Raw genomic sequence first — 63087 nt, 5'->3', positions numbered from 1 at the left:
TAGTCATTAGGATGGCCCTTGGTTAATTATTAATTCCTACCTATCTCAATTCCTCAGGAATACTTCTAGGCCCCACTCACCCCACACACACACCAACTAAATCAGATTCTGCTGCTATAAACATCTTTTTTTTTCTCCTTATGCCTAAACAGCTATTTCCTTGTTTTTATTTTATTTAAATGTATGGCTTGTTCATAAAGACTGAAAACAAATATTTACCATGTCTATAACATACAAAAGCTACTTTTTACAGAAATCTATCCTATCCTCTTTTTTTGTAAATACAAATATCAACATAATCCTGATTGCATATTTAACACCTTGTCATAAAAATTGTCTAACATACAGCAAAGCTGAACAATTTTACACCCATACAACCACCCCAGATCCTACCATTAACATTTTACTATATTTGTTTTATCTCACATCTATTACTCTATTCATCTGTTAATTTGACTTTGGATACATTTCAAAATAAATTGGAGAAGGCAATGGCAACCCACTCCAGCACTCTTGCCTGGAAAATCCCATGGACGTAGGAGCCTGGTGGGCTGCAGTCCATGGGGTCGCTAAGAGTCTGACACGACTGAGCGACTTCACTTTCACTTTTCACTTTCATGCCTTGGAGAAGGAAATGGCAACCCACTCCAGTGCTCTTGCCTGGAGAATCCCAGGGACAGGGGAGCCTGGTGGGCTGCCGTCTATGGGGTTGCACAGAGTCGGACATGACTGAAGTGACTTAGCAGCAGCAGCAGCAAAATAAATTAAAGACATTGTATACTGTCCCATAAATACTTCAGCATGCATCTCTCACTAGAGTTCAATATTTATCTTTCTTTTCAGGTAATATGTACCCAGTGTAATTCACAATTTCACTGAATTTTAACAGGTGCATATGTGCATTTGTTCTAAGTCGCTTCAATCGTGTTGACTTTTTGCAATCCCATGGACAGTAGCCCGCCAGGCTCCTCTGTCCATGAGATTCTCCAGGCAGGAATACTGGAATGGGTTCCCACACCCTCCTCCAGGGGATCATCCCAACCCAGGGATCAAACTGGCATTTCTTGTGTCTCCTGCATTGGCAGGTGAGTTCTTTATCACTAGCACCACCTGGGAAGCCCCTAGCAAGTGCATATACCTTCATAATCCAAATGCTTACCCAGGATGGCAGCTGAACATTTTTATACAGCATCCCAGGACTCCCAAAGGAGGTGGGGGGAGAGATTAGGAGAAAACCAGGTGGAGGGCTTCCCTGGTGCTCTGTGGTAAAGAATCCACCTGTCAATGCAGGAAACATGAGTTTGACCCCTGGTCCAGGAAGATCCCACATACCGCACAGCAACTAAACCTGTGTACCAAAACTATTGAGCCTGTGTTCTAGAGCCAGGGAACCACAACTACTGAGCCCACATGCTGCAACTACAGAAGCCCCTGTGCCCTAGAGCTTGCTCTCAGCAATAAGAGAAGCCACCACAATGAGAAGAGTGCACACCACAATTAGAGAGTGGCCCCTACTCGACACAAGTAGAGGAAAGCCTGCACAGCAATGAAGACCCAGCACAGCCATAAATAAGCAAATAAATAATTTTTAATTATTTAAAAACAGGTGGAAATTATATCATCTTTTCTAATTCAATTTAGAAAGTTAAAGTAAAATTGCTTCCTTATACCCAATGTCAAGAAGGAACATGGACCCTATTTTTTTGATAGGAAATATGCCAAAGAATTCGAAGACAAAACAATAGGTTTTTCAGTAGTCCAGAGAGATGATGATAGTCTAGATTAGGGTCAACGGAGGGGTTGAATTCTGGAATTTTTTTTTAAGTGATGGTAACTCTTACAGTTTCTCTTCACAGCTTTTATTTAATTTTTTTGGTTGTGCTGGGTTTACTTTGCTGCACTCTGGCTTTCTCTAGTTATGGCAAGCGGGGGCTAGTTTTTGTTGTAGTACTCAGGCTTCTTATTGTGGTGACTTCTCTTGTTGCAGAGCACAGGCTGTAAGCACACAGGCTGCAGTAGTTGCAGCAGGCAGGCTCAGTAGTTGTGGCACAAAGGCTTAGTCGCTCTGCTGCCTGTGGAATCTTCCCCAACCAGGAATCGAACCCAAGTCCCCTGCATCTGCAGGTGGATTCCTATCCACTGTACCATCAGGGAAGTTCCTGGAGAGATTTTAAAGGTAGAGATAATATGACTTGCTGGTCAGCTGATTGTGAGGAGAATCAATGACAGCTATGAGGCTTCTGACTTGAGCAGGTGGAAGGATGGAGCTGAGAGCCAGGGAGGAGCAGGTTTCGGGCAAGGATTAAGACCTACGGAGTTTGAGATATTTCTTAGAACTTTTTGTGTGGATGATGAGCAAGTCATGGGATATAGGGACCTGAGGTTCTAGGCTGAAGATAGGAATTTGTTGTAGTACTCGGGCTTCACAATTTGTATGACTTTGTACAGTTCAAAATCGTCTATCAGAAGAGAGATGAGGTTCAGAACCATGAAGCCAGATGAGAACACCTGGGACTGGTTGTAGATAGAAAAGTCAAGGCCTGGGACACCAAAGTGACAGGTGTGAGGCACAATGAGGCACAACCAGATTGGTGAGGAGAAGGCTGGGGTTCTGGAAGCTAGGCAAGGAAGTGCTTCAAAGAGTGAGTGGGGATCAGCACACCTAATGCTGCTGCTGGGTCAAGCAGGATGTGGAGGCCTGACCATTGTCTAACACTCTAATGACTACAAGCTTCACACCCAGAGAACAGTTCCTTTGGTCTCATCTGAGACAGGAGGACCCACTTGCCCAGAACCCCTTTCCTGCCCTCAAAGATGAAACCAGAAGAGACCTGGCTTCAGTGGTCAGAAACAGGAGTTAAGTGGTGCAGGGCAGAGCTAGTATGGGGGAGAGGAAGGGGGCACAGGGAGCTATTTCCCTAAATTAGCAAGACCCTTGGCCTTTTCAAACAACTTCTTTTTCGGAGACAACCAGTAATCTGAAAAAAAAAATTTTTATTAAGAAAAATATAATCTATACAATTCAAAGTCATCTGGCCTCAAGAGAAGCTCCTTCCCTCCTCAGCCGCAGCCTTGGGGATCCGGGGGGGGCGACCTGGCTGGAGAAGACCAAGACTCTGGGTCTTCAGGGTGGCCCAGCAGGTGGGCTATTTGGGCATCCACTTTTCTGGAAAAAGGACAGTGGGGTAGAGGTTGAGGTATTTGTTCAGGATTAGGGTCTGGGGCTATGTATGTTCTGGGAAAGGGGTTCAGGAGAGGTGGGCACCACATGGCAATCTCAGAATTCAGGGACCAGGTGTGTTAAATCCTGGCGATGGTCACCTTTTCTGCTGCCGCAGCGCCGTCCTTTGAATCCTTAGCACCTGCAGTATAGGGTCGTCCTGGAACTCGCTCCCATCGGAGTCTAAGGTGGAAAGGAGCAAGATTCAAGGGGTCGGACTCATGGCGTAATGGACTGCCATTCAGAACACGGCAGCCACGCACAGCATGTGCGCCTGCTCACCTTCCGCAGCCTGCAGAAGTCTGGCAGCCTGGGAGAGCAGGTCTTCTGAGGGGGCGTCGCCAGCAGCGGGTGAGGGCGTGGCTACCACCTCAAGAGACCCCGCCTCGAACGGAGAGCGCGGGGCCGTAACACAAGTGGCGACCACCTCAGCTGGAGGAGGCAGGATCTTGGGCTGCAGACACTTGACTTCAGCCAAGGGAGTGTCTTTGTCTTTCCTAGGCACCGATCCCGCTAGGGGGAGCATGGTCTTGGCATTCCGAGACACCGCCTTAGACCTATCCCGCGATTCAGATAGATGAGCCGTGACTTCTGAGCGAGGGGTCAGAGGGTGTGTGGCCTTGGCTTTTCGAGGTTCAGCCTCGTGTGGAGGCGGGCCCTCAAGCCGGGGGGGCGTGTCCTCCAGGCAGTCCGGAAACAGCCGAGCCTTCACCACCTGGCCCAGTGCGCCTCTGAGCTGCGGTCCGGGGCCCTCGTGCTCATCCGCGGCCATGACTCGCCCTGAAGACTCCCGGAGTTGGGCTCTGCTTCTCCGAGGCTTGGAGCTCTGCTTCTCGAGCTCCTCTGGGCTGCTTGGTGCAGGGGTTGGGGGGCCCTGGAGGGCTGCAGGGGTCGTGGGTGTGGAGGCAGGGGGTGCGGGGGTTGAGGCTGGAGGGGCAGGAGTGGAGGCCAGGGGCGCTGGGACGGAGGCCGGCGGCCCTGGGGTGGAGGCCGGGAGTGTTGGAGGAATGATCCCAAGAGGTATCCAGGGACTGGGCTGTGGGGCCCAGAAGAATCCATGGGGACTGGGACCCCAAAAGATGTGTGGAGAGAACCCTGGGGGAATAGGAGGCCTCTCCATGGGGAAAGCTTCCTGGAGTCCAGGCGGAACCATACTGCCCCAAAGTGGGATGGAGTTAGACTGGGTTCCCAGGGAACCAAGGGTCTCCGCAGCGGGAGGAGATGGCTGTGGACAGATGGGGGAAGGGACCTGAGAGGGAGAGAAAAGGTAGAGAGTCCTCAGTCCCTCTCAGCCTACTCCTTCCTTCAACTTCCCTTAGGATCCTCCCTCCACACCCCACTCAGGCTCCTCCCTCCTCCATCTCACCGAGGTGGTGAGGGCAGGGGTCTGCGGCAGCACCCAGGTTCCGTCACCCTGGCTTCTTCGAGCCTGTTCAAGTTTCCGCCGCTGCCGCCACTGGTACAGAATGTCATCCTCTGGCCGCAGGGGTGCCTGGGAGGAGGACGGGGCAGGAGTAGGGATGGGGGCAGGTGCTGGGGTTGCTGTGGAGGAAGTAGAGGGAAGAGAGGTAAGGTAGGGGCTGGGGTGATGAGCAAGGATAGCCTAGCACACACCCTTTGAGTACCAGGTTATTCAGACAGGCTCTCCAGATGTTGTCCCAAGTCCCCTGCAGATTGGGAAATGGGGGAAGGGACAGAATCGGAGAAGAGAGCCCTCATGGGCTTCAACCTGTCATCATTTGACTCTTCATCATCAACAAATATTACTGAGTCCCTACTATGTGCCAGGCACATTGTAAGGCACAGTGCCAGGCACTGTTCTGGACACAGTGGTCACAGCAGGGACCAGGGCAGATCTTCCAGAATCTGCCTACATCTCCCCACTTTACCACCCTCACCTGCCAACCCCATAACAACTTCCTCCTTGGCTTCCCTTCTCTCCCATCCTCTGAAACTGCCTCCATCCACAGTCCAGGGAGCCTGTGAACACCTAAGTCAAGTCAGGGCCCTCCTGACTTAGAATCTTCCCTGGGCTGTACCTCTCTCCTGGTAAAAAGCACATCTTTGTACTTGTGGTTCCCTTTGCCTGGAAGGCTCTTCACTTATGCATCCACGGGGTTAACTCCAAGTCCTTCAGGTATTTCCCCAAGTACCACATTCTTCATGAGGCCATCCCTGGCTGCCCTATTCAAAATTGCAATAGCCCAGCCCTACCACCCTCCATCCTCTTTCCTGTTCCATTTTTCTCCTTAGCACCTATCACCTTCTAACTACTAAAGATCACACTTCTTTGCTTATTCATTGTTCATCTCTCCCTCCAAAATGCCGGCTATACAAGGACAGCAGTTTTTATCTGCCAGGCTGTTGCCAGATCCCCAGTGTCAAGAATAGGGCCTGGTGTCAGTATATGTGGCATAAAAGAAAATAAATATATGCAAAATTGTGCTCCATCCCAGTGCCCAGCACTGTGCTGGGGATACAGCAGTGACTAAGGGCAGGGTCACCACCTATCCTCAGGCCTGTGGGACAAAGGGACATCATTTCCCATCACCCAGGTTATCATTTCATGAGTCATGATTAGTATGGCTATCATTATCTCAGAAGCCCTACCTATTAATGCTGCACAGAGAAGGGGAAGCAGGGTAGTAGGCAGCATCTGGGACCTCTCCTCCCCTCCCCTCTATATCCTGTGATTCTATTTCCAGACCTGGCCACTTCCCTTTACTCTGTTCCTCAGGCTTTGGCCCATGCCAAACTACCAGAGTCTGTCTCTTACCAACAGGGAGTTTGCTAACACCTGGTAAAGATCTTATCCCTGCCTTGCTCACAACCCTCCTGTGGCTCCCCAGTAGATCGTAACCAAATGCCTCACATGGCTATGCAGCCCCATGTAACCTGACCCCTGCCAATATCTTCCACCTTATCTCACACTACTCTTACCCCTGGTTCTTGCCTTTTCTTGTTCATTATCTGCATTGTGCTCCCTCCCACCTCAGTACAGGCTACAGGGCTATAGTCCTCACCTACATCATTCAGGTTTCCACTTAGATAGCACCTCTTCCAGGAAGGCCTTCTCTGACATCTCAGTATCACAAGTCTCCCCTGCATGACCCTCATTTCTACTTATATTTGTTTGTGGAGTTATGCAGCTATTCTGTGCCCCACATTCACTATTCTGTGAGGACAATGAAGGTGAGACCATGTATGGTTGGTTCACTAAGGAATCCCCAATCTCGAGCAAAGGCTTCACACGCAACACGTATTCAATGTGTGTTGCATAAAAGAATACATACATTTACTCTGCAAAAAACTTATGAAGTATGTAGTAGGTTTATCCCTATTTTACAGATGAGGAAACTGAGGATCAGGAAGGAGAAGTGAATAAAAAGAGAAGCTTGGATGGATCAAAGAATCAGGGGACAGCTTGGGCAAGATCACTCAAATGCACAAATAGCACTCTGTTCTCTCTGCTTGCCTGTCCCCACTCATGGGAGTCCCATGAGATATGGAGAGAATCTTTCCTGGCTACCACTGCATCCCAGGAACTGGGGCACAGAGTAATAGTAACAACAGTGATGACAAAACAGTAACCCACATCTTTAACCCAACCTCTGAAATCTCAGGGGCAGAAATTTGAGAGTTCAACACTTAGCATGTTTTAGTCAAGTTGCTAGGTATGTATAGGATTGACAGGGGTCTGGGTCAGAACATCAGACTCAGACACACTAGTATATAGCTGAACGTGTGAAATTGCCATTATTCAACCATTTTTTACTTACAAAAATTTCATAAGATACATAGTAGTATGAATATTTACTCCCTGACTTCAGACTATACTACAAAGCCATAGTAATCAAAACAGTATGGTACTGGCACAAAAACAGGCACAGATGAATAGAATAGATCAAAGCACCCAGAAATGAACCCACACACTTATGGTCAATTAATCTACAACAAAGGAGGCAAAAATATACAGTGGGGAAAAGACAGTTTCTTCAATAAGTGCTGCTAGGAAAACTGGACTGCTGCTGCTGCTAAGTCACTTCAGTCGTGTCCGACTCTGTGTGACTGCATAGACAGAAGCCCACCAGATTCCCCCATCCCTGGGATTCTCCGGGCAAGAACACTGGAGTGGGTTGCCATTTCCTTCTCTAACACATCAAAGTGAAAAGTGAAAGGGAAGTTTCGCAACCCCATGGACTACAGCCTACCAGGTTCCTCCGTCTGTGGGATTTTCCAGGCAAGAGTACTAGAGTGGGGTGCCATTGCCTTCTTCAGGAAAACTGGACAACTACATGTAGAACGTTTTCTCCCACCATATACAAAAATAAACTCAAGATGGATTAAAGACCTAAATGTAAGATCTGAGCCATAAAACTCCTAGAAGAAAACATAGGCATGGCATAGCAATATTTTTGTAGATATGTCTCCTAAGGCAAAGGAAACAAAAACAAAAATGAATGAATGGGACCCAATTAAACTTAAAAGTTTTTGTACAGCAAAGGAAACAATCAACAAAACAAAAAGACAACTTATTGAATGGGAGAAAACATTTCCAAGTGATACGACCAACAAGGGATTAACAGCTCATACAACTTAACATAAAAAAAAAAAAACTTAATTAAAAGATGGGTAGAATCTGCCTGAGGACAACTGAGGCCATTTCCTGGGTGCCTGGCCTCGCTGCCCAGCAGCCCCAAGTGGCGAGCGGCCCTTGTGGCAGAGGAAGGGGGCGGGCGCAGGTGGAAGCAGGTTCACATCTGGAAAAGCACTAGACAACCCCCACCCCCGCCCCACTTTGTATTATTCCTCCTCTTACTCTGAGCTGTGAGTAATTTTAACCCTGTGCATATGGCAGCTCTTCTGATGCAGAGACTATTTTATCAATGTCAGTGCCATCCCCATAGGATGACTCCATGAGTGTTTCCAGACTCAGGCTCTGACAAACGAAATAAAAATGTTTTGTTTTTTTTAAAAAAAAAAACGGGCAGAAGACCTGAACAGACACTTTTCCAAATAAGACAGATGGCCAACAGGCACATTAAAAGATGCCCAACATTACTATTCATCAGAGAAATGCAAATCAAAACCACAATGAGATAATCACCTCATATCTTTCAAAATGGTTATCATCAAAAAGACCACAAATAACAAACGTTGGAAAAGATGAGGAGAAAAGGGAACCCTTGTAGTACAGTGTTTATGGGAATGTGTTTAAATTGGTACAGCTACAATGGAAAACAGCATGGAGATTCCTCAAAAAACTAAAAATAGAACTATCAAACATTCCAGCAATTCCACTCCTGTGTATATATCTAAAGAAAATGAAAACAGTAATTTGAAAAGATACATGCACCCCAACAGCAGCATTATTTACAATAGCCAAAATACAGAAGCAACTTTGGTATTCATCAACAGATGAATGGATAAAGAAGATGTGGTGTATATATACAATGGAATATTACTCATCCATTAAAAAAGAATGAAATTCTACCATTTGCAACAACACAAATGGTTCTTTTCTGGGGGTGGGGGGAAGATATTGTGCTTAGTGAAATAAGTCAGACAGAGAAAGATGAATACCGTATTTTATCACTTATATGTAGAACTGAAAGAATAAAACAAATGAATATAACAAAACAGAAATTGACTCAGATATAAGGAACAAACTAGTGGTTAGGGTAGAGGGAAGCAGGGGAAGGGTGGGACAGGGACAGGGGATAAGAGGTAAAAACTACTGTGTATAAAATAAATAGGCAGAGAAGGAAATGGCAACCCACTCCAGTATTCTTGCCTGGAAAATCTCATGGACAGATGAGCCTGGTGGGCTAGTGTCTGGCATCACAGAGTCGTACACAACTTAGCAACTGAACAACAACACACAATCAGGCAGATTGTGATTTGGGGAAATAGTTCTTGATGGAAATGTGACATAAAATGAAGAGTGAAGTGACCTAGCAATATGGAATACAGAGTTTTGTAAGAAATTAACATTTGTGTATAGAATAATAATTGCAAATATTCAAACAATAAAGTCCATGGCTAAAGAAAAAAATAAAATAAATAGGCTACAAAGATATATTGTGGAGCACAGGGAAGATAGCCAATAGTTTAGAATATAGGGTTGGCCAAAAAATTTGTTTGGTTTTAAGTGAAAATAAAAGACATACTCTTCATTCTCACCAAGAACTTTACTGAATAATGTATTCACTAACCAAATGGACTTTTTGGCTAACCTAATAATGTTAAGAGCTTCTCTGGTGGCCAAGTGACAAAGAATCTGCCTGCAATGCAGGAGACATGGATTCTATTCCTGAGTCGGGAAGATCCCCTGGAGAAGGAAATGGCAACCCACTCCAGTATTCTTGCCTGGGAAATCCCATGGGCAGAGGAGCCTGGTGGGCTATAGTTGGACAATAAATCACCATCTCCACAAATAACTTCAAATGGAGTATAATCTATAAACATTTGGATTACTATGTCGTCTACCTTAAACTAATAGAATATTGTCAATCAACTATGCCTCAATAAAAAAGGATGACTTCATCCTAAATGAGATAGATATATAAATACTCTTCATATTGTTTAGGTCAAATTTTGCTGCCAAATCAGCTGTGGTGCCAAATTTGTAACAAGCCTTCTGATTTTGGAGCTTCATGTTCAGAACTGCAGACAGGATGCAGAGAGAGAAATTGCATACTCATGGGAGCTACTGCGTATGCTTTCTTAATTTTTTTGGCCACGGCTCATAGTATGCAGGATCTCAGTTCCCTGATCAAGGATTGAAACTATACCCCCTGCACTGGCAGTGTAGAGTCTTAACCACTGGACCACCAGGGAAGTCCTCCCACGATAGGTACTGTTAACAGAGCCATGCTGCGCGCTCCATGTATTCACCAACTCTTTCAATCCTCATGACACCTACAGCAGGGGAATACAGTTATTATCCCTGTTTTACAGCTGGGTAAACAAAGCACAGAGAAGCCCAAGGTCACAGAGCTATAAGTCGAAAAGTTGGAATTTGCACCCAGACTGCCCCCATCCTCACCTCCCAGCACTCACCTTGTGCCGTGATGTCAGGGTCCTTGATGGAGTCAGGAGTGAAGGTCATGGAGAAGGGAGAGAGGCCATCAGAGCTGATGGGGAATGAGGAGCTGCCGCCATCGCTGGGGCTGAGGGAGGAGGTGGAGGAGACAGAGGCCTTGCTAGAGGGAGAAGGCAGAAGTGAGGCCACCGGGGTCTCAGAGGCAGCAGCCTGGGTCCAGAGAGGATGGACTGGGGAGGATGATGCGGGTGGGGGAGGCACCTGCGTTTGAGCAGCCTGGCAGCTCTGCTTTGCAGGCTCAGTGTCTCCAAGTCCAGCAGGGATGAGTTCCATGTATTGAGACTCTGTGAGGTGAGAGGGGGTCAGAGCTCAGTCCCCATCGCAAAGGCTTCTGGGAAAGGGGCTCTGGACAGAGGGCCTGAATGCAAGTCTACATTCCACCTGGCACCCTCACATGCTGGCAGACAATCTGCTCCTCCTCAGGCAAGACAGACCAGGTTTCCCTCTGTGGATCCATAACCCTCAGTGTAATCACTGTTATAGTAGAAGGGCTGACCCTACCTTCCTGATCAGGCCTGGCTAGTCACAGTGCTCTGTCCTCCAGTTCACAGTGACTGGCTCACAAAGATGAGCGAATGAAAGTAAGTCCTGGGGCTTTGGATGGAGCTATTGGAAAAGCTTTTTCTTTTCACTGGAGTAATCAAATATATCAGACGCCTACAGCTATTGGAGACATCTTAGCTATTTTGAGGGGAAAGCCTACCTGAGATTGAGCCAAACAAGGAGGAACCGAAAGCCATGAGAGTTGAGTTCCTCCCAATATTGTTCAATCACCAGGATTCAGCTATGCTCAAAAGCATCTAGTTTAGGATTTCTTGATTACACTAGCTAACAAAGCCTCCCTTTTTTGTTTAGGTTTCCTTGAATTGGGGGTTGACTCTAATGCTAACTACATGTTTGTTTGGTTTTTTTCCTTCTTCTTTTTTGGCTGAGCCGTGCAGTGGCATATAGGATCTAATTTCCTGACCGAGGGTTGAATCTGCACACCCTGCATTGGAAGTGGAGAGTCTTAACCACTAGATCACCAGGGAATTTCTGACTCTAGTTCTGTCTCAGGGCTGGTGCTATCAGTCCAGGCAAGGAGGGACAGAAGTGGGTGGCAGTCTCACCTGCTTTATTTCCTGAAGGGGTGCCACAGCCTTAGCCTTCGATGCACTGGCCATCTTAGCATGAGTCAGGGCTGCTGTGTTGGGTCTTCCTTCTGGTTCACTGGCTCCTGTTGAGATGCCCCAGTTGATTTAGTGGGGGGCAGGTAGAGGAGCTGCTAGGGGTATTGCTCAGGAGGAGATGAGACTGAAGCAGGTACCTGCTGCAAGTTGACTGCCAGGGTCTGAAGATTCAGGCCGCAGCCACCAAAAGTCAGCTGGGGTTGGGCCTGCAGACTGGCGTTCTTCTCGGCTTGTGGGCTGAGCCTGTCGGAACCGGTTTATGTACCTGTGAGCATCAGAGAATTGGGAGGTGGGTGGGATGAGGAGCACCCAATAATAATAATAATAATCATAATAGTCAATGTATATGTAGCACCATAGCAACACTTGGTAGTTGATCCTCAGCATCTGTTCTCCTTTCTTATACAGTAATGCAATATTATGTAAGACGATATAACCCTGGGGACACAGCCACTCTTCTATAAATACATTTGCCAGATACCCTTGCAGATTTATGGCCATGTATATTCCTGACCACAAGATGCAATTCTGGAAAGTGGATGTGGCTGGGAGCCATTATGGGCCATGAAGGAAAGGGTAACAGCCTAGGGAAGGGAGAGCAACAAGAGAGAAGGAAACTGTGTCTCTGACACCTCACTTAGGGGCTGCCATATCAGCTCTGGTTGCTTCTGCCTGGACTGTTACGTGAGGGAGACATATTGATAAACACTCTTGTTTAAGGCACGATTCATTTGGGACTCCTTGTTATAGCAGCTGAACTTGGATCCTACAAATCCAAGTGCTCACTATGTGGCTCACTATTTGTTACAGATGCAGTACTGATGGTAATTCATCAAAAACTTAAAAGAGACCCAGAACATATGTGCTATTAATATCCTCAATTTACAGATGAAGAAACTGAGGCCAGGATTGTACAGTGATAAAGCCTGGATTTGAATCTAGCTCCAGAGCGCTTGGTAACATGAATGAAGCATGGTCCTAAAAGTGCAGCTCTGGCTAGGATGATTATTATGGATGTCTGCCCCCTCGAACTGATCCAAACCCTTCTTTTCCCTGAGAGCTACTGGAACTTACTTGGCCACCACGGAGTCCCCACTGTCAGTCACGATGGGTGGCGGGGAGGCTCTTATCTGGCCCTCAGCGGTGCTGGGTGGGGAAGGGGTCCCTGAGCTGGATGGCCAGGACTCCTCAAACAGCTCAGGGGAGCTGGGGCCTGTAGCCAGAGCCTTGGAAGCTTCTGGAAGTCTGGATCTCTGGGATCTGGATGGGCTCAGGGTCTAATATAGAGGAGGTGAAGAGAAAAAAAAGTGAGGCTGAGGAGTCATCCCTGTAGGGAAACGAAGACACAAATGAAATCTCAGTCTAGAGGAGAGGAAACACATCTCACAACGGCAACAACTCAGAGTGATTGGGGAGGTGACAAGGGATTTAAGTGTTGGAGGACAAGGGCAAGGCCATGGGGAAGAGAGGAGAGGCCTTTTAATCTCTCACCCCCATCTCTCATCACGTCTTCCTTCCCTCTAGTCGTCACTCCCTTGTTACTGGTTGGCACACAGCACTCTCTGTGGGGTGTCCTCACCTGGGGATGCCAGGTTTGGCTTCAGGATGGCCAGTGTGGCTTCAAACCACACTACGGTTCCCACGCAATCCTGGAAGAGACGAACTAAAATTTCCATGAAGCACCACTGTACATTCAAGATAATGACACTGGAGGCACGATTCCCACCAGTCCTTGGAGCAGTCTCAAAAGAGAACCTGGGAACTGCTGGTTGGTGATTCGTAACCCTGGATCCAGTCTAAGAGGAATCTTTTAAAAATACAGAGGCGTGGTCCTCACCCAAGATCAAAAGAATCAGAATACCTGGAAGGGGGCTGGGCATCTTCATACATCTGTTTTGCAGTGTTTCATGTGATTCTTAAGTGGAAGTCAGGAGAAGAGCCAAGGCTAAACCCTATCACTGTATATTTCCCATAAGTCCTTGGGACACTAAGGAGAGGGGTAGATGGATTACAATTCCTATAGTCACTGGGCTCCGCCTAAGCAAGACACCCGTGGTAGTATGGGAGAAAATTCAAAATTACGAATCTTAATTCCCAAGGTTCCCCCGGACACTTTTAGAGGAAAAAAAAAAAAGCCCTTAGGGCCACTTAGCGGAACGTAAAACGCTATGAAATCCCCGCAGTGGTAAAGTCCAAGGTCGGAGCCACTTAAGGCTGTGGAGCATCTTGGGAGTTGTAGTTCCAGTAAGGTTGAGCACAGTTGACTCCGGACCGTAGCAAACCTGATCTTAGGCTGTGTTACTCTCACCCTTGATCCTCTCTAGGCCTCCTGTAATCCATCAGCTGAAGTCCATCCTGCAGCTACCTCGCCGATTCCGCCTGCTCTGCTAGGTCACCGGACTCACCCGGAGCGCATCTTTGTCGCTTAGCAATACCCTATAACCCCGCCCCTCTGTGAGACTGCAGGCGCGGGAAGAGAGCGGTCTCTAAGGCGACCAATGATAGAGAGGAAAATAAAAGTAATTGACAATGGCCAAAGGAAGGTGTCTCACAATTGGCTGTAACGGGAATGAGAGGGCATGTTTGATTGGGGAACGGTAGCGAGCTGCAGTAATTGGCAAGCCCATGGACCAATGGAAAGGATCCGAGGCTGGGCTCGCGGTTAGGAGGAGGTTCCAATGGACTCTCTTTTTGCTGTAGTCTTGTATTCTAACTACCCCTCGTCTTGCTGTCTAAATCTCATCCAGATTCCAATCTAACTACGGATTTTTCCGTTGCAGGGGCCATCAGGGAGCCTACCCCCTCTCTAGCCGCTGTCCCTTCATCAGTCCAGCAGTCCCTCCCGATCTTCTAACCACTTCCGTCTTGCTCCAGGAGCAGCTGGTTGCTCCAAGTGCCAAGCCTGGGCTCCCCGCCGAGGTGGCTGGATCATAACGAGCTATTTCGGGCCCCAGCGTGCGGCCCCCGCGGGGCCAGCCTGGACTGTTCTTGCCCGCGCCCCCTGGCTGCTGCTCACCTGGCAGACCCCGCTGTCCAGCGCACCCGAGGCTGAGTCAGACGCACAGAATTAGGCCCGGCTTGCCGGGGGTTGGGTCCAGGGCCCTGGTCAAATGGGAATAGGGTCTGTTCTGTGTCCTTCTGACAGCCTGGCCCAGCTACTGCATTCCCTCTAACCAGGAATCTGCTCCCAAGACCGGCATCTGCGTCATCCTCAGAGCACCTTCGGGGCGGGGGTGGATTAAAGGGACTGTGAATTCTTTGGTGGGTTTCTCAGGCTGTAGGTCCCTAACGCCACGCTTGCACCCCACTTTGGCAAGGCTCCTCCTCCTCAGCCTTAGTTTTTCTTTCGGGAAATTAGGGAATGATACCTCGCTGGCATTCAGCAGGCGCTTAATAAATGGCCAAGTCATTGTTGGGCTGTCTAAATAAGGCTCTATTAATGGCCGGCTCTGGCCGCGGTCCCAATGTCCCCGGGCGGCTCGCCGAGGGGCGGACACAGGGCGTACTATAAAGCAGCGGCGGCGCTCGCTGGGGCACTGCGGAACCTAGGGCGACGGCGGAGCAGGATGGAGATCCCGGTGCCTGTGCAGCCGTCTTGGCTGCGCCGCGCCTCGGCCCCTTTGCCTGGGCTGTCGGCTCCCGGGCGCCTCTTCGACCAGCGCTTCGGCGAGGGGCTGCTGGAGGCCGAGCTGGCTGCGCTCTGCCCTGCCGCGCTGGCCCCATACTACCTGCGCGCACCCAGCGTGGCGCTGCCTACCGCCCAGGTGCAGACCTGGGGGAGGGGTGGTAACCCGACTACTTCCAAGGCTGGGGTCCTCGGTCACCCTGAGGGGGGTTAAGGAAAGTCCCTTGACTTTGAGCGGGGTGGAGAGTCCGGCCAGAGGGGCTTTCGGAGTTGCCGGAGTATGGATTCTCAGAGGTCGTTTCCCTGAATCGGGTGGGAGGGCCCAGTCGGTTTGAGGAGGGTCTCACGTCCCAGAGGAGTGTAAGGGCTGGGTTCCTAATGGGTGGGGATGCTCACTCTGAAGGGGTGTCTTGGTGATTCTGAAGGAGGCTGGGGACCCACGGTATCTGGGGAAAAGGGGGAGCCCAGTCATTCTGAAGGGCGTGGGGCTCCCAGTGACTCCGGGGGAGGGGAGGAAACTTTTTGTTATTCTTGAGGAAGAGAGTTTGGAGACTGTGGGTGGTGACTCTGTGTGTGTCATGGAGACACGCAGAGGGGAAGGAGGGTCCTGCAACTTGAGAAAGGGGGGTGTGGACACTCAGAAGTGGGGGAGGAGTACTAATAACTGCTGGGGGCTCAAGCAATCTCGTAACTCGAGTGGGAGGGTAGAAAGAGGACTCTGGAGAATCCGGGAGGAGGCTTCTTGGCGATTTCTGGCGGAGGTGGAGCAGTAAGGGGCCTAGGGGCTCTGAGGGGAAGGAGGCTGAGGAGTCAGTGCCCAGGAGGATACACGGACTACGAGGTTGTTAACTCCGGGGGAGCCGGCAGGCCTCACCCTATGAGGGCAGCGGTCCCTGACCTTGGAGGGCGAGGGACGGACCCTCATCACCCTGGATGAAGGGGGAATCCCCGGTGGCTACAGGGGGAGGGATGATGCCAGTTACTCTGGGTAAAGAGGTCCTGGGTGGCTAAGAGTAGGAAAGGGGACGCCCCAGTTCCGGAGGCCAGGATAGGCTGCAGCACCGGAACCAAAGGGGAGCCGAGGGGAGGGGCCTTTGCTGGGCCCCCGGGAGCCGTGCCCCGCCCGATGACCATCAGGTTGTGTGCAGGTATCGACCGACCCCGGGCATTTCTCGGTGTTGCTGGATGTGAAACACTTCTCACCCGAGGAAATTGCCGTCAAGGTGGTTGGTGACCACGTGGAAGTTCATGCGCGCCACGAGGAGCGCCCGGTGAGCCCGCTGGCGGGGGCGGGGCCAGAACGAGTAGGCTGGATCCGCAGGCGGGAGGGGCGGGGCACCTACGGGAACCTGGCGGAGCCTCTCAAGCCTCTCTCCCTCCAGGATGAGCACGGATACATTGCGCGCGAGTTCCACCGCCGCTACCGCTTGCCGCCTGGCGTGGACCCTGCGGCCGTGACGTCCGCGCTGTCCCCTGAGGGCGTCCTTTCCATCCAGGCCGCACCTGCGCCGGCCCAGGCCCCACTGCAGTCGCCGCCCGGGGCGGCTGCCAAGTAGGGGTCAGGGCACACCTGAACCCTGGAAGCCGCCTCAGCGCCCCCCCCCCTTTTTAAAGCCGACCTGACTCCGCCCAACCAGATGTCCCCAGCGCGGCTGAGACTACCCGCCCACCCAGTCTGGGATGTGCCTTGAACCTTCCAACCTACTCATCCCTGGTAACTTTCCACTGACCCTCCGGCTCTCACACTCTCTCGTGCTTTCAAATCTCCAGACACCTAACTTCCAGACCCTACAACCACAATCCCTCAGCTAGTCTCTCATCTCCACCAACCCCACTTGGCATATAACCCCACTTCAAACTCCCTATTTCCTTTTGACTTTTCTAGAAAAACATCCCCTCACCCCATTTCAATCCGATCTGCCACCAAAGATTATGGTGTAGACAGCCCTGCCCCCACCCTAGGCCAGTCAAGCATAATCCCCCCTTCTCAAATGTCCAAGACTCTGCACAGACCTCTCACCCTGGACCATCCTGGCCTGGTCCCCAAGACTCTGGATCCTTCCCCTCATTCCAACCAGATACACCACTTCTCACCCTCTCCCTCCAACCCATCTTCTAACCTGAAACCTCGGCCAGCCACTCCCAGATCCTTGAACTCCTTTTCTGACCCTACCCATGTACTCCTATTCTAAGCCAATCAGAACCCTCAACCTCAAACTGTACAGATACCCACCCCTCCTCCCCAGAGTCTGCACAGATATCTCACGCTATCCAGAACTCCTCAGTCACTTTGTCTTGACCCCCAAATCTCCAACCACAACACCCCTCCCCTTATTCTCCAAGACCCAACCAAGCAGCCACTTTCTTCAGTTCCCTACAATCTTTCTCCCTCCTCAAATTCTCTGATGCCCCATCCCCTACCTAGGCCCACTCCCCCAATAAATGTGCTAGAGCTGTGCAAACTGCTTTATGTCTGATCCAGGAAGGATAGGCTGTAGCAAATGGAGACCAGTGTGGAGGAGGGGAATGTTTATTGGGATGGGGGTGGGGATAGGGGAACATCACTGTCGCTCGTACATCTCCCGTAGGATCTTCATGCTCTCTGAGTAACGTAGCTGGTTCCGATGAGATGCCTCCTTCCACCTGCAGTGGGGGTTGGGGGAAGGCAGAGGGAGGACTCAGCAGTTGGAGCAGAGGCCATGGAGAACAAGCTGGTGGGGGGATGCTCACCTCTGGCGGATACGTTTCCAGCGCTGCATGTTACGGTAGATAAGCGTGGAGGGTGAGGGCTCAGGCTCGGAGGGCTGCATGACAGAGAAGCCAGGCTGGGTGACCACGCTCACACCCCACAACACCTGCCCCATGGCCCTGAGCCAGCCCAGCATACTCACCTCATCATCAGGGGTACCCTGGGTCTCAGGCTGCAGCGGGGATGGAATTCGGGATCTGCAGGCGTCTCCAGGTGGCCCGGGAGCTGTGGGTGGAGGCAGCTTATACACGTCACGACTCTTGCTGTTGGTGACCTCGGAACCCTGGGGATACAAGGACCCCACACCAGACCCAAGAGAGTCAGAGAAGAGGGTCAGGGGCATACATTTCACACCTTCCCCAGCAACAAAAGACATGAAGGTTTCTCCAGGGACTTGTACTTAGGAGTCATGTGTCTGCTCCAAGGACCCCTGTCCAAACCAGGGACCCCTGATCATTCCTGCCCAGCATAGAGACCTCCATCTATGGAGACCTCCATTCCTAGCCCAGGGGGTTGCCATCTGCTCCCCTAGACCAGGTGGCTATACCTGGTTGCCCTAAGGACCCCTGCCCAGTCTCTCAGCTCTTGGTGACTTCTGATCTTGGAGAGCACATCTATTTACCCAGGGACCCTGTCTCCTCTGCCTCTCAGACCAGAAAGCCATGTCTGTCTGCTCTAGGGCACTCCAGCTTTTGCCCCGGCCTAAGGGTTCCTATCTGTGTGCCTCACCAGATTCAGGAGTCATGGTATTCTTGTCTGCCAGGGAGGGTGCCTTGTGACTGCCTACCCATTGCACTCCCTGGCTGCTGGGCGGGACCCATCTCACCTCCTCATCCTCAGGCAGGGGCGGCAGCGGCGAGCTGGGTGAACGTTCACGCTCGCGCACTGTGGGGCTGTTGCGCATCCAGGCTCGGCAGATGGGGTACAGTGGTGTGTTCTCACTGAACTGAGCCAAGTCCACACTCCGGTCAAACAGCTTGATCACATACGTGTCTAGAGTGGGGTGAGTAGGAGGGGTATGAACATCCTTGCCTAGCCCCCTCAATTACTTCCCGCCCTCGAACGCCATCGCCTACTCACTGGATCGCTGTGGCCCTCCCTCAGCCAGCCCCTCATCCATCTCCCTCCTCTTCTTCCTCCGCTGGTGGGGGAATCGGGCAGATGGTCTGTGTGGGGAGGGAGTACATCAGGACCGGGGTGGGGACTAGGGACCTCTCATCAGCTGGTGGGGCCCCTGCCACCTTACCGTTTGCCGGTGGCCGTGATGGAGCAATCCCTGTGGGGAGAGACAGGGTGTCATGTCAGCAGGCTTGCCCTTAAATGAATGCCTGCTCACAACCCCTCAAAGAGCACCCTGGGGGTACTGTGAATGAGCTCATAGAGATCCCACCAAACCCTGAGGCCTTGGGTCCCACCCCTTGCAGGCTGACGTGCCATCATCAGGGGACCTATGTTTCTGCTACTTAATGGCTTTTGTACATGAAGAATGGTTAAGACTGTGATGGAGAAAGCACGGGGCTCGGGGGTCAGGGCTCAGATGAGGAAAGAAGTTATCTACCACAAACCCTCAGACACAGATCCCATCAATAAAACTTACTTGTTGTGGGTGTCTAAGGAGGTCTTCCCAGGTTCCTCATCCAGACGCTCCCTGGTAGCAGAAGAGAACTGCATGCTCAGGGTTCCCAGGGCCCAGGGTGGGAAAGTACCCAGTGGCCTCATCCATTGGGCCCCTTCCTTCCTAAGTCAGTCTCTGGGGTCCCACCCACAACCAGAGGGTCCCAACCCGCTAGGGCCCCCAACTTCCCGTGACCCTGTCCTGGGTCAGATCCCAACCTGTCCATGTGACTCTTCTCTAGCAGACACTGCAGAACAGCATCCAGTTGGTTCCGGGCCTTGGCCATCTCCAACTCTGGGGAAGAGGGAGGGTACCAAGCAGGAGTCACTTCCCAGGCCCAAGCCAGGTGGGCAGCTGCTGGACCAGGGAAGGGCATGCATATCCAATCGTTTGGCTGGGCCAGGCGTGCTGGGAGGGTATAGTGGGCAGAGCCTACTAAAGAGCAAGAGCTCTGGCTTCCAGGACTGACCCACATGCTCATGTGTGACCTAAGGTGAATCCCTTACCTCACTGAGCCTGTTTCCTCATATTGAAAATGGGTCTCCAAATGATATCTATTGCTAGGACTGTTTTGAGGTTTAAATAAACCTATGCTGTATATGAAAGCTTATTATGTGCCAAGCATTGTTCCAGGCACGTCATGTTTATCAACCCATCAAGTTTTTACAACAACCCTGGCAGGTGGATATGATTTTTATCCCCATTTCAGAGATGATGAAACTGAGGCATAGAGAGGATAGGCTACTTGCCCAAAGTTACACAGCTAGAAAATTGAAAGGCTGAAGATGTACACCAGGTCATTTGGCTCCAGAGTGGATATTATAAGGCAGGGGCTCAAACTGGGTGCAGAATCTAGTCCCAAGATGCACTTCGTTTGCTGAGGTAGTGGGGTTATTTCAAATCTGTTAAATCTGAATGAGATGACTACATTTGAATAGTTGGAAGATTTCACCTAAAATACCCATTTGGGGCTTTCTTCCCCCTAGGAAATGAGATCTGGGCCCACCTTCCTGCATGCCACAGGCCCAGCCTGGCCCTAAGAACCTGTGTGTTTGCCTCTCTTCATCACAGAACTTACGGAGGTGATAATGTTATAAATTTCCTTACATTTCTTGTGTTCATTCTTCTCTTCCAAATAATAGGAGCTCTGACCCAGTGCTCAGAGCCCAGAAGGACACTCGGGGACATGACTAGCCAGCGCTGAGACTTCCTGAAGAGGCCAGGAGACATTACTCAGAGGAGACAGGGTGGGGATGTGGGGCTGGAAGCAGCTGAGATTCTCTAGCAAAGAGCCTTGGGTAGGAGCCAAGGTATGGATCATGCCCAGTGTCTTTCCCCAGTCCCTGCTTCTCTCCTGAACCTCAGATCTTGGGATCCCATGGACTCCCGGACACTTCCCCCTGGACATCCCCCCAGGCTCCTTCCACGGACTGGGTCCCACACTGGCCTCAGTGTCTCTTAAATGTATCCTTTTTTCCTGGACTGCCATCTCAGGGATATCCCTATTGTCACCCAGTCCTTTTCTCGGTCTCAACATGGTCACTGCTCTCCCTTCCCCGCCCACCCCACAACCTGTCTACTTGTCTCCTGAGGGTCTCTCCCCTCTCCCACCTCCCTAGTCTATCTGTCGTGTCCCTTCCTCCCCCTGGGTCCCCAGCCTCGGTCTCCCCTTCTGATTCACCCTTCACAAGGTGGCCAAAGGGAATCTTCCTAAAGCCAAACCTGATCCCGAACTTTCCCTGCTTAGAATGCTCCAGAACTCTGCAGTGCCCCCTGAGGCAGAGTCCTAGTGGTCAGCCTGGTGTTCACAGGCTTCCATAACCCTGCCTACTCCTTCCTCAACACCCTCGTTTGTGGTCAGACCCCCTTCACTCTTCCACCCACGATTTTTGGGGCATTTTTTGGCAGTTGGAGGGGGCATCTTGTAAAGACTTCCTCTGTGGTTCAAAACCCTCCCTTGGCTCCCCATTGCCCTTGGAGCAAAAGCCAAAGTCATAACCTGGGCCCACAAGATCTGCCCCGCTCCTTCACCTCTTTGCTCTCATCTCCTCACCTTTCTACCTCACTTTACTTGCTCTGCTCCAGCCACTCTAGCCTCCCTGCTGGCCCTTGAACATGCCAGAGAAATCTTTCACTTCTCTGCCATTTCAAAGCCATTTCCTTCATCAGATTTGCTGTTCCCTCACTTATCACTCTCTCCCTCACCTTGCCTCACTCCTGATCTCCTTACCTTCTCTTGTTTTTTTTTTCTTATTGACCACTTATAGCATTTACTATCTCAGGTCATTTTACTTGGTCTGGATTCCAGGTCTCTCCCACCACCCATAACATGCTAGCCCTGGGTTCCCATCAGCTTGGCCCAAAACCAGAATGACTTCCTCTCTCTCAGCTTCAGTTTCCCTATCTGTATTTCCTACTTCCTAGGAAATAGGAATTATTAATCCCCTAGGATTATTGGGATACAGTGAGTGCAAAGATTAAAAGCTTTCCTGTACTTCTGGTGATCAGCATAATGCTTGACTCAAGACCACTGCCAGAAAGGGGGAAATGGAGGCAGAGCCAAGAAAAGAGTCCTTCTTGGAGTCACACAGTTCGGGTTCCCCATGTGGGACTGCACCACACTGCCAGCCCACCACCATAGCCTCAAACCTATCCTGAACACAGTTCGGGAGGGTATCAAGGTGGCCAGAATCGCTCGATCGATGCCTGACAGCGGTAGTCATATGGGCTGCAGGGAGAAGTCACGCAGTCCACCTTACCGCGATAATCCTGTTTAATGGGGCTCCCTTACCTGCCCCTTACCTGCCCCAACCTTGGGATCCTCACCTGATTTCTCCACTTTCACCTTCACCGGGAACATGGTTGGGGTCTGGGATCTGGGTAGCTGGGCCAGAGGAGCCCAAAAGAGCCTAATGTCACAAGTCAAGGCCGGAGGCAGACGGGGAGAGGTCAAAGGTAAGCTTCATGTGTAGCCAGTCCGCCGCCCTGAGCAGTGTCCGGCCGCGACGGACGCGGATGCCGCCACCTCCTCCAGTTCCTTCTGTGGGCGGGCCCTCTCGGCAGTTCTTTGTTCCCATTAGTCAGTGTAACCGTCAATCCCATATCGTGGCCAATTAATAGCTGCCGGTGTCGGCTCCCAGCTCTCAGTCCCACCTTCCTAGAGCCTGGTTTCCGGAAACAAACCAACGACATCCCGGGGCTCTTCCTGGGACATGGTTCTAACTTCCGAGACTCGGTAAAAGTAACGCATGGTGGGAAACGAAGGATCAGAGCATCGCGAGGCTGCTGCTTAGAACTTGGAGAGTTAGAAGCTTTGAGTAACATCAGTTTAGCTATTGAACAGGATTTATTTAACCGTGCAAGTCTCTTTATCCCTAAGAGGAAAACAAATCTGGGGTTAGGCGGGGCTCCCTCTTACTGAGCACTCGCTAGGTGCCAGCTAGCTCCCTGTTAATCTCTTTTCAAGTTTAGCCTCATTCACTTAGCGAATATTAGCGTGCCAGGTACTTCTCTAGGTACTGGGGACACCGCAGTGAACAAAACGATAAAAATCCTTGCCCTAATGAGCTTATAGAGAATGGAAGATAAACAATAAACAAGCAGAACATTTTAAATGCAATGTAATAGGAAAAAGAATATAGCCTGAAAGAGACATGGGGAGTACCCAGGAGGGGGACTGAAACTTTAAATAGGATGGTCAAGGAAGCCGTCTCTAATAAAGCAATTGAATACTTGCCTATTGCTACAGTCTCCTTCAGAAAATAGGGAACTTACGTTTACCACATGTGCCTTGGCCCAGATGAATTCTAGGGGGTAGTGTTGTGATCCACATTTCTGATGAGAATAATGAAGCCCAGTGGAAAAGTAAATATTTTCGAATTCACATACTACCAGTACAGGATAACAGCCCCTACTAATGGAAGTACTCTTACTTTTTTGGTTCCAAATCTGTAAAAGAGTGTTCCCAAGCAAGAAGTTTCCTATTTTTGAGAGTTATGAGTAGTATACAGTAAACTAATGCACATCATGTTTGAAGCACTAAGCCTAATACAAAGTAAGCAACCAATAAATGTTCCTGAATATTAATAATTATTTTAGGGAATTCCCTGGCAGTCCAGTGGCTGGGACTCCATGCTCTCACTGCCAAGTGCCCAGAGGGCCTGGGTTCAATCTCTAGTTGGGAAAATAAAATTTCACAAGGTGTGTGCATGGCGGGCAAAAAAAAAAACAAAAAACAAACACCCCAAATCATCTTATCCTTCAATCTCCAAAAGATCCCAGGAAGTCAATATTGAGAATTAGGGTCCTTTATTGGGGGATGTCAGCAGAGAACATAGGAGACAGGAACAAGTCTTAAGGGCTTGAGAGTGGGCTTGGAGTAGAGGAGCCCATCCTGGTCCTCAGGCCTATACAGAAGCTGTCAGGGGGTACCCAGGGGTATGGTGAAGGAGAGGTAGTCCCCAAGGGCGCCCCAACGTGGCCGGTAGATCTGGAAGATAGTGATCCAGGTGGAGAGTACAATCACCCATAAGAAGAAGCCCACAGCTGAGCGCCAGACATCTGTAAGAGGGAACAGGAAGGGAAAGGTTGGCCTCCACCTGCTCTGTGGTCTCCCTGAGACCGGCCCTCTCTTCTCTTCCACAAAGTTCCAGGATTCTTGACCCTCTGTCATGCCCTCCCACCAGGGCTTCTTGAGTCCCCCCTCCTTACACCTGATGGCCTCCCTTCATCTGTGCCCTGGACTCACAGCCTTTGATTTGGCTCTGCTCCGTGTATGCCGGGACAATGAAGGCCTCTCGGAAGAACCAGAAAATGTTGACCAACCAGAGAAAAGGCAGGAAGGCAAACCCACCTAAAGAGAAGAAAAAAGATTGGGACACGAAGAAATGAGGATCCTCCCAACACCCACCTGTTGAAAGGTCCAGTAGGAAGATCCTCTCCCACAACCTAAGTGAAATGGATCTCTCTGCTATCAGGGACTCAGAAATCCTGGCTCCTCCCTGGGAGTCAAGAATCCTAGTCCTCAATTACCTCTTTGTCAGAACCAGGAGTCCAGCCCCTGCAACATTTCTCTTTTGGGACCCAGAAATTGAGGTCCCAGTCTCCTCCTTCAGCAAGACTCAGGCCCTTCCTCTCTTGGGACCGAAGAATCGGCGTCCCCTGCCACTTCATCCTCTGGACCCAAGAACCCAGGCCCCCAGACCCTCTTCCATCAGGCGCTCTAGTCCCGCCCCCTCTCTTCGGGTACCCTAGGATACCGGCCCTTACCCAGGTAGTACTTCCGGCAGAGGTTCAACTTCTCTTCGTTGGACACCCGCTCCAAGTTCATAGTTGCGCTGGGGCCGGTCTTCCGAGGGTCTGGGGCAAGACCCAAGTCCTGACCCTAAGTGACAGATCCAAGGATCACAAACAACCACGCCCCTATTAGGACAAAAGGGAGAGAAACTGAAGGGTGGATTTTCTGGAAGAGGGGCACCCCTGGCCCCACCAGCAAGCTGACTGTGTTGAGACGCTCTTTATGTTTATTTGGGTGCGGAAACGACCCCCGACTCACCAGTGGAGTCTTAACTTCCTCCGGTCTGGGACCCTTTGCCACTTTCAACCACGGACTTTTGCGCGAGATGCCCCAAGTTTCTCTGGAGATTGTAGTTTTTTTGGTGAGGCAACGCCGCGCGCATGCGTCTTCAGGCAACTCCACTGGGTGAGCCTGTGCGGAGAGTGCGAGCCTCCATCACGCAAGCGCACTAGGGAGTTTCTGAGTGTCCGGAGGCAGCGAACTACACTTCCCAATGCTTTTAAACAACGGAAATGACATAAATAGCAGACAGAGTTGGAGGGTTTGGGTAAAAATGGCTGAATATTTAGCATCGATATTCGGGACTGAGAAGGACAAGTGAGAATGGGTGTAGGGAGTGGCCCCTCGGGGGGCCGGGGACGGGGCACTTGGCAACCTGGTGGCTGGGCGGCATGGATCGGTGTTTCTGGGGTGTCCAGCTCCCTGGCCCTCGGTTCACCTCTGTCTTTGCACCTCTTTCAGGGTTAACTGCTCTTTTTACTTTAAGATCGGGGCCTGCCGGCACGGGGACCGGTGCTCCCGGCTTCACAACAAGCCGACTTTCAGCCAGGTGAGACGCGGCGCGGAGCCTGGGGGGTTAACGCCTCCTGGCCATTCCCCTTCTGTTGTCCATCATCACGAGGTCCCGCCTTTTCCGGATTTCTAGGGCCCACCCTATCGCCCGGTTTTTTTCTTGTCGGACCTCTACAGGTTCCTCCCCCAACCTTCAGGCTCTTCTCCCAGGAACTTGGCCACGCCCCCGTACGTACAGACCACACCCCTGGGCTATCCCTCACTGCTAGATACCCCCGCTTCTGGTTCTCTGAGGGACAAGCGTTGCTGAGGCACGCAAGATGTTTATGCTTTTTTCTCTGTTGCGAGGTCTCACCCGCAACCTTCATATCCCACCCCTTCGCACATAACCCCGCCCTCTGAGCTCAGGCCCTGCCCCTTTTAAATTCTGTTCAGACCATAGTGCTGCTCAACCTGTATCGGAATCCACAGAACACCGCCCAAACCGCAGACGGATCTCACTGTGAGTAAGCGGCCGGTGTTGGGGGCAGGGCGGACAGCCCCCAGCAGGCCGCCCCCTGATTCCACCCTGCCCCCTCCTCCAGGTCACGTGAGCGACGTGGAGGTGCAAGAACACTATGATAACTTCTTCGAGGTGAGGGTTGGCGGGGGTGGGTTGAGTTTACCGTGAGCCGGGAGCTCAGCTGATTTCCTCCTAATCTTCCACAGGAAGTGTTCACCGAACTGCAGGAGAAGTACGGGGAGATTGAAGAGATGAATGTGTGCGACAACCTGGGGGACCACCTCGTGGGCAATGTTTATGTCAAGGTGCCTGCTGTCCCCCCAGAGCCCAGAAGTGAAGGCATTTCAGTGCCTAAAGGTCACCACTGAAGCCTCGCAGCTTGAGGTCCATCACTAAAAGCCATCCAGCCCTTGAGCTGCTAGCTAATCCTCTGAAGATTTCTGAGTTTGATTGTTCACCCTGACTGACTTTTCCTCAGTTTCGGCGTGAGGAAGATGCAGAGCGGGCAGTGGTTGAGCTCAATAACCGCTGGTTCAACGGGCAAGCTGTGCATGCTGAGCTGTCTCCCGTCACCGATTTCCGGGAGTCGTGCTGTCGGCAGTATGAGATGGGGTATGGTAGTACAGCAGTGGGATGGGCACCTGAATTCCCAGGCTTTTGTTGTGTGTTGAGGGGGCTTTCAGTGACAGTGGCCTAATCCATCCATTCATCCATGTTTTTATCCTTTACCCAGGGAATGTACCCGCGGTGGTTTCTGCAACTTCATGCACCTGCGACCCATTTCCCGAGACCTCCGGCGGCAGCTCTACGGGCGGGGACCCAGGCGCAGGTATTTCAGGACCAGCCTGCCAAGACTTCTCATACCCCAAGCCCCCTGAACCCTGAGATGAATCTGATCCTATGCCCCAATAAGTGTCTCAAGCCTTTTGAGCCCTAAGACTAGCCCTCAGCCCCATCTGAAGGTCAGCATCTAAGTCTCAACCCCTAAACCAGCCTGAACCCCAAACCCAAGTCCATCCTCGATCTCCAGTCCTGAGATTAGCCCCTATGCACCTATCCTGAGGCCACCCCCAGGAACTATTTACTTCATCAATTGCCATGATTTATCCCTGAGCAGGGAGGCTGAACTGGAGTATCTGCACACCATTCCCTATGGCTCTAACCCTCCTCTCTATGTCCCCAGGTCACCCCCAAGGTCCCATACTGGCCACCGTCCCCGAGAAAGAAATCGACGACGGTCTCCAGACCACCGGCATGGTCGTTTCTGAGCCCCTGACCCCATTGCCCTCCACCCTTGGCAGGCACAGATGTTCCTGGCCAGGACACCTCCTCAAAGTTCCCTTAACTTCCCAGTGACATCTTCTCCAGACTCCGGGTCTCCATGATGTAACACCTTCAACACAGGGAACTTCTATTGCCCCTCCCCTAATAAAATTCTATACTGAGGGTTTAGAGCTTTGTTGTTAGCTTAAGCCTTGCTGTGGGCTGGTTTCCTTCCACCCCCACATCTGGTGAAAAGGGGAAGTGGGTCCGGGCTCTGGCCACAACCTCAGCCAAGGAACTTCCAACAACAGATGCAAAAGCAGAACACCCAGGGTCCCAGAAATCCCCAAGTGGGACTGGATAGGTGGGGCTGCCTTTGTGCTGGAAACTTCACATCTGGCTGATGACTCTCGAGGGAGATGCTTGGTTGCAGCAGGTTGGAGGACTCCTAATCTGGAGGAGATTATGGTTAGGAACTAAGGTAAGGGGTTGCTGGGCATTGGGTGGGAGTGTGTAGTGGGTGAGGATTGGGTCCTCCATGCCCACTGCCCGCGATTGAAGTAGGTATTCTATGCCAGATACTGTTCTAAATGCTTTACTTTCACTCATAGTTTTACTTCTCCAGTTACCCTATGAGACAGGTTACTATTATTATCCCATTTTACAGATGGGAAAAGAGGGCAGGAAGATGGCAGAGATAGGTTGTAAATCCACACAATCTGGCTCTAGAGTTCTCGCTCTAGCGATCTCAAAGGCCTTATGGCCTTTCTGATAACCGGCCAGGAGTTGGACTAGGGGCTGGGGGATAGATTCCTGGCTTCTGAAGGGGACTGAGGATCCTATGCCTCCACATCCACTGCTTCCTTCTTCTGCCCCGGTTTCCTGGCAAGTGCGGCAGAAGCGCTGTGCAGGAAGTCGTGTGGTCAGGGGCCCCCAGATTGCAGGCTCCTCCCGGATGGGGCCCCTACGCCTCCTCCCGACTGCTGTGCTGCTCCTGGCCCAGGCGGCGCCTTGGGAGGCCTCTCAGCACTGCGGCCGCCTCGAGTACTGGAACCCTGACAACCGGTGCTGCGGCAGCTGCCTGCAGCGCTTCGGGCCGCCCCCTTGCGCGGGTGAGGAGCGGGGAACTGGGCGTTTGCATATGTTCGGGCGGAGTTAAAGGGTGATGGGGGCGAGGGGAGGGGCGAGGTCTGTGTGCAAAGGCCTGTGAGGTTTGCTTCGGGGTAGGGGCGGTGGGTTGTGCGTAGACAAGTGAGGATGGGGGCTAAGCCTGCGACGAAGGGAGATGTGTGGGTTAAGGTCAAGGTGAAGGTGTGTGACCCATTAGGCGGGAACCGAGCAATGAGGAAGAAGTGGGCGGGACAATTTAAGGGGCGGGGCCTGGGTAGAGAGGGTTGGGAGGCTGCCTGAGATAATATGGGGCGGGGATAGAGGTGGACACGTCCGCTGATAGGTTGGGTGAGTACCGTACAAGGGGCGGGGCCTGCAAGGATAGGGCATAGATGAAAGGGCGTAGCTAGCGCAGAGAAGGCCGGCTTGACAACAGCACGTGAGACTCTCTCCCACCAGACCTAGAGTTTTCGGAAAACTGCGGGCTGGATGATGCTGGCAATCACGTAATGCACCCCTTCCAAGAGTGTCCTCCTGGACAGTGCAATCGCAACAGCGCGGAGCTATGTAGCCTTTGTGGCGGCGGAGCAACGGCACCCATTCCCTCGGGGAGCCGCGGTGGAACTGGGCGGCCCTGCCGAGAGGTACTGCTTAGATTTTAGAGGGCCTGGGCAGGTGTGCAGCTTGAAGGAGCAGGGCGAGAACTGGAGGCGTGACTTGGGATCGGATGGGTGGGGTCTTATTAAGGGAAGGGGAGTAGCTTAACTGAAGAGGGTAGGGATGGGGCCATGGTATCTGGAGATGACTTGCCTGGGTTAAAGGAGTCGGGGGTTGCGGGGGGCGGGGGCTGGATCAGGCGGGGATGTGGACCCATTGAGGGATGTAAGGATGAGAGGTTTGTGCTGAGGATTCAGAAATAGGGCATGCCTCGCACTTTATTCCAACCCCTTGTTTTCCAGAAGCCTGTCCCTAACAAAGAGCCCTGCCCACTGACACCTGGAAAATCGAGCATCCTTAGCTCCCAAGAGCCCAGCTCACCAGGGATTCCCAGTGTTTCGTGGACTTCTGAGCACAAAGCCCCTCAGCAAGCCTGGCCGAGTTTGAGTTTTGCCCTGTTCCTAGTGCTGGTTCTGCTCGTGACCTCAGCCATAATCCTGCTTGCCCTGCAAAGGCACCACCGTCGCCTCGACCAAGGGAAAGCAGTCCAACACCCATATCCTAGCTTGGTTTGCAGCGACCTTGACACCCACACCCGCTTCTTGCACTTGTCCTCTCCAGCCTCCCTGGAGACTTCAGAGGCAAGGGACTCATGGAAGGAGGTCTCTCTGTCTCCACTCCTAGGCAGGGGTTAGTTGAGGATACACCAAGGATGGGGAGGTGGACTGGAAGCTTGAACTCCCCCTACCTCACTCCTCACTTTGTCTCCCAGAGATGCCAAGCCTGGAGTCGCAGCCCCTGTCTCGCCTCCTGGATGAGCTGGAGGTGCTGGAGGAGCTGATCCTGTTGCTAGACCCTGAGCCTGGGCCAGGTGGGAGGATGGCCTGTGGCACCACTCGACACCTGGCTGCAAGATACGGACTGCCTGCTGCCTGGTCCACTTTCGCCTACTCACTGCGGCCCAGTCGCTCACCTCTGAGGGCTCTGATTGAGATGGTGGTGGCACGGGAGCCCTCTGCCTCTCTGGGCCAGCTTGGCACACACCTGGCCCAGATAGGGAGGGCAGATGCACTGCAGGTGCTGTCCAAACTTGGCTCATCAGGGGCTTGCCTGGCCTAGTATTCAATAAAGTTTCTATTGAAGTAAGTGCTGCTGTCTCCAGGCCTCATGAAGAGCCCTCTTAAAACAGCATGAATTAGGAATTCCTGGCAGCACAGTAGTTCCAACTCTGCATTTCCACTACAAGGGGCCTGGGTTTGATTTCCCGTCAGGAAACTAGGATCTTGCATGCCGCTCCCCACCCCTGAAGTCTTAATTGGGCCAAAACCTAAGACATCCCGATTCCCCTTCTAATCCCACCCCCACGGAATGGGCCAATCCCACCTCACAAGACCAGCTGTGGGTTACCTCTGGGCAACCAGGGTCCCCTCTAAGAAAAGGCCCTGCTCCCCAGCGAGAGTTCATCCACAAGGACTTAATTCAATTCTAACCCAGAACAGGTATTGTATTTAGCTCTGAGCCTTCACAGACCCCACAATTCTAGTTCTGAACCATGCCCTCTTACCTACCTGTTCAGGCTGACAGGTTTCCCTGGCTCAGGATGGGTGTGGGGCACAGAGAAACAGGAGGTCCTACCTGTCCCTAGCACCATACAAATGGAAGACGACCTCTCCAAACATTGACAGACTTTATTGTGGGGAGGTTCCCACCTGGGATCCCACCCCCTTAAATAAAAAAGTGCATAGAAAAGAAGGGATTTAGAAACTTTTGTACAATATCTACATCCTGGGCCCCCAGGGCAAGAAGGGGGCGATTGCTGGGTGGGCTGGAGGGGTGGAGGCAGGGCCCTCGCCACCTGCATGCCCACATCCACCCTGAACATGAGGGTGGGGGTGAGATGCTCTGGGAGGGACGAGGGAGCCCCCAGGCTAGGGGCAAGATGGCAGCGGGGGGAGTGGCAGGCAGCTACTGCTTCAGTTAAGGAAGCGACGGCAGCGCTTGGCGCCACAGTTGCAGGGCAGCTTGTTGCTGGCATCCTCAATGGGGAACTTGTAGTCATAGGTGAGCTCCTCACCACGCAGGATGCGGCGCAGGGCGAAGATGACGATGTGCTTCTGGCCCTCCACATGGATGACTCGAGAGAAGCAATTGGGCTCACACGAGTGGTTGATGAAGCGGGCGGCATTGCCATGCATGGTGGCGTCCACCACGTCAAAGTCATCCATGCGGAACATGTAGCACCCAATGCCCTACAGGGACAGGGTGGGGACGTCAGAGGCTCTGTTCCCATGGACCGCCCTGTTTCAGCTGCCTCATTCCCATGGCCTGGCAGAGCCTACCTTCCCATCATAGAACTTCTCCCGCTTGTCAGTCAGCACAGAGCGAATAACAATACCAGAGTACTCGATGACCATCTCGCCGGCATCGATGTTGCGCTTACAGAACAGGCCCCGCCCGTGGATGGCAGATCTGCAGGGTAGGATGGGCAAGGGGGAGGTCAGGGGGACAGAACCAAGGCAGCCCCTGACCAGGGCACCTGCCTGTCCACCCAGGGGCATCCTCCCCACAACCCCACAAACCTGTAGACACCCACAGCCTCTTTGGATGTCTTCTTGAGGTGGCGAAAGCGCATGGCCATGGGCAGCTCCAGACTGGTGGCACGTCTGGTGGGGGATGGCAGTGTCACACAGGCTGGTACCCAGAAATGACTTCTCTTGCCCTGATTACCCTCTTTTGGGCCCTTCCAGACCACCCCCAGCACACCCTGGCCTGCCCCCCATACCTGGTTGACCTGAGCTGCACCTCGTCCTCTTCCTCGTCACAGGTGGCTCCCTCAGGAAGCACCCGGTGCTGGGAGGCCAGGAAGTTGAACATGTCAAAGGTGCACTTGCTGCAGGTGGGAGGGAGGAAAGGAGGGAGGTTCGTAGCCATTCTCTCAGGAAGATGCTACCCATCTATTCTTTGGCCTGGGCCTGCTGCTGGTGGGGCAGGAAGAATACTGCTACTATTGAAGACACAGCAAAAAGGAAGAGACGGGGTTCATTCTGATGTGGTCTCCAGAAACAACTTCTGGAGTAGCCTAGTGTCTTCTCCTCAGACCTCAGTTTCCAATCTGTGCAGACTGAATTTCCACCCTTGAGAACTCCTCTAGGGCTACCCGGACCCAGGCACCACACCCCAGACCTCTCACCGGAGATAGACCTCAGCGCGGGCTGCCCCATGGGGATTCAGGGGTGGCTCCTCCTGGCCCTCTCCCTGCTGGTGGTAGCGGAACTTGTAGTGCTGGCAGCGCTGAGCCCCGGGCAGCTGCTCTGCCAGGAAGATGACAGCATCATGGTGGATGCCCAGGAGCCTTGCCCCACTCATTCCTGGGGAGTCAACGGTGAAGACACATTGGTCATGTCGGAGGCCCATCCTGTCAACTGGGAGTCATCCCAGCTCCCAGCATCCCTGTGGACCCCCTCAGTTACCACTGAAGGAGAGATGTCTGAGCCGGGCATGCCCTCGGGCCTCTTGCACCTTCTCAATCAGAGTTCTCCATGCCCCTGGGGAGAGGGCAGGGCCAGAGCTGTCAGGATGATGTTCTATGGAACATCTCCCCTCCCTGTCAACACTATCTCCAACTCACCTTCCAAGCTCTCTGCCTCCACGCTGAACCCATCCTCACTGCTGATCTCGAAACGCAGGTGTGGGCCAGCCCGTTTAGGGGCCTGGTTCTCTTTGTCCTCTGGGGATGGAGGCTCTTCCTCGGAGCTTGAAGCCTCACCTGGTCCCAGGGAGCAGATCAGAGTTGGGGAGGGTCACCCTTCCTTGACTCAAACGTCCCTGGCTCCCCTCTGCCTTCCCTTCCTCCTCGGGTACAAGCACAGTTACTAGATTTAATGGCCTTCCTCTTGCAATATCTGCCCAATGAATCCTACAGAATGGACATTACGTCTTCTAAAGGGCCTACGGTCCCTTTTCTGTAGGACATGTTCACAGCTCACTCAAATTCAGTCTGTCACAAATGCCCATCTACTCCTCATTCTTCTGAATCTCACACAAAATTTAAAATACTGGAGAACTTTTGCACATGTGTTTTTTTAAGTGGGCTAGGGTTAGGGTTAAGGTTAGCTCAGTGGTAAAGAATCTGCCTGCCAAGCAGGAGATGCATGTTCAATCCCTGGGTTGGGATGATCCTCTGGAGAAGGAAACGGCAACCCACTCCAGTATTCTTGTCTGAAAAATCCCATGGACACAGGAGCCTGCTGGAGTATAGGCCATGGGGTCGCAAAAGAGGTAGACATGACTTATTGACTAAACAACAATTTTTTAATGTGCACCCCATTTCTGCAAAGATTACCAATATAGTATTATAGAAAGCCCATACTCACAGAATCAAGCATATGTACACTACAAGGGACTTCTCAAGGGCTAAAGAATTTAAAGCTACAACAGACAGGCCTAGCTAACATAGGTGATGTGGATGTGAGAAAGAGGAGAGTCAAGGACAACTCCAAATGTGGAGTCTAAACAACTGGAAGGATACAACGGCCACTGATTGAAGCAGTAAAGGTAAGGGAGAAACAAGTTTGTAGTGAAAGTCAAGAACTCAGTTTAAGACACACTGAGTCAGAGATCCCTCTTAGAAAACCTCCCCTTTCAACTTGTGGCAGAGATGGCAGGCGGGCAGCAGGATATAGGAGCCTGGCTAGCAATTTGGGAGCTACCAGAATTAGAGATAGGATTTAGAGCCAGGAAGATAGACAAGAGCACTTAGGGGTAAGTGGAGATAGAGAAGTCAAGGCCAGGGTCCTGGGACACACCAAAGTTGACAGACTAGAACAATGAGCCACAACTGGAGGGGAGGAGAGGGCTGGAAGCCAGGAAAAGGACGTGCTTCAAGAAGGGAGGGATCCGTGCACCAAATGATGCTATTGGCTCAAGCAGGATGTGAACTGAGGCCCGACCACTGTACCTAGGATGAGTGGGATGGGGGCAAATGTTTTGAATGAAGCACATTTTAGGAGAGGCAGGACTCACATGGCCATACTTTCTTCCCCACATAACTTCTTTGGGCCAACCTGCCCATATGCCCACCCTCTGGCCCTAAGCAAGACTAAACCTAACTCTTGCTGTGTGACCCACATCATCTCCAAGCCTCCAAGTGCCCCAGGGTCCTTCTCTGACTTCTTCCGCCTTTCTCCACCCTCACTTCCATTCTGTTCCCTGAACACAACTACACAGACCAGTCTGTAGACACAGGCCTCGCCCAGGCACTCTCTCACTGGCTTCTTTCTCACAGCGCTCATTCTAAGCTGAAGTACACTTGCTAATTACATGTCGGTTTCCTCTAGCAAAATGTGTCTGGTCCCTATGGGCAGGGACCTGTCTGTCACGGTCACTACCACCTCCTTACACCATCTCTGACCCCTGTAAGTAGCCTTTCAGCTAAACAGTCTCAGTCTACTTCATTCCACTTCCTTACTCAGCAGTTGAGCTCTACATAATGGAGAAAATCCACACATCCCAACAGGACTGGGGCCACAAGAAATTCTGAGCCTTGGGCTGCTCAATTACCAGCTTACTCGGCTGGAGCCCACTCCCTCTCCCCCTGCCCTCCATGACCAGCAGAGCACTGCCCTTCCAGCTTCACTGAGTCCATCAGCCAGAACTGCTTCAAGTGCCCCATCCTGCATCCTGATGTCTCATTATCTCTGCAAGTACAGGCATAACTCGGAGATATTGCGGGTTCGGTTCCGGACCACCGCATTAGGGTAAATACTGAAATAAAGCAAGTCAACAAATCTTTTGGGTTTCCAAGGGCATATAAAAGTTATGTTTACACTACATTGTAGTCTCTTGAAAGTGCAACAGAATTATGGCTAAAAAAACAATGTACATACCTTAATCATCACTAAAATATGCTAACCATCATCTGAGCTTTCATCAAGTTGTAATCTTCTTGCAATAGTAACAGCAAAGATCACTGATCACAGATCACCGTAACAGATAATGAAAAAGTTTGAAGTATTATGAAAATTACCAAAGTGTGACACAGAGACACAAAGTGAGCAAATACTGTTGGAAAAATGACACTGATAAGACTTGCTCCATGCAGGGTTTCCACAAACCTTCAATTTGTAAAAAATGTTGATAACTGAAGGGCAATAAAACGAGATATGCCTGTACACCTTCCTCGTGTCCTTCTGTCTCAGGGGTCTCCAATTCAAACCTGACTGCCACACCTCCTCCCACCTCCTTTTCCATCCATGAGTCCCATTCAACTTCCTTCTTGCCTTTGCTTTCACAGCCCTCACACAAAACCCCTGTAAGTCTGTCCCACCCTCTCCCCCAACCCAAGACTCTCAGCTGAGCTTTTTGGTGAGGTGCCTGGGCTTTGTTCTGGCTTCCTCATCACCCACTGTCTTCAGTTTTGGACTCTGACACATCTTCCCCACCCTGTGCTACCTGCACAGACAGTACACCTTTCCCAGACCCCATGTGCATGGTGGCCTCTGCAGCAGTTGGGATGACCGACTACTGCCTTCCCTGAGCCTCTGGACACCACTCTCCTCTGATTTCCCTACTGCTCTTGCCCTTCCTCTGGGTCTCAAGTGGGCTGAACCCTTTCTGAATGATCCCCAGAACCCCATCTTTGGCTTTACTAGGTACCTTACCTAACCCTCTGACCCTGGCACACGAAGTTCTGAAGCCCTTCTTTGACCTCTTGGGGACAATGGACAGGCATGTGTCTGTTTCTGCCACAGGCCACAAGCTCCTAAGGGTATCTCTGCAACCGTAGCACCCCACCTCAGGCTTGTATCCACTTTGAGTGTGCAATGTGCAATACCCAGGGAGTGTTTAAAGTGGACCAATTGTGTATGTCAGTTACTCAGCTGAGACAAGAATGGCGGAGGGAGGCAGTGAGAGAGAGAGGCTGGTCCTCACCTGAGTAGTGGTGCCACTGGGACTCAAGCAGCAGGTCAGGGGGACCATCAGGGGCCCGGGGAGGACCACCTTCGGGAAGTGGCAGCAGAGGGGACCGGTCCTGAAGGGGCCTGTGAGAAGAGACCTGTCAGAAGGAGGAAAGGACAGCGGTACCAGAGCCTCCAGGGAAAGGAGGCTGGCCACTCACCTCGGGCTTTCCTCCGCAGTGAGCTCCCCAGAATCATCCAGGTCGAGAACTCCACGCACGGTGGGCGTTTTCATCCTCACTCGGCTGAACCTGGGGTAGGGGCACCGTAAGAAGGCTAACTGCCTTCCCCTGCCCACCTCTCTCCCACTCCACAGCCTGGCCACTCACTCACCCACTGCCACAAGGCCCTGGACCCTGGGGGGGGTCTTCCAAGGACTCTCCATCTTCCTCCAGCCGGGGAGTCTTGCTGGGTGGAGGCGCTGGTGGAGAACGGCCAGAGAAGGTGGACACCCTTTTGACACGGATGGCCTGGCGGGGTGGGCTGGGGGGCCCACTGCTCAACACCAGCGTCAATGGAGGGGGGGGTGGGGGCGGGGCAGGGCGGACCACCCCTACCACTGGCAACACACCCAGCAGGGGTCCTGGGGGCAGAGTCCAGGAAGTGGGGGCCGTGGGGGGCATGGGAGGGGGCAGAGGCGGTGGCTTCACTGGAGGTGAGACAGGTTCACCCTCCCCCGCCATCTTTACAAACACCTGCCCCAGCTTGTTGACGAGGATGATCTTGGATGCGGCAGGTTTCGGGGGCTCAGGGGCAGGGCCCAGGCTCAATACCCGGACCCCTGGGGGTCCAGGGAGCCAGGCAAACGTCCGGGTGGGGTCAGCTGGGTTAGGGGGCAGGCCCTGAGGGGGCTGGCTGCCATTGGCCAGGGGAGGTGCTGGGGGAAGGGGCTCCTCTCTGGGTCCAGCACCGCCCTCCCCAGGGCCCCCTAGGTTCTTCAACACAAAATCCACAATTTCTGACGGCAAGTCCTCGGGAGGTCGGGCCCTGTCCCCTGCAGCCCCGATGACCCCCGCCCGGCCTGCTCCTGGCCCTGAAGTAGGAGTCCCCTGGCCCCGAGGCTGCTGGACTGCCTCGGCCTCGCTGTCGGTGCCATCATCCACTCCATCCAGCTGTTCAATGCGGGGGGCTCCGGGGAGGGCACCAGGGGCCAGGGCAGGGCCGGACACCACAGTCACGGGGAAGTGGACGTAGCGGGGGGTGGGGCCGGCCTCCTCCTCTGAGCTGTCCCCCAGGCCCCCGTGGCTGCTCCCCCCGGCCCCCGCAGCCACAATCTCTTCCTGGAAGGGCTCAGTCCCCAGCAGGCTGGCCGCAAAGTCCAGGTCAGCAGCACTCAGTCCTGACACCACCTCCATGTCCTCAAAGTCTGGGCCCAGGTCTTCAGGGGGTGGTGGAGGAGACGGGGCCCGGCTTGGGGGAGCCAGCTCCCCTGAGGTAGGTGTGAGGGCTCTAACGACTGAGGTAGGAGGGGGCACCCTGAGCTGAGGAGAGGTTCTGAGAGGGGGAGAGGCCCGCCGTGAAGGTGGCAGCCTGGAAGCCAGAGGGCTGGGGCGACGGGAGCGTCTCGGGGGAGCTGGGAAGTCCGGGTCTCCCACCGTAGGGATGTGGTGGGTCAGAGAAGATGGACTTCCTGTAGGGGGAAGGGTCGGTGTCAGCCAGGAGTTCCTGCCTCACCCTGCCCCACCCCTCCCCAGGACTTCCAGGTACACACCAGGCGAGGGCAGGGGTCCAAAGGACACACCCCCCAAGGGCCTCCGGGATGGTGAGTAGTTGGGCACTTTGATTCGAGCCCCCGAGAAGGAGCGGGGGGCTGGAGGAGGGGCGCTGCTTGGATCCAGCCGAGGTGGGGGGTCCGGGTTCTGAACGGGTGGGTGGTGCTCAGGAGCTCTAGGGATAAGGGCATCTGTATCTGGCGGGGGGTCCACATGATCTGGGGGCTCTAGAGAGGCAAGAGAATGGGATCGTGGGTGGCGGGGGCTCCTTGTGAAAGCCTCTGCTCACACACCTTTCATTCTTTTGAGGCACCCACACCTCCGTCTGGCCCTTGACCTGGGCACAAGGTGCTTGCGTTCCCAGTCATGGCCCAGGTCTCAGACCTCTCTGACTTCTGCAAAACCTCCCCATACACCTGGCTCAGAGTCCCTTTGTGACCCATCCTTTGCCATTTCCTCACTTCCTGGATGCCTGCTGTTCCCTCCCAGATTCAGTACCCATTCAGGGTACTGCCCTCCCTCCAGCACGGCCAGCCCTACCACTTTCTTACTTGCGCTGCATATCCCAGCCACATCAAACGCATCCACCCCATCCTGGCGCTTGTGGTGCCCCATTACCTGGCTCCACCCAATCTGTACAAGGTGATCTCTGCTGCCTCCTCCCAATACTCCGGTGTTTCCAGCCAGGATGGCCGTACCCTCTTTCCATGTTGTGCTCCAACCCAGAACAAACACCTTGCCCACAAGCATGATCCACATCTCTCCCTCCTCCCACTGGGCCCACCAGGACCTCTCTTCTCTACCAGTCCTTGAGCCCATTCTGTGCTTCCTGCCAACTGGCCCTAAGCGCTAGCATGGAGGGGAAGGTGTGAGTTTGGGAAATGAGCAGATCTAGGGTTGAATCCTGGCTCCACCACTATGCCCTTTCTAGGATGTACAAAGGAGCTTTTCCCTTTTACAAGGGGCTGTGGGGAGCATAACACAAGGACGGAGCCCCAAGTCAGGTGGCCATAAATGCTCCTTACATTTGTCCAGAAGCTGCCACCCTCACAAGCAGTTAGGGCGCACCTAACTCTCTCCTCACTTCCAGGCATGAAGTTAATCTTAAGCTACCACCACCACAACAAACAGAACAATGGCAAACATCCTGGGTTCCATTAGGGCACAGGAGAACAACGCTTGATGGGTAGCTGTTTGCGGAGGGCAGCACTCAGGGAGGAAAATGCGTGCGCTCCAAGGCCGTACCTGAGCAAGGGGCAGGACTGTGCACAATGGTCTGGTTCTCTTCTGCTGCCTCCAGGTGAACCGGCTCTTCCCTTGGCCCCCATGGCCGATACTCCAGGATCCGGCACCGATACCAGCAGCGCCGCCGAGCATCCACTGTGCTCCAGTACAGACGGGAGCACCTGGGGCGGGGGGAGGTGGGGGGAGGTGGCGTGTGGGACAAAAGGGTCAGGACAACCTGGGAAACAAGATCCAGCCCTGGAAGCCCCCAGCCCCACAAGCCCCCAGCCCCACCAACGCCCCTTGGGTTGCTCACTGGTAGCCAATGGGGAAGAGCCGTCCCTCACAGTCTGAGAGGTCAGACAGAGTGCCCAAGGAGTCGATCCGGATGGAGCCTATGGTACAGGTGGGTGGGAGAGGTCAGGAGAGCGGGCCTAGGCAGGGTCAGGAAGATGAGGGGAGAAAGCAAGCTGCTTACCAATTAGTACATTGATGGCATCAGGTTCAAGCCCCGTCAAGAACTTTCGCTTGAAATTGATGCCCTCAAAGTCCACGTAGACTCGGCGGAGAACATCAAAACCGTCAGGGTTCACGATCTCCTGGGAGGTGGGTGGCAAATGGGGTTGCTGGATTGGTGAGGGGGTGAGGGGGATGTGAGGGAAGGCTCACTCCACAGACTGGTTAGTCAAGGGGCTTGACTAAAGCACTGGGGGCGGAGGGTAAGGGAACAAGGAAGAGATACTAAGAAGCAGCTGGGTGAGGCCCGAGGGGCTACGGGGCTCCTTGAGAGGAAGGAGAGAGCGAGCAGTGGGGCACTGTGTCCCCAAAGTGAGGGCCCACCTTGCCATCCAACAGGTCTGTGTGCTTCTGGCAGAACACTTTCTTGTCATCCTGGAAGATGCAGTAGCTGGCCCGGGCGCACATGAAGTGGAAGTTGCTGAGGCAGGAGGAAAGGCAGCAGCCCACCGTGGCACCAGGCTTCAGGCAGAGTTCACAGCGCTATGGGCAGAAGGGGCTGCTAAGCGAGGAAGCCAGGGCCTGACACCCAGCATCGCTGTCCTCAAAGACTTCTTGGGCCCCTGCCGAGCCTAGCACCTCACAGAACAACAGCACATTACTCCCCACCAGTGGCATCCAGGCCCAGGCATACATCAAAACAAGCGCAGACTCCTTGAATCAGAGTTGCAGCGGGAAGAAAAACAACAGGAGCTAAGGTTTCCTCACACTGTTCTAACGCGGAGCCCGTATTACTTCACTGAACCCTCGCATCTGCCCGCTGTGGCAGGTCTCTCTCATCCTGCTTCCTGAGGGTGAGCTGGCGGCACCGCACAGAGTGGGGGTTCCCACGCAGTACCTCACCTCACAGGGATGCAGTAAGAGGTAAATGCCACACAAGCTTAGTAACAGGAGATCATCTAACTTTTAGTCTCCGAGGCTTCAGGCCCACATTAAGCCAGAGAGCACAAATAGGAAAAGACTTGCTTTCGCTGCAGCACTAGAGTCCTGGACAGCCAGAAGAGGCACCAAGGACAAGCTGTGGCAGAGACTGTGAAACCAGAGCTGTCTCTACTACAGTTGGACCCCACGCCAGTCCCCGAGAACTGCCCCCTCTTCAGGCCCACGCCCTCACCATCTGCCTCCCTCGAGCCACAGCAGCATGCACGTTCTTGAGGGAGCCATCGTTTTCTTCAAACACTTCGGCTGACCAAATGGCACAGTTGACGTGTGTCCACTCATTCTGCCCAATGTACAGGAGCCGTCCCGCCTCCTGGGGGCAGAGTCGTGGTGTGAGGGGAGGAGTCAGAGACCAGACCCTACAACCTGGGTCTTCATGCAGTAGCCCTCACCTTAGAGTCCGCATCCCCGTATTTGAGGCAGAGTGCACACTGACGGGGGTCCTCCAGGTGTGAGAAAGCAGCTGAATCCTTGCCCTGGAAAGCTGGTAGGGGTTTGGGAAGGACGGTCCAAGAATGAGGACCTGGAGCCTGGCCCACCAACTAAGCGATCAAGCTTCTAGCCCCAACTGCCCAGTACCTGTTGAGGGATCGCCTGGAGGCTGCCCTGATTCTGGGGTCTCTGGTTCCTGCTGCCTCCACTGAGCATAGACGTGGTCCAGGGATGGGGGCAACACCGCATTGGGAAGGACTCCGCTGTGGACAGGCAGGGTCAGCCTCTGACACATCTATCGAGGGGTGCTGGACTGGGGCCCACCCGTAATATCAACCTGATTATGCCATGACCCCCTCTGTCCTCTATGTGAAACTTCTCTCAGCCTTCCAAACAAGCCAGACCCTCTCGTGCCACCTTTGCCACATAAAATACTGTTCTTCATGCCCAAAATATGTCTCCTCCACTTTTCAGCTTAGATGTCATTTCTCTGAAAGCCTCAGGCCTGAGGCTCCTAGGCAGGCACCTCCTCTGAGCTCCCACAGCCCCTGGGCCTCCCCATCAAAGCCCTAACTGTCCAGGTTATCAGTGCCTGCCTAACCCCCCAAACATGGCTTGCCCACTGCTGTCCCCAGCACCACCTTGCATAATGTACAGCCAAAGAAAGAATTAACCACACAATCTGAGTCTCTGCTCATCTAGAACCACTGGGGACTCTCATCCTGGTCCCATGCCCTCCAAGACCCTAACCCTGCTCCTTGTCTATTCTCAGTCCAGCTGGACCCCGGATTCCCAGGTGCCCCTGCCTTTGCCCTCACTCCCTGGTTCCCCTCCTGCTACCCAGTCTTGCTCACTTCGGCAGCCGGGTACTCCGTCGCCAGTACTTGGGGTCGTGGGCGTCGAACCAGCCGAACGCAGACTCTAGCAGCTGGGGAGCAGGTTAACAGGATGAGAAGAACTATCTTCCCCAGGAGAGGTGGTGGGGGCAGGAACCCACTCTCTCTTCCCTGCTACCATGCAAGCCACCCTGAGGGCAGCCCCCAAAGAGCTCACCTTCAGTAGGAGCCCCTTGGTCTGGCCTCCAGCCCGGCGCTCCAGCATCTCTCCTTCCTCAGAGTGCCTCATCAGGATGCCCACCACGTCCTCCATGAAGCTGTGCTGTAAGGGGGTTTGTCAGGACCCGAGCCCCCACCCCAATCCTCTCCCCCAGGCACGCAGCGGCTCCTCAGTGTCCCACTCACCACAGACTTGTAGTGGCCCTCCTCGAAGCGCCGCCTCACAGCGTGCAGATCACAGGGCCCTGGGTGTAGCTGCTGTCCTTCCTGCCCACACTGCAAAGAGGGGAAGTCAGCAGGGCTCGTGCTGGGCTGGGCCCCTCCCGTCCAGTCATCCGGGCCCGCAGACCTGGGTGCACAGCAGCAGTGGGCCTGCCACCTTGGAGCTCAGCAGGCCCTGAAGCACCTGGCGCAGGCCCCCCTGTAGGGCCCCACTCAGGGCCTCTCGCCAGCGAGGGTGTGTGGCCCCAGCACATGGCCCACAGGTGTACAGCACCGAGTCTGGCAGCCCTGAAAGGATCTCGTAGTCTTCATCTAGAATGGCCAGGGCAGGAAAAAGAAAAATGGTTTCAGTGACATGGAAGTTCTCAAACCGCCCCAGGTCACTAAGAACATTTCGCTGTCCTCTGAGAGCCTGTGGCAAGGGGCAGGACAGGGCTGAGGCCACACCCCAGTCTTCCGTCCACTCACCCGAGAGCCCCTCACACTTGGCATGCACCCAGTGGTCACATTGTGCACACTGCATCATCTTGCTCTCGTAGTCATTGTCTTCATAGCAGCGTGTGCAGATCGGGCAGTAGTTTCCTAGAGCAAGAAGAGGCAAGTCAGAGGGGTTGGTGCCATGAGCTGCCCTCAGCAGCCTGGCATGGAGGCCAGCTGGCCCACGACTGCTGCACGAGCTGCCCTGTCCTGCCCAACTTGGGGCCCTACCATGCCCCAAAGGATGGCTAAAGATAAGGATGCTCTCCTAACTCTGCAGCCCCAAGGGCTCACAACGCAAAGAGCCTTGCTAAACCTGCTGCTTGAGCCAACGAGGAAGCCCAGGTCTTCAGAGAGCTCAGCGGAGACTTAAGGTTCTAGGAGGTACTTCCGGGACCACCATGAGGGTGGGGTCCAAGCCCTCCACTCCCACTGCCCTCAGAGGAGCCGTGTCCCTCTCTTAAGTACTAGATAGGCTCCTACAAAAGAGTACTTTGAATGGAAAGAAAGGCTCCAGAGGAGAACAGAGTGGAGAAATACTAGCAGAGAGAATCTCTTCCAAATGCTTGTCTAGAAACCTGGCCCACTCCCCGGTGGCCCCCGGGGCCCCGGTCCCCTGCCAGGTCCCCACCTTTCTCAAAGAGCTGGGTGCACCTGGGGCAGAGGCTGTAATCTCCCGACCACTCGACGTCCCAGTTCTTGCCTGGAGTCGCCCCACAGCTCTTACATCGCACGCAGGCTGAGCAGATCTGGGGGGACAGGGCAATGTTAGGGGGAGAACCAGACACCAGGCTGGAGCAGCGTGAAGTGGGGAGGGGCAAAGACGAGTGGGCAGGAGACAGATGCAGAAGGATGGGTAAGGAGAACAGGTGTGCAGGAGAGGTGAAGCGGAGGATGGAGAGGGAAAGAAGCAGGGAAGGAGAGAGATGAAGTGTGGAGACTCGCAGAGACGGAAGAGATGAGGCTACAGCAGGGGGCTGTGAACTGGGGACTACGGAATCCACGAGCCTGTAAAACCATTACATATAAATTCTGCACAGAAATCTTATCTGTGCAAAATTCTTGAAGAGGACATGTGATGTTTATCAAACTCTTAAGAGGACCTCCACCTTCCCACCCCCAAGAGCCCTGGCCTAGAGCAATCCTGGGGTGGTGGCGGCATTAATTAGAGCTCCAAAGCCAGGGGAGGGGGCCTCATCTCTCACCCAGTGGCGCCGTTTGCGTGTGGCTCGGGTTGGGTAGCTGGGCCCCAGACAGGCTGGGTGGTAAGCATGGCGGCAGCGCTCACACTCCAGGAGGTGCTGCAGGATATCAGAGAAAGACAGTAATGGTAAAACCTACCGGCTCAGAGACACCCCTCTCCTCCATGCGGCCACTGCCATGGCCCTTGTGCCCAAACCTTGGATCCCCGGCCTTTGCGCCCACAGACGTGGCAAAACTTGCAGCGGCGGCAGCACCAAGTGTCATGATGTTGGGGCAGGGGCCGCTCGGCCTCCTCCAGGCAGAATGGGTGGAAAGGGTCACAGCAGACCTGGCAGAACACCAACTAGGAGTGGGGAGAGTGAACAATGGGCAGAGTGAGGGGCCAGGAGGCCAGGGAGGGTGACCCTCTTTAAAGGGCCCAAACACCAGGCAGTCAGGGCTAATGGAGACTTGAGGGGAAAGGGATCCAACCTCATGCAGGCCTTTGCTGGCACACAGCAAGCACACCATGGGTGGTCCCCCTGGCACGGAGGTGAGTACACTTAGGCCACCCATCAGCCACACGTTCTCCAGGTCACAATCCTCCTGAGGGAAGAGAAGATGCAGAATCAGAGAGCAGCCAGGAACACAGCAAGATCCAAACTTAAAGCCCAAGGTTCTCATTCGTAACCAACACGTTTCTTCCCAGCACAGTGCCCACCACCCTGTGCCATACCTTAAAATCCACACGAACCCGGTGCACACCATCTGGAGACTTTTGTTTTCCAGTCCAGCCATTGGGAAAAGAGGCAAAAGGGCCAGGGGCCAAAGCATCCTAGGGAGGGACAGTGGTGCTAAGAGGGCTGCAGCCCCACCATTTACCAACTTCTCACTGCCCTCTCCCCAGCCTACGCCACCCTGCCTTTTGCCTAGACTCTACTTGGCCTTCCACAAAGAGATGCCTGCTTCACCCACGCAGGGCCTGTCCTCTGACATAGAGACACTATATCACTCAGGTGAGCCTGTGACCCTGACTTGCCAGGAAGCTCCTTGGGATGGAGCCACACCTCACACAGGGCTCAGGTTCTTGGTGTGGGGGCTATGCTGACCTTGTCCAGGCGCCTTCGGGCCTTGAGCTGCAACACAGGCTGCAGGGTGGGTTTGCGGGGCCGACTCTGCTCCTCTGGTTCTGGCACTGGCAGCTCTAGGCAGGACACAGGAGTGGTGAGGATCCCCCTCTTCTTTGCCCCATCCCCCCTCCTCGACCACCCCCATGTGATTTCCAGATCCCCAGGCCTTTAACGAGCCCAGGTCCATGATGACGACTTGAGCCTTGTTCAATAACTACTGAAAACCTCCCGCACCCGTTCTCCCTGCCCACTAAAACTGCCCTTCTCTTCACTCAGTCACTCTCCTGGAGACTGACAGAGCCTTGGGTTGGGGAGTCCTAACCCTTCCACACACAGGACTGATACCGAAAGCAAACAATTCATACCGTTCTCCCGGGGGGTCCGACGCCGAGGAGCAGGGGGACCCCCGGGGTCTGAGTCATCCGAGTCCTCGAATATATCATAGGAGGGTCGCTGTTTGACGCAGCGCCGGGCTGACTTGCGCTGCAGTAGGAAGGAGTCCTGCTCCTCGGGCCCCGGGGGGGCCACCACCTCCTCCCGGGGCCCCCCAGCTCCCGCCCCCCGGCGTGGGCCTGGAGGACCAGGGGAGGCCTCAGGAGATTCATCGGAATCCCAGGGCAACAGCGTCTTCACTATCGTCCGGCCTGTGGGAACAGGGGACTTAGTAAGATCTGAGCTCAGCCAAGGACTTGGACAGTAGGATGGAGAAAAGCCAGAAAAAAGCGCAGAAGAGAACAAGCACAGGAGATACAGAAGTGCACGATGGGAAAACGACAAAGGTGGTGGACTGCAAAGACAAAGGGAGGAGAGCAGAGAAAGACGTGGTTTCCTCTACAGCATGCATCTCAGTAAGACTGTGTAAAGAAATGCTGCTCAAGCTTCGTTACCTTTTTTGGCCAGCCGTTCCATCTTCCGAGCCTCTATCTTGTCACACTTCCGGTATCTGGGGAGGGGAGCAGCACGTCACCAGGGTAGGGGACTGGTGGTCTGGGGGAAGAGAGGAAGCTCTCCACAAGGATGCCAATCCCACTGCTCTGCTGGGGCAGGAGGCCTGGGTGACTGACAACCATGGGTGGGAACGGAGCCTGCGCCCCAGCTACTCACACACAGCACTGCTTCTTGGTGTTGGGGCCCCCAAACTTGGGCTTGTCCAGGCAGTTGACACAGGAGCCACAGTCCTGCACACGCAGGCAGCCCCGACAGTGTCCACACCGTGCCATCCGCATCTTCTTGCCGTGATGGGAGGGCAGTGAGCGCCGGGGTGCATGTGCCAGGGTCCCTCCAGACCCTGCAGGCTCTGAGTCTCCCCCGGGCCCTGTTGACTCCACCTTTCCCGGCTGGGACTGGGATGGGACGCTCTCAGTCTCAGATGCTGATGATGTATCTAGTGCAGTGGAGAGGTGGGAATGGAGCCACAAAGCACAGTTCTACCTTGGTCCCCTGACCTCCCCAAGATCCCATTCAACTTTCCCACCATGCTCAGGCTCCAGGTGCTCCCAAGTCTGCTCTAAGATCTAGCACTCCAACCCACTTGCCACCTGGCCCAAAGGACCCTACTCAGCTGCCATTCTCCCAGGTTCTTGATTCCTTCACTCACCCCCAAATTTGACACAGCTGTCAAAACTTCCCCACAACACACCCGCCCCTACCCTCCGCATTGAGGTCCTGCCGATCCCGGAGAGGGAGAGCGCTGAGGCGGGGGACGTCTTCGGGCACCATGGCCCGGGCCTGACCCAGGGCCACAGCAGCATGACGGCAGACATGTTTGATGCGGGGGCCTTGTACAGGGGACTCAGGGCCCTGGGGGAGGAGAAACCAGGAATACCTGTGGAGAGCTGCCCCTCATACTCCCTCTGCCAGTCTTCCCCAGAGGGCCTTCTTCCCACTCCATACCGATGGTCTCTCCCTCTTAGTTTCCACTGATTCATCTTCCGACTTGACAGAACCTCTATCTGGGATCTGCTTGACAGTCCCCACAACCTCCTCCATCTGCCCTCCAGGGCTGGGCTGGTGGGGGAATAAATAGGGTCAGAGGCTGGAGAGTGAGGACAAATGGGGCCAGGGAAGGAACCCAAGAAGCTGGGGGACAGGGGAAAGACTGGCTTGGAGGGTTCCCTGCAATGCTAGAAGGTGTCCTGAGAGCCAGGAGGCAAAGGGACTGCAGAGAATTGAGTCTGAGTGACTGGATGCAGGGGCCTGGCCAAAGCACCATGCTCACCGGCATCAAAGACGCCACTTTCTGCTGCTGCTGCTGGTCAATCTTGATTAGCTGCACCTTGGCTCTCTTGAGGAGACTGAACATTTTCTCCTCCACACCAGACAGTGGTAAGGACCCCAGGCCTGCAATCCGGGCCTTTTCCAGTGGTGGCGCCTGCTGTGGCGGTGGCTGCAGCTGTAACTGTGGCTGCAGTAGTGACTGCTGTGGTGGTAGTGCTGGGGGCAGCAGCTGGGTTTGCAAGGCCTGTAGGGGCTGCTGCAGCTGAGCGTGAGGCTGTTGCCCACTGCTTGGAGCTGGAGCCCCAGGGGAGGGCATCTCAGCCTTAATAGGAGTGGCGACCACAGGGGCAAATCGAGGCAAGCTGAGGTGGTTCGTGCGGCCCAATGCCCGCGGCTCAGGCTCAGCTGGAGAGTCATCGGCAGGAGGAGGCTCTGGCTCAGGGGCTTCAGGGGCCCCAAGAGGAGGAGTAGTAAGCACCGATTCGTAGATCTTCAGGTGGGCTTCACTTGGGGTAAACTGAGGGGCCCGAAGGAGCAGGGGCCTCCGGGAAGGAGTGACAGGGGCAGGAAGTGGGGGTGGGGCCGGTGGAGGAGCAGGGGGAGGAGGGGGCAGTTCCCGGGTCAGTGAGGTCCAGCGAAATGTGGGTTCCCTTAGGATGGACCGTCTCTTCTCAGGGAGTGGGACTGGGGTAGATGGAGGAGTTGGGGCACGGGGTGGAGAGGGGGCTGGTGCTGGTTCCTGGGGGGCCAGTGGGGAGGTGGCAATGGGAGGCCTTAGAGTAGGTGAGACCTCCACCTTTGGGGGCTTGGGGGGGTCTTCATCCATAAATCGCCGGGGTGTCTTGATGACACGGGAAGAGCGGGCACTCACCACAGGCATAATAAACTGTCGGATGTTCTTCAGAAAGGTGGTACTTTTGGGGGCCACAGTAGGGCTGTCTTCCAGAGGGCCTCCTGTGGCGGTGCTGGGGACTGGAGTGGGAGGAGAGGTACCCTCTGGCCCTGCCCGAGCAGCTTCCCGCTCTGCTCGCTGGCTGGGAGTTAGGGGAGGCCGGCCCCTCTTTCGCGAGCATGTAGCTGGGACCACGGGAGGAGGGGACTCTTCCTGCTCCTCCGGGGCACGAGGCGGTGGAGGGGTTGGTGGGGGTGGAGGAGAGACAGGTGGGGGGGGAGGGCAAAGTGGGGATGGAGGAGATGCTGAAGCGGGTGGCAGGGATGGAGGAGGTGGAGGGGCTGGAGGAGTCAGGGGTGGTGATGGCAGCTTTGCCTCTTCCTTTTCCTCGGCTAGCACCATTGCTTCCTCAGCTACAGCTCTCTCTTCCTCCTCATCTTCCTCTTCTTTCTCCTCCTCTCCCTCCTCCTCCAGCTTCTGCTCCTTCCTCCAGCAGGGGCCCTCTCCTTGCCCAGATCCAACTCTTCCCTGGGGGGCATCCTGCCAGCTTTCCTCATGCTGATCTTGACCCTGACCTGATTCAAGTCCCAAGGACAACTGTCCCATCTTCATTTTTTTGGCCTTTGAAACAAACTTGATCACGAGGGGGAGGCGGCCTCGGCCTCGGCCCCTGCCTCCACGGCCTCCTCGCCCAGACTGTCCTCCACGCTTGGGGGTCCCAGGTCCTGGGCCGGGCCCCTCCTTGCACTTCCAGCTGCCAGTTCGGTGTTTTACTGGAACAACAGGAGGCGGGGGCTCAGGTCTGGGGATTGTCACAGCTGCTTCTGCCACCACTACTGCTTGCTGCTTCTTCCTGCAGGGGCCTGCTGGCCGTCCTGGGGGCCGTCCCCGAGACCGACGCGGGGTGGAGGACTCACATGCCCGGCTCCGGGGGGCTGGGGGTGCCTGGGCCCGCCGGAGAAGTTCGGTCAGTGCCTGCACCATCCGTTCTGTGCCCTCCTCACCCCGTTTCCGGGCAGGAGTCTTTGGGGGTGCAGGAGCCACATCTGCTAGGCGAGGAGGCGGAAGGGGGGTCGTCTTATGCTTGCGGCCCCGACCTCGGGGGGCTCGACCTAAAAGGAGAATAGGTGTGGGGAGATGGGTTAAGCTGGCCCTGCAGACAGAGGAAGACTCCAGGAGTGCAGGGACTCTGACTTGTCTGCTTCCCCAACAGCCCAGCCTAGCTGGGGCTTTGACACAGAACACACTTGGTAACTGATAGAGACTCTAGAGCAGGGCAGAGCTGACACAAAAAGCAAGAGTAACATTCCTATAAAGCTACAGAGGTAGAGTTTCCCCGTCACTCACCTCGCTGGGATCGGAGCGCAGAGCGCAGGGAACTGGAGGCCGCATCTTCATCTGAGTGAAAACCCTGAAACTCCTGATTTAGGGGACCAGGGGTGGAGGGGAGAAACAGCATCAGTGCTAAAGCCCTTGTTTAGCCTGAGACTCAGATATTGAGGAATATCCCCAGCTTCCCCCTTAACGTATCCCTATTTACAAATGAACTAAAAAGACTAGAAGGTGAAAGGCAAAAATACACAATCTCTTCCCAGGGATGGAGATAGAATGTATTTTGAAATTGCATCCCCAGTTTGGGACCACACCAGCACAAGCCATCAGTGGTCCACTGGCTCAAAGGGAACAGAACAGGGTCTAAGTCAGGCAGTAGCCACTACCCTCATATTCTCTCATCCTCCAACTCAGAAAAAAGTAGAACCTCTGTCTATACCCTCTCAAGCTGTTGTTTCTCTCTGAATGAAAAATGGGAATTGGGGCACTCAAGTGGGGTGTGCATGTACATGTATTAAATAGTTTATCGTATTATGACCTGCCGTGAGCACTCAGGTGGCTACAAACCGTCCTAAGCAGTACAACCCACACCTTCGAGCCCTTTCTGAGAGACTGGTGATAAATTCTGAATTGAACTCAGACCTGCTGGAGTACCCAGTCTCACCTACGTCCCATGTCTCTTGCACCTCTGCCCCCAAGAGGAAGCCCTCCACCATTCTCCCCTCTCTTCACTTTAGTCGGAAGAAGAATTGGGGCACTGGTGAAATGTGATGTGTCGGAGCTTATGAGGCCGGGTGGGGCAGCTTGCAGGTCCACAGCCTAGGTCCACAGGCTAGCCCGCGTCCACTCAAGCCACGCTTCTGCTGTCAACCACCACTGGTTGGGCATGCAGTCCCATAGCCTCCTAGCCCAAATCTCTCCAGCCCTGGCTTTGCCAACTACCAAGAAGGATCAGCCCAGGACACTTCTGCAGGACCTGCCTCGAGCCGAAGTGCTCAGCGGCAGCTCAGGCTTCTCTATCCACTTTCAGAGGCCTCTTACACCGACAGCTCCGCACAGCCTACCTACCTCCTCCCCTGCCTATTTCCAGGGCCCTTTCCCTCCCCAAAAGCCCTGAGGACTCCGCTTCCCCACATCACCCCTCGGGGCCACCCAGACCCCTGGAAGCCCCCAGCCTCCGCCCCGCCCAGCGCTGGGGACGCCTCCGACTGCCTCACCTCATCGTCGGACTCCCCGTCACTGCTCTCCTCCTCCAGCAGGCAGCCCCGGCTCGGGCCCCAGCCCCGGCCCCGACCCCGGCCCCGGCCCCGCTGAATGCGCGGGCCGGCCCACAGGCGGCGGAGCCGGCGCAGGCCCCGGTGGAGTCCCAGCAAACGGAGCAGGGCCGTGTCCTCCCCGGGCTCGGCTCCGCCCGGCCCCGCCGCGCCGCCGCCGCGCCGCAGAGCTACCCGCACTCTTTCGGCCCCGTTGCCCCGTCCGCCGCGGCCCCCGCCCCCGCCGGAGCCCCGCGGCCGGCCCGGGAAGCGGCCCCGCGCGGAGCCAGGCCCGGGGCAACTGCCGCCGCCCGCCGCCGCCGCCATCTTGGCACCGTGAGAGGGGCCGGGGAGGCGGGGGGAGGGGCGGCCCGTACGCAGGGCCGGGGGGAGGGGAGCAGAGGAGGGGCGGGGCGGCTTAGGCTCACGACAGCAACCAGCGCCGCCGCGGGGCCGACACGAGCCAGGGGCTGGGCCGGCCGCGCGGGGCACCACGGGAGCGGGAGTCCGAGGCCGGCCGGCTGGTCACCCTTAGACCGCACCTAAAGAGCCTAGACCCCGCGTCGCGGCGGGAGAGGGCGAGGCGCAAGGATCTCCGGGAAATGTAGTTCAAGCACCTCTCTCCTTCCGCCGCGAGCTAGGGCCGCGAGAACTGGGACTATGGGAGCCTGACCCGGCCCAGAAAGCAATCTCTCGGGCCGCCGGGAGTTGTGGTTCTCGCCCCAGACTCCTCCTATTGTTCTTGTCGAGGCCAGCGGCCCGCGTGAACTACCACTCCCAGAGTGCAGCGGGCCTTGGACCCTCAGGGACACTGGGAGATGAAGTTCGCGACTGCAGGAGGCGTGGGCTGGGTAAGGGGCGGCCGCCTCAGTTTGGAGTTTGACCCGGCAGCCGCTCCGTACGGCGTGGAGGGAAGATACTTGGAGGGGCTGTGGCCTTTTGGTTCTTGTGCTCCGGAAAGGAGTCGGGTGGCTGAAAGCAGAGCATAGCATGCGTTCCTTTCGAGTCCCGGGCTAGACGACCCAGACTCAGACTTGGCGCGCAGTTGCTTGCTGTGAAAGGGACCAGTAACTTGGATTCTCACAGCCTTTCCACACAGGGCTTGCTGCGAAGTCGGTCTGGACACCACCCTGTCCTCGCGGCCCGCTGCCTCGAGGGGAGGATCAGAAGCCCCGGGAGACGGAGGTGGCAGCCGCCACGTTGAACCACCAGGGGCCGCTACAGGACTAAGGGCAAGGCTGCCCCCCGCGCACAGACGAAAATCTGGACTCTACTTTCTGGTCCCGAGAGGAGAGCACAGGAAACTCTTTATTTTGGTGATGAATCGCCAGTCCTCGCACAGTTAACCGTCACTCGTGCAAACTACACTGCCCTCACCCCACAGGGGCTCTCTGGCCCAGGTCCGCGGCTGGAGGCTGTCTGGGAGAGGGCTCCTGGCGCCCTTACCGCAGCGCTTCTTGGAGCCGAGTTTGGCTAGGCTGCCGCAGCCGCGGTACGGAATCAGAAGCCTAGCCCGCTCGCCGGCCCGTCTTTCACTTTTTAATTGTAAGCTTGGCTGAAGCCAAAGAAGTTACTGACGCCCCGTCAGGTGGTGGAGGAAGAGGGCCTACTGGGAGAGGTCGAGGCCCTAGATGGCCTCGAGGAGGAGGAGTAGAGGAAGGTGGAGCGAATGGTCCATCCCGGCGGGAGCTGACTGGGCGAGTGGCCGCGCATGTGCGCCTGCATGGAGGCCAGGCTGGGGCAGCCGGCCTGGCAAAGAGGGCAGCGGTAGGGTGCGGCCCCGTGCGTTCGCAGGTGCTTGGTCATGGCTGAGAAGTCCCGGGAGCGCTGGGGACAGAGGCTACAGGAGAAGGGCTTCTCTCCTAGGGAAGGTGGAGGGGAAGGCTCATAAAGCAAAGAAGAAGGGCATGAAGGCTCGCCTAGGGGTAGGTAGGGGCAGCTGGGCAAGGTTGTTGCTCGGGAGCACAGCGTTCACAAAGGGACTTAGGAGCGGGCCCACTGGAGTTTGAAAGGAAGCAGTTTGTACAGGGCAGGGCACCCATACCTGTGTGGACACGGTAGTGCGTCTCCATCTGATGTTTGAGTGAAAACCTCTTCCCACAGACAGAGCAAGAATAGGGCCGAGACCGAGCAGGAGTGGGTGGGGGAGGGTGTGGGAGAGATGGATGGCTTGCGGTGCCGACCTGACCCACACAGGTTGCTAGTTCACCTGTGGGAACAAAAGGCAGAGGAGGGCAGGGCTGGGATTCCCAGAGCCAGGTCACTGGAACACTCAGGCTGGGGCCATAGTGGCACTGAGGCAGAAGCTCCCTCACCCTACTCACCTGTGCGCCTCTGATCAGACTCTTCCGTCTCCCCAGGGCTGAGCTGTGTGGGGACCTGGGGGAGGGAACCTGGAGGGAACAGTGAAGCAGGCGCCCTGCTCAGGCTGGACTCCTGGAGCCCTGGCCTCAGTCTCAGGCTCGAGACCGCGTTACAGGGTGCATGCCAGGCAGTGAGGGGCTTACCTGGGGTGGGGCTGGAGGAGGCCAACTGGTTCTGGCTCCAAAGGCCTTTGTGGAGGTTCAGGGACAGTGGGATCCTGGGGTTGGGATGGGGAAGAGTTACGGCCTTGGTTACACCTGGGATCCTGCGGACCCCTTTCCGGGGAGGGAGGAGTCATAAGTGCTCTATGGGGCCTGGGCTTTGGCTTGCCCTGTGGTGACAGCTTCTTGTCCTACCTCAACTCAGAAAGTGTATAGTAGAGATAAGAGATGTGGTAATCTTCCACCCATCACTGCTGCCTCTCCTGAGCCACTCCCTCCCAGCCAGAGGTCTTCCATAAGCCCTTCAACTCACCTCTGGTCCGGAGGCCAGACCTCTTGCCAGGCTCCAGTCATAGGGATGCTATGGGAGAAGGGAGTGCCATATCTAGGCGGCAACAGAAGGATGCTCCACAGGGCAGACTGGCCCTCCCCCAACCAAGGGGCCTCAGCCCACCAAGGGCTGGGGGTGATGCCAGTCTGGAAGGAACCTGCTGGGGGAAGGGGGCCAGGGAACTCCCGCAGACTTTCCTCAGAGCCCCTTGCACTGTCCCTCAACCACATGACTACTTCTTGCTTCCCACCGACTCTGCCGTGGCCAACAAGGGCTTGGTGGAGTTGCTCCTTTGGTCTCATCTGCTCCCCTCGACCCTCCAGAATCGCCTCTGCCGTGTCAGGGCTCTCTCTTGGTGGCCGCGGCCTGTGCAACGTCTCCTGCTCTTTCCCACCAGCCCTAACAAACTTCTCTGGTCTCTGCTTCTCCCCAAAGGCCCCCACGCCTCTCATCGAGTCCCTTGTGGGTTTCTCTAGCTCCTCCTGTTTCTTCAGCCCTGGACCCAGCTCTTCTCTGGCCATGTCCCTTCGAGCCCTAAAGCATGCCTCTTCCAGGGACTGCACCCCCAGTGTTCTGGCTGCCTCCTCAAGGGGCCCCAGTTCCCCAGGATGCAGCTCTAGACTCTCCCCATAAACAAAGTGCAGAAGTTGGGCAAAGGTGGAAGGGCTGATGCCTTTCACCACAGCCCAGCGGCCCCTGCGACCCAGTTGCTGGCTCACACCTGCCAGCACCAGGCTGTGGGCAGGGAACTCCTGGCTGCCCACTGTGATCAGGGTATCACATAGTGCTGGCCGGAGCCTGGCTGCTAGCCGTACCAGCCGATCAGAAGCATAGGGACTAGGCAGTCTTGTTGGGGACAGGGGCATTGTGCCTTGCCTGGGTACCAATCTCAGAGGTTCTGAGAGAAAGGCCACAGTTTAGGGTCCATGGTGAAAAGGGGAGGGAGGAACCGCATACTCAAGCCTGTGGAGGTGAGGGAAGAAAGAGTGAGTTGCTGGCTTTGAATCAGCTCTGTCCTGAATGGAGCAGATAAACTGACCCAAGAGAAAACCCGAGGTTGTTCAGAATCATAGCAGGGGTGGAGGTGGTGAGAGAATGGAAATTAGACCAAATTCAGGACTTAAAGAGCAAGGACCGGACATTGAAGAGCTATCTCAAGTAGTAGATAGATGGGTCCTGCCAGTTGGCAATGTCTGACTTAAGGGAGAGCAGACACTGATATTTCTGCTTCTCCAAGCTCCTCTGCAGGGAAAGACCCCTGAGTAGGCCCCGGCTCTCATTCCAGACAGGATCACCACAAAACCCAGTCAGCCCTGTAAGTTAGGGGTGGAGCCAGACACAGTTTCATGGGAGTTTAGAAAGCTAGTGTGTCCTCCTCCTGCAAGCCTGTCATGTGGAGCTGAGGGTCCTGAGAGGAAAAAAGGACAGCAAGATGGGGTCGTAGCTGCAGAAAGCAGGCTCAAGGCATCAACTGATCATCTCCCTCAGGATGAAACTTCTAGAAACCATCCTCAGAGAAGGAACTGGAAGTGACCAAAAGCTCCCATGCAGTGAGATAAAGAGAGCAGGTTGGAACTCACAGGAGAGAAGGCTCCTCACCCAGGGATGGAGAGATGGAGAAGGCTTTGACCCTGGAGGAAGCAGGCGAAAGGGAAATGGAAACTATGGAGGGAGAGGCTATTTCCTCTCAAGATAAGGATAAGGAGACAGTTCAATTTTGTTTTTCATAAGCCAAAAATGAAGATTAGAAAGACAGAACCCAATAAGGCAGAAGTTTGTCACACATCAAAACCACCACATTGGCTTTTAAGAAGAGAACTGGGAACCTAGATACAAAGAGACAGACCTAAGTGTCCCGGAGCCCAGCAGGCATATTCCTAAGTGTAGGCTCACCCTGAGTACAGACCCCGTAGGAGGGAGGAATTACTACTTGGACACCTCACAGGGAGGGCTACAGGCTGGCAGGAAGTGGACAGAAAGAGGAATGTAATGGGAGGAAAGTCTCAGTTGGGGAGAAGTAACCACTCACCGGTTGTAGCTTCCTCCTGGACACCGCATGCTCTGAACTGCTGCTGGGGCTCCTGGCCCCCCTACTCTGGAGCTAGCCCCGCCCCTGACTTCACAGTCTTCCATTGGGTGTCCCAAGTATCAGTCTGCCACAGTCCCCCAAGGGGTGTGGTCTTACACCCCTCGCTGTGTTTCACCCCTCCAGGAGAGACCACTCCTCTCCCAGAACCCAAGCATTCTGCCTCCTGACCTCTGGTCTTCTTATTTCATTTGTGAATTTCTGGAGTCAAATAAGCATATCTGAAGCAATAAGAACTTTGGGATAATCAGACCTGCATTTGACTCTCATCTCTGCCACCTACTAGTTGAGTCACCTTGGGCAAGTCACCTCTTTGAGCCTCAGTTACCTCATCCGTGAAATAGGGAGAAGCTCTGCCTACCTCATTATGAGGTGGGGTGAAGATGAAATGACACGATGTATGTGAAAGTGGTTTCTCGGTACATAGCATCATTCAAATAGTATTAGTTCTGTTTCTTAGAGGTGTCAGTAGAGTTCTAGCAGCTGGAAGCTCTTTATACTACCTCAAAAGTAAAAAGGACTGAAACATCTGGATTCTAAGAAGAGAGTGAAAGAGGGCCAAAAGCATGCGTCCTCCTCCCTCTCTCTGACTTGGTACTGGGAAGCCTCCACTCCTCTGTGGGAATGACCCAGGTCATCTGGGCCATCACTGGGGACAGGGTATGTGAGTGACTCAGATCCTCCCATCACGCTCTGAAGGGGGCAACCCCAGGAAGGGCCTGCGGTGGTCTCCAAAGAGAAAAACTCTTTCTTGGGCTGATGACAAATGACATTTCTCTGAAATCAGGACTTGCGGAGTTACTTTGACTTCCTGCCCAGAGGATGAAGGTCCTCGGAGATTTGCCCTCTTTTCACAGTTTAGCACTACTTAACCTGGGGAAAAGATGAGGTCTGAGAAACTCACATTTCTTTTTCTGTTTCTTATTATTTCTTGCAGATTTTTCATGCATAGAACAGGTATTGCTAGATAGCTTACGATATGTGCCTGACATATATGCCTAATAAATAACTAGAAGAGTAACAAGTCCGGCACTGGTAGGCTGGTATGATGACAAGACCCAGTCTGCTTTCCCCAAGGCTTCTCTCCTAGATTCTGATTCCCTCCTAGACTCAAAGATTATGTCTCTAAAACTCCTGTTTCGCCTTTTGGCTTCAGGACCCTCAAATGTTCAGACCACCCTTCTACTCTGTTGAGACCTAACATACCTTCATTCTACCTCTCATTCTAGCTTGGGTCCAAGCAGATGTTATCCCTTCCTAGATCAGACAGGGTGTGCCAATGGGTGGGGCCAGTGGAGGGGCAATAATAGTGTGGGGAGAGGGGAAGATGAGTCAGAGTGAAAGGGAAAATGCAAATGGGGAAGTTGTATTCATTTGCTACTCTGGTCGTTAAATATTTTCCATTTCTAAGCTTTCTAACTCCTCACACCACCACACCCAGGGACCCATGAAATACCCATATAAAAGACCCTTGACTTGGACACAGAAAAATACCAATCCTTGACGTGTACGTATATGGAGGGAAAACATCCTTCCTCCCACACAGAAATACACACTCTCTGAGGATGTGGAATAAGTTGGGGAAGCCACAAAGGAGGAACCCCAAGTGTAGGTATAGGGGTCTGGAAGATTACGTCATCACCCAGTGGAGTGGGGTCCCCCTCACTTCCCAGGCCTACAGCATGTGCCCATGACTCAGCTCCTCCACTGGTGGTTTGCCCATTGATGTTCAGAAGAGATGGAGGCTGTGCTCAAAGAGTAGCATTTTCTTATCCAAATGCAGTTGACAGGGAGGGCTGTGGGCTTTCAGGAAACCTAACAGGGAGGGTAAGGGGTGAGGGGACTCCCCGTTCAGTGAACTAAAGCCCCCGAGGTTAGGAAACCCCATCTTTCCCTCCCACTTGGTGTCTACCCTCATCTAAGGCTATCCCTTTAGAGACTGCCTCCTTAGAGGGGTCGGGCCCTCTACACCTCAGCCCTTCTTCCTGCCTACATTCTTGACTGCACAGTCCAAACCATCTTTCACTGAGCAGTGACAAGCAGAAGCAAGTACCACTTTGACTTGGAAGGGTAAGCACACTGCTGACTGTTTCTCTTTTTTTTTCTTTGGCCACAAGTCATGAGGAACTTCCCCAACAAGGGATTGAAGACTTGCCACCTGCACTGGAAGCGCAGTCTCTTTATCACTGGACCACCAGAGAATGTTGTGTTTCTCTTCTCTTTCCCCGCAAGTCTCAAAAACTTTGCCCACCCTCCATTTGCCAGGCTGACTCAATAGGAATCTCCTGCAGTTGTCTCTCTGGGGTGGAGCCAGGAAACCACAGGTTTTGTGGACACAAGCCTGCATCTTGGGATAGAGTGGAGTAGGCAGGAAAGTTTACATAGGATATAATTGGAAGAGAAGTATGTGGGAAAAGGAGGTATGATTTTTGCCTCTCAGTCCTTTATAATACTTATATTACTAAATAAAGTTTGAAATCTGATATCTTTTATTCTTACTGATATACCTGACCATAAGCCCATTCAAGCACAACTCAGCTTGATGTAAAAAATGTCAAAATAGCAACATAAGTACGGATTCTCTCTAAATATTATAATTAAAACTTAAACCATCAGAGGACTTCCCTGGTAGCTCAGTAGCTAAGACTCTGTGCTCCCAATGCAGAGGGGCCGGGTTTGATCCCTGGTCAGGGATCTAGATCCCACAAGCTGCAAATAAGAGTTCTCATTATGCAACTAGAGATCCTGCATGCCACAAGGAAAAGCGAAAGATCCTGTGTGATGCAACTAAGACCTGGTGCAACCAAATAAACTAATTAAAAAAAAAAAAAGCTAAACCATCAGAATATGCCTATTAGAGGGATGCTTATTTGTTTTATGAAAAATACTCCCTTTGTCTCATGTATTAAATATTGAGTACCTCCAAAGTCAAGTTAAACAAGATTCAATTTAGGAAAGTTCTATGAACTTTCCACTCGTCCCAGAGACATATCGCTTTCTGCAAATTAAGGTGATTAAACTTCCCACATTTTATACAGCTTAAAACCAATTACCCAAACCTTACAGAAAACTTGAAGTGTTCATTCTTTAGTTAAGTACATCCAAGACATACCAGAGAAGAGATGCCACAGAGTGAATGAGTTTCTTTCTTCCCTTAAATCTATGTTCTACATAACCCAAGATGCGGATATAGTAATAGGCAGGTGAGCTGAATCTAGGTCATAGAGACCCTATTATAGCACACTTTTTGTAGATTATGTGGCAAAAGAACCAGACTAGAAATAAAAACAATTTAGGTTCCACTGCCTCTTCACAATAGACAGCTTTCTTCTTCAGCCTTAACTTGGGGCTAACTCTTCTGAGACCTTCAACTTCCTCATAGGGACTACTTTCCAAACCAGTGTTGAATATCCATATTGCCTCAAATCCAGACAGAGGGGACCACTCTGATCTCTAGTTGTGTCCCTCCCCTTGGGCTGAGGAGTCCAAGGGTATCTAGGAAGTACCCACTTGTACCTCCCAATTCTAGACCATACTCTGGGAACTCAAAACCCCTGACTTCCTGGTCCAAATGGTCCACTACCCAGGCTCACATGAGCCTCAACCCTAGATCTATACTCTTCAGAATGGTGTGGCCCCGAATGGGTGGGAGGGGCATGGAGACTGAGCTTGGACAGGCAGGCTAGTGTGTGAGACACCTTGAAGTGTGCACTAACACCAGATGTGGGGAGAAGAGGGAAAATCTCCCATTTCTAGTTTTTCCTAGTAGATAATAGGAGGGCCTGCTTTAATCTAGTAGCTGTTAACCTCTCAGGGGGTCACTATCCTTTTTAAAATCGTATGTTATGAAATCAACTCTACATCAGAAAAATGTAGATTCTCATACCATTTTGCATATGAATGACAATAGAGTCACAGACTGCTCTGAACCATCCTTGGACAGGATCCACTCCTCCTCTTTGTGGCTGCTTCCCTCCCTACCCCTGGCCCCAACAATACACATACAGTTTTTCTGATTATTTCCAGGAGCTCATAGACCCTTGTAATCCACTCATAAACTACCCCCTTGCACTACACCTTTGGTTTGAGAACTCTGGGTGTACATGAAAGCACCCTGAAAGCTTTAATACTTTGTACAACTTGAACAGCTGAGTGAAATTAGATATCAACTTCCTGCACCATAAGTATAAAAATCTTCAGTAAAGACAGCATGGTGACTTCCTAAAGAGCAGGATATCTCACACACCTCCTCCCGTGTCCAATACAATATCCATCTTCCCCAAGCCCCCACCCCATGCTTATAACCTGATATCTTCTGGAAATGATCAGAAACAGTTTGGGGGAAAAAATGGGGACAGGAACTAAAAGGTCCCAGACACAACTCAATCCTGATTCTGTCTAGAGGCACCACATGTCAATAATATACTTCATGGAGGGCAAACAACTTGCTGGAATTCAGACACCCTCCTCTCCCTGGAACCTCCAGAAAACCACGGGCCTAACCTCTTGGCCATGTTGTCCAACTTGTAGCCAGTACTGGAAAATCTTCTGTGAGCACCCCAACCTGGAATCCAGAGACCTCCCCACCCCCAAAGCCTTGCAGCCACATGTTCCCAGCACAGCCAGGATGCAAAGACTCTTGACAACTTCCTGTTGGGCTTTTGACTTCATCAACACTTACTCTCAGCCCAGGCTGGATCCAGAAACTCCAGAAGGCCTCTCAAGTACTTACTAGTTTCATTTCTTGGTCAAAGACTCCCACTAACCTCTGGAGAGTCACAGACCTCTCTAGTCACCAGATCCAGGCTCAGTCCAGAACCCAGACAACCTGTGATGGTTCAGAGGCCATACCTCATGGCCAGTGACCCCACACAGAGCTCCAAGTGCCTATAACTGCCCCACAACGCATTTCCAAATCAGGCTATCTCAGGGACCACGGACCAATTCATAGGACATGCTGGCCTGGTTTCTGCCCAGCTGGGCCCAACAGTGCCCAAGAGACCCAATTTCCAGCCTCTCCAGGGAAGAAGGAGTCCCTAGAGGCCAAAGCCCTCACCCTTCCTTCCCAATCTTCCTCCTCATGAAAACCACTCACGCCCCCATACCTCAGCTTTACCTGGGCCAGGTCTAAGCCCGGAGAAAAGTAAGAAAATCCATGATGCTTACTGACTCAGGCCCTGTTCCTCTCCCCACTCAGCCTCACATTCACTCACGGCGGCACAAACCCGAGTGGCCGTTAGAAAGTGGAGCGGCGCGAGGCTCATGGCTCGAAGCCTGACCGCGTGCATAGCTTGCTGGTATCGCAGGGAATCCGAGGCAGAAGCTGATTGGCCGCAGTACTGGCCACACCCTCTTTATTGGCTCCACTCCCTGCCCTCCCTTCGCCCTTCAATCCCCGCCTCTGCCTCGCGACCTCCGCTGATTGGCTGCAGAGCCCAAGCTCTTGCCCACCTGGCCAGCGCTGTGGCGAGGAGGCGTTAAGTCTGATTGGTCTGCGGACTTAGGCTTCAGGCCTCTAAGGCTGAGATCTCATCCACTAGCTGGTCCTCAAGGCTTTGTAGCTGCGGAGATTGCTCGTCCCATCCTCTAAGAGACTGAACCTCCTTCATCTGCATCACCTTGGAAGCTCCCTCCGTAAAGGCTCAGGGATATCACTTCTTTCTTGCTTCTGTCTTACCATCCTGAGTAACTCATTGCAAAGTCTTTCACCTTTCTCTCAACCCCTTACAATCTGTGGAGAAATGAGTGTGATTGGATGGGGGAGGGGAGGGAAGGGGGGGAAGGCAGCCAGGCTTTGAATGCTTGTGGGTAGCTCTCCTTTCCCGCCTTTTGCCCTGCTGAACGATTAATTGGCTGCAGAACGCACCCTGCCCCATCCGGGAGTATAGGGAAACAGAAGACACAAGCGTCGGCAGTCAGTGCTCCACTGACGCCTTAACAGTCAGCTGAGTCGGGATTTAACTGCGTACTTCACGTGCCAACCGCTGCTACACCGTAAAGAGAATGACCCATTACGCTGCCCTGCCATTAACTTGCCCCGGGTTAGAACCCGGCCAGTGGGCTTTCTGATTAGGCGGCGTTTTGGTGCTGACACACCATGCCGTTCTGAGGTTGGTCGGCGGCCTCTCTTCTCCTACTACCCTTGCCAGCATAGCACGGTGGATAGGTTGGCCCCACTCCTAAGTGGCTTAGCTTGGACACATCCAATCAGGGGTGAGGGCGCTTTAAGGAGGCGGGGCATTGCTCCACCGCTTCCGCTTCTCATTGGTCCCAAGGCTCGCTTCTTCGCCTTTGATGGATCAGAGGGCCGGAGGGAGCCAAGCCTAGCGGTTTCGGGAGGCGGGTAGAATTCTGTCTCTTTTGCGTCTTTGCAGTTTCGGGGTTCTGGCGAGTGTTGTTTGGCGTCTTTTTCCCGCGGCTAGTGAAGAAACGGGGGTGGGGTGTGGCATGGGGGGAGGAACTGGAAAGGGCCGTGCTGAGGGGGGCGTGACTCAGAGAATCCTGGAGCAGTGGGAACCGAGACCTGCGAAGGCGAGTGCCTGAGCACGTGGGAGCTAATAATCCTTCAGATAGTAGGGGAAAGACAGGCGCTGTAGCAATATTAACAGCTCCGACTTTAAGCCCTTTCTTTGTTTCTTATCTCATTGAATCCGTCTGTCGGTAAATAGCTCTGTGAGGGCGTCTGTTACTAGCCAGGTTGAACGTGGAGAGCTAGAGGTGGTCACTTGTCTCAGGTTCCACAGTGAACATGGGCATTGCTGGGACTCTGACCTTTTTCTGGTGAGAATTCAACATCCGAGCTACACTACAGTTAAATAGGATTGATCTTGTAGATGTGGAATCGGGTGTGATGTGGTCACATTGACCTTGGTTTAACTTCATCTATAAATGAGGTTTTTGTTTGGGGGTTTTTGTTTGATTAGTTTTTGTTGTCGTTTTTAGACTTGAATACCATTCCCATCCTGAAGGCCCAGAACATATTTTCAACTCCTCAGGGCAAATGCATTTGCATTCTAGAAAAGGATATTTTAAAACTCAGCATCATGATATCTTTGCTGGTTTTTGGCCACTAACATCAAACCAGGCCAGTTTAAAGTGTTTTACATGCATCATCTGATTGAATCCTCCTAACAAGTTCTATCAGATATTTACTGTTATTTTTCTCACTTCACAGATAAGTAAATCGAGGCTGATTTCCCTAAGATCTCACCAGGAGTAATTGCCAAAGCTGGAATCGAATTCCTGTTGCAATTTGACTCTAGAGCCTAAGCTCCTAACAGCTGGTATATACTGTCTCTCATGCTAACAGCTAGTGTCCAGAGAGAGGGCACACATGGTCCCGGGGAATCCTCACAGCCACCCCAGGAAGAAGAATGACGACAGCACCCATTAAAGCAGACAACTGAGGCTCATGGAGGTGAAGACACTCAGCTCACACAGCTGGTCCATGGTTGAGCAAGGAGTAGAGTGAATGATACCTAATCTTCTGAATCCAAATCCACA

The 63087-nt window shown here is 53.6% G+C and overlaps 8 protein-coding genes across 35 annotated transcripts; 3 read left to right on the top strand and 5 right to left on the bottom strand.

The window, feature by feature from the left end:
* Positions 1-2974: 2974 nt before the first annotated feature.
* On the bottom strand, positions 2975-14919 carry PROSER3 (proline and serine rich 3). Its single transcript, XM_024978692.2, has 10 exons — positions 12986-14919; positions 12569-12771; positions 11632-11759; positions 11435-11541; positions 10527-10609; positions 10283-10425; positions 4587-4762; positions 3503-4469; positions 3322-3403; positions 2975-3166 (listed from the first exon to the last, which is right to left on the bottom strand). Exons 1-10 carry the CDS (start codon positions 12989-12991, stop codon positions 3061-3063), a joined length of 2001 nt encoding a protein of 666 aa, XP_024834460.1. The 5' UTR covers positions 12992-14919; the 3' UTR covers positions 2975-3060.
* A 110-nt stretch (positions 14920-15029) lies between these two features.
* Positions 15030-17581, top strand: HSPB6 (heat shock protein family B (small) member 6). 2 transcript variants are annotated; one of them, XM_005218978.5, is made up of 3 exons: positions 15030-15258; positions 16268-16423; positions 16502-17581. In XM_005218978.5, exons 1-3 carry the CDS (start codon positions 15061-15063, stop codon positions 16673-16675), a joined length of 528 nt encoding a protein of 175 aa, XP_005219035.2. In that variant the 5' UTR covers positions 15030-15060; the 3' UTR covers positions 16676-17581.
* A 52-nt stretch (positions 17582-17633) lies between these two features.
* Positions 17634-22552, bottom strand: LIN37 (lin-37 DREAM MuvB core complex component). The gene is given in 9 exon segments (NM_001076026.2): positions 17634-17762; positions 17850-17923; positions 18011-18151; positions 18695-18861; positions 18949-19034; positions 19115-19144; positions 19466-19516; positions 19702-19777; positions 22310-22552. Coding segments are annotated over 9 exon segments (741 nt in total). The 5' UTR covers positions 22344-22552; the 3' UTR covers positions 17634-17680.
* Positions 22553-23774: 1222 nt separating this feature from the next.
* PSENEN (presenilin enhancer, gamma-secretase subunit) lies at positions 23775-25111 on the bottom strand. Of its 2 annotated transcripts, none has more exons than XM_010814742.4 (4): positions 25038-25111; positions 24752-24866; positions 24231-24335; positions 23775-24043 (listed from the first exon to the last, which is right to left on the bottom strand). In XM_010814742.4, exons 2-4 carry the CDS (start codon positions 24810-24812, stop codon positions 23904-23906), a joined length of 306 nt encoding a protein of 101 aa, XP_010813044.1. In that variant the 5' UTR covers positions 24813-24866; positions 25038-25111; the 3' UTR covers positions 23775-23903.
* U2AF1L4 (U2 small nuclear RNA auxiliary factor 1 like 4) lies at positions 24904-27525 on the top strand. Of its 9 annotated transcripts, none has more exons than XM_059876906.1 (9): positions 24904-25184; positions 25546-25608; positions 25749-25799; positions 26007-26073; positions 26156-26205; positions 26280-26378; positions 26552-26685; positions 26807-26902; positions 27257-27525. In XM_059876906.1, the coding sequence occupies exons 1-9, from the start codon at positions 25002-25004 to the stop codon at positions 27339-27341; spliced, it is 828 nt and encodes a 275-aa protein (XP_059732889.1). In that variant the 5' UTR covers positions 24904-25001; the 3' UTR covers positions 27342-27525.
* Positions 27526-27624: 99 nt separating this feature from the next.
* Positions 27625-30249, top strand: IGFLR1 (IGF like family receptor 1). 3 transcript variants are annotated; one of them, NM_001099167.2, is made up of 5 exons: positions 27625-27817; positions 28227-28448; positions 28906-29090; positions 29409-29793; positions 29876-30249. In NM_001099167.2, exons 2-5 carry the CDS (start codon positions 28292-28294, stop codon positions 30220-30222), a joined length of 1074 nt encoding a protein of 357 aa, NP_001092637.1. In that variant the 5' UTR covers positions 27625-27817; positions 28227-28291; the 3' UTR covers positions 30223-30249. The 3 variants fall into 3 exon arrangements, with proteins under 3 accessions (NP_001092637.1, XP_024834293.1, XP_059732917.1); XM_024978525.2 differs by having other exon boundaries at positions 27727-27817; positions 29406-29793; XM_059876934.1 differs by having other exon boundaries at positions 27740-28448; positions 29406-29793.
* A 524-nt stretch (positions 30250-30773) lies between these two features.
* Positions 30774-51186, bottom strand: KMT2B (lysine methyltransferase 2B). Of its 7 annotated transcripts, XM_059877504.1 has the most exons (38): positions 50607-51186; positions 49405-49477; positions 48975-49169; positions 47167-48830; positions 46842-46955; positions 46598-46748; positions 46053-46332; positions 45836-45891; positions 45314-45592; positions 44928-45022; positions 44555-44653; positions 44311-44424; positions 44036-44182; positions 43842-43937; positions 43268-43385; positions 42628-42741; positions 42287-42471; positions 42124-42213; positions 41936-42040; positions 41737-41810; positions 41030-41145; positions 40843-40934; positions 40626-40763; positions 39836-39994; positions 39474-39621; positions 39312-39390; positions 39017-39177; positions 37771-37998; positions 36393-37689; positions 36221-36310; positions 36034-36143; positions 32732-32869; positions 32574-32648; positions 32294-32471; positions 31886-31993; positions 31683-31766; positions 31443-31572; positions 30774-31352 (listed from the first exon to the last, which is right to left on the bottom strand). In XM_059877504.1, the coding sequence occupies exons 1-38, from the start codon at positions 50967-50969 to the stop codon at positions 31077-31079; spliced, it is 8019 nt and encodes a 2672-aa protein (XP_059733487.1). In that variant the 5' UTR covers positions 50970-51186; the 3' UTR covers positions 30774-31076. The 7 variants fall into 7 exon arrangements, with proteins under 7 accessions (XP_059733487.1, XP_059733486.1, XP_003587289.1 ...); XM_059877503.1 differs by having other exon boundaries at positions 47167-49169; XM_003587241.6 differs by having other exon boundaries at positions 39474-39594; positions 47167-49169.
* Positions 51187-51916: 730 nt separating this feature from the next.
* On the bottom strand, positions 51917-60887 carry ZBTB32 (zinc finger and BTB domain containing 32). 10 transcript variants are annotated; one of them, XM_059877029.1, is made up of 6 exons: positions 60751-60887; positions 53481-53528; positions 53150-53223; positions 52967-53035; positions 52687-52851; positions 51917-52504 (listed from the first exon to the last, which is right to left on the bottom strand). In XM_059877029.1, exons 1-6 carry the CDS (start codon positions 60870-60872, stop codon positions 52227-52229), a joined length of 756 nt encoding a protein of 251 aa, XP_059733012.1. In that variant the 5' UTR covers positions 60873-60887; the 3' UTR covers positions 51917-52226. The 10 variants fall into 10 exon arrangements, with proteins under 10 accessions (XP_059733012.1, XP_059733009.1, XP_059733010.1 ...); XM_059877026.1 differs by having other exon boundaries at positions 53481-55805; positions 60701-60816; XM_059877027.1 differs by having other exon boundaries at positions 53481-55785; positions 60701-60816.
* Between the last annotated feature and the right edge of the window lie 2200 nt (positions 60888-63087).

The sequence above is a fragment of the Bos taurus genome, chromosome 18, assembly GCF_002263795.3.
Source record: "Bos taurus isolate L1 Dominette 01449 registration number 42190680 breed Hereford chromosome 18, ARS-UCD2.0, whole genome shotgun sequence".
Lineage (NCBI taxonomy): Eukaryota > Metazoa > Chordata > Mammalia > Artiodactyla > Bovidae > Bos > Bos taurus.
This window is presented reverse-complemented; position numbering and strand designations above follow the sequence as displayed.

Bases quoted from the DNA above. Each gene is read 5' to 3' on its own strand.
- HSPB6 (XM_005218978.5), top strand. From the start codon at position 15,061: ATGGAGATCCCGGTGCCTGTGCAGCCGTCTTGGCTGCGCCGCGCCTCG. The intron at 15,259-16,267 runs GTGCAGACCTGG...GGTTGTGTGCAG, and splicing joins TGGCGCTGCCTACCGCCCAG to GTATCGACCGACCCCGGGCA. The intron at 16,424-16,501 runs GTAGGCTGGATC...CTCTCCCTCCAG, and splicing joins CGGGGGCGGGGCCAGAACGA to GATGAGCACGGATACATTGC.
- PROSER3 (XM_024978692.2), bottom strand. The intron at 11,760-12,568 runs GTAAGTTCCAGT...TGATGCTCACAG, and splicing joins GGGGACTCCGTGGTGGCCAA to GTACATAAACCGGTTCCGAC. The intron at 10,610-11,434 runs GTGAGACTGCCA...CTCACCTCACAG, and splicing joins CCCTTCAGGAAATAAAGCAG to AGTCTCAATACATGGAACTC.
- IGFLR1 (XM_059876934.1), top strand. From the start codon at position 28,178: ATGCCTCCACATCCACTGCTTCCTTCTTCTGCCCCGGTTTCCTGGCAA. The intron at 28,449-28,905 runs GTGAGGAGCGGG...CTCTCCCACCAG, and splicing joins CGGGCCGCCCCCTTGCGCGG to ACCTAGAGTTTTCGGAAAAC. The intron at 29,091-29,405 runs GTACTGCTTAGA...CTTGTTTTCCAG, and splicing joins CTGGGCGGCCCTGCCGAGAG to AAGCCTGTCCCTAACAAAGA.
- U2AF1L4 (XM_059876906.1), top strand. From the start codon at position 25,002: ATGTTTATTTGGGTGCGGAAACGACCCCCGACTCACCAGTGGAGTCTT. The intron at 25,185-25,545 runs GTGAGCCTGTGC...TTTTACTTTAAG, and splicing joins TCTTCAGGCAACTCCACTGG to ATCGGGGCCTGCCGGCACGG. The intron at 25,800-26,006 runs GTACGTACAGAC...AATTCTGTTCAG, and splicing joins AGGAACTTGGCCACGCCCCC to ACCATAGTGCTGCTCAACCT.
- ZBTB32 (XM_059877026.1), bottom strand. From the start codon at position 54,364: ATGCCCCTGTCCCCAACAAGACTGCCTAGTCCCTATGCTTCTGATCGG. The intron at 52,852-52,966 runs GTGAGTAGGGTG...TTGTTCCCACAG, and splicing joins GTCTGATCAGAGGCGCACAG to GTGAACTAGCAACCTGTGTG. The intron at 52,505-52,686 runs GTATGGGTGCCC...CACCTTCCCTAG, and splicing joins GCACTACCGTGTCCACACAG to GAGAGAAGCCCTTCTCCTGT.
- KMT2B (XM_059877503.1), bottom strand. From the start codon at position 50,969: ATGGCGGCGGCGGCGGGCGGCGGCAGTTGCCCCGGGCCTGGCTCCGCG. The intron at 49,170-49,404 runs GTGAGTGACGGG...TTCTCCTTTTAG, and splicing joins TGCGCTCCGATCCCAGCGAG to GTCGAGCCCCCCGAGGTCGG. The intron at 45,593-45,835 runs GTAACGAAGCTT...CTGTTCCCACAG, and splicing joins GGAACGGCTGGCCAAAAAAG to GCCGGACGATAGTGAAGACG.
- PSENEN (XM_010814742.4), bottom strand. From the start codon at position 24,812: ATGAACTTGGAGCGGGTGTCCAACGAAGAGAAGTTGAACCTCTGCCGG. The intron at 24,336-24,751 runs GTAAGGGCCGGT...TCTTCTCTTTAG, and splicing joins CTGCCGGAAGTACTACCTGG to GTGGGTTTGCCTTCCTGCCT. The intron at 24,044-24,230 runs GTGAGTCCAGGG...TCCCTCTTACAG, and splicing joins GCAGAGCCAAATCAAAGGCT to ATGTCTGGCGCTCAGCTGTG.